At 37.7% G+C, this 56,479-nt stretch overlaps 2 protein-coding genes and 2 long non-coding RNA genes across 5 annotated transcripts; 3 read left to right on the forward strand and 1 right to left on the reverse strand.

Moving 5' to 3' along the window:
• The first annotated feature begins 12,087 nt into the window (after nt 1-12,087).
• Nucleotides 12,088-15,116, forward strand: LOC117637471 (protein DMR6-LIKE OXYGENASE 2-like). Its single transcript, XM_034372367.1, has 4 exons — nt 12,088-12,589; nt 12,669-12,904; nt 13,735-14,062; nt 14,569-15,116. Exons 1-4 carry the CDS (start codon nt 12,296-12,298, stop codon nt 14,824-14,826), a joined length of 1,116 nt encoding a protein of 371 aa, XP_034228258.1. The 5' UTR covers nt 12,088-12,295; the 3' UTR covers nt 14,827-15,116.
• An 18,387-nt stretch (nt 15,117-33,503) lies between these two features.
• Nucleotides 33,504-34,550, forward strand: LOC117638376 (zinc finger MYM-type protein 1-like). The gene has a single exon (XM_034373507.1). It carries the CDS (start codon nt 33,504-33,506, stop codon nt 34,548-34,550), a length of 1,047 nt encoding a protein of 348 aa, XP_034229398.1.
• Nucleotides 34,551-38,987: 4,437 nt separating this feature from the next.
• LOC117638749 lies at nt 38,988-41,208 on the forward strand. 2 transcript variants are annotated; one of them, XR_004587300.1, is made up of 7 exons: nt 38,988-39,297; nt 39,744-39,802; nt 39,910-39,974; nt 40,070-40,132; nt 40,225-40,419; nt 40,561-40,598; nt 40,688-41,208. It is a non-coding gene; the product is annotated as an uncharacterized LOC117638749 (long non-coding RNA). The 2 variants fall into 2 exon arrangements; XR_004587299.1 differs by having other exon boundaries at nt 38,989-39,297; nt 39,898-39,974.
• A 1,076-nt stretch (nt 41,209-42,284) lies between these two features.
• On the reverse strand, nt 42,285-44,418 carry LOC117638750. Its single transcript, XR_004587301.1, has 4 exons — nt 44,208-44,418; nt 42,706-43,882; nt 42,500-42,557; nt 42,285-42,387 (listed from the first exon to the last, which is right to left on the reverse strand). It is a non-coding gene; the product is annotated as an uncharacterized LOC117638750 (long non-coding RNA).
• Between the last annotated feature and the right edge of the window lie 12,061 nt (nt 44,419-56,479).

The following is a 56,479-nucleotide window of genomic DNA, read 5'->3' on the forward strand; positions in this document are numbered from 1 at the left end:
TTATGTTCGACCTGGGAATGAATTGGCCGAGTCCCTTCATGTAAGTATTATTTAATTTTAATTCTTATGTTACGCATTCAACTTTAAAGGTTATTATATGAATGTTTGAATTTATATTTTATGTTATGCTAAACAGATGACGATGGTGGAGAGGAGCCAGTTGGTTCTTCAGGAGTCCGCCTCCCAACTTCCTCCCGATACTCCAATCGAGTCTGTGGATCCTCCACAGGATGCTGGGTTTCAGATCTTGACGGAGACATTGGATCAGACTCTAGGGAGGAGACCGTTGACATATTGTCGAGGGATGGGGAATGCCAGGTGGAGGGAACCCAGACCCCGTTCATCAGCGTAGTCAAACAGTCAGGTCACTACTTTGATAGCATAGGTGGCCACTCTTCAGAGCCAGATGTCGGTCATTCTGCAGTCCCTCGCACAGTCCGGCATTCCAGTCCCTCATTTTGATGCGCCGACCTCCGATCTCGTCCATCCCGAGCATCCACACCAGATGCCGGCCCGTGTAGACCCCCAGACCTCTGAACCGCATGTGCCAGACGATAATGTAGATTTTGGAACATTATTCGATTAGTTTTTTTATTTTCATAATTCTTTTTTAAATCTTTCTCTTGTAGCATACATTTATTTTATATAATAAATTTGTTATTTACATAAATTTTTTATTATTAAAATTTCATTTTATTACCCAAAAAAAAAAACCAAATTTATTTTTTATAAAATAAAACAAAAGTAATATTATAATTATATATTAATTATATATATGAAGTTTGCGCGACGAACTCTTTGTCGTCGCTCAAATTTATATATTCCGAAAAAATAATGTTTCATTTTTTTAAATAAATATAATTATTTTTGCGCGACGAAAGATTTCGTCGCTAAAATGGATTTCCGCGACAACAGAGTTGCGTCGCGCAAAATTTGTGGGCACGTACTGCGCGACGCAATATACCGTCGCGCAAAATGTTACGCGCCAACTTCTTTTCGTCGCGCAATATGTGTACGAATTGCGCGACGATGAACCCTTGGTGCCGCAAATGTCTACGAGACGTCTTGCGCGACGAAAACTATTCGCCGTGCATTGTTGTGGCGACGAACTACGTTTCGTCGCGCGTAACTTTGTGCGACGAACAGTTTTGTCGTCTCTGAACCATTTGTGTAACGAAGGATAAGTGTCGCACAAAATTGCGCGACGAGTGATAAAATCTGTCGCGCAAAGTCTTTCTTCACGACCTTTGCGCGACAGATTGCGCGCGACGATTTTTCTGTCGAGCTTGTATTTGTGCGACTTCAATGTATTTTGCGCGACGAAATTGTGTTCGTTGCGCAAAGTGTAAAATGTAGTAGTGGAAGAAGCTGAACTGGAAATCTGTTTTTTGTTTTAAAGAAGCTGGCCAAAACGACGCCTGCTAATTTTTTTTAAAAAACTCACTGGCCAAAACGCTGTCGTTTTGGACCAGCAGTAACGAATTTTTTTTAAAAAATACCTGGCCAAAACGACGTCATTTTGGTCCAGGTCTTTTTTTTTAAAAAATAGAACAGATTGTATATCTGCTGCACAGACCTTCCTCCCGAGTTTTCATCTCCAAAACACCTATTTTCTAAACCCTCAAACCTAAATCCCAAATATCCACCCCCCACAAACCTTTAACCCTCTTCCCCACCAAGCCTTTAAGCCTCAAATCCTCCATTGTACACTATGACCCTATGAACCTAAAATTCCTAGATCCGTCCCTAGCCCTGGCTTAGTACATACTATATTGTGTACACATGGACATCGGTTTTGTTAAAGGCGAAGGAATAACTGAAAGTACTTAAGAAGCGCTTACGTAATGCTTTGCTTTTAATATTTTCAGCTTTAGACGTGATAAACATGGCAGAAATTAATGAGTGATGAGTTACTATTACATTTAGTACGTGTGATCAATCAATTTTTATTATGTTTCTCTCCCTTCATACTCATGGAAATTGTATAAATAGGAACACAACATCCAATCCATACAACAAATTCACAAACAGATAAACAAAAAAAGAATGAAAGCAAAGTAATTAGACATAAATGGATGCAAGGCTATTTGGCTTCATGTTCTTGTCCCTGCTCTTGCTTTTCTCAAGTTTGCGTAAGTCTCTCTCTTTCACGACAAAGTAATTTAGGTTTTTTTATATATAATTTTTCTTGAGTTTTGGTTGATGAAGGAATAGGGGATAGATTATTTTCTCAATAAAAGTTGTGGCGCAATATTGAACGTTAGATCTTATTAATGATTAAGAATCAAGATTGAAGGCATATAGTAATGGTAATTTTGTTTCCAACAAAAAAAGAAAGAAAGTTAAAACTACATTGGTTTTAAGGAGTAACTCGTCCTCAATCTTAAGGAGCCAAGTTTTTCCCTCTCTTTTATTTGTTCGTTAGTTACTGGCTAGCCCCTCGGCGAGTGTGGCAATTTAATTTTTTTTGTTCTTATTTCTTATTTTTAAATTTTTTAAAAAACTAAGATTTATAATATATTTTTTAATGTTTCGGAGTTGAGTGGAGAGTCTCCTAGGGCAACTACCGAATTTTTTTTTTCTTTTTTCTTTTTAAATTTACTTTAAACAAACTGTGAATGTTCTAATTTATCCTGATTTAATGAAGTGTCTTCTCTTTCAACATATTCATTAACTAAGGGCAGTTTGGGGGATTTTGAATTTTTTTTATGCGAGGGAATTTTGAATATATATATATAGATATATATAGATAGATTATCATTTGCGAGGCAACACACGTAATTATTATTTTTAATATATGTATTAAGGTTTCTTTTTTGATAATGCAGACGACACAACAACGGTCAATGCAGAAAATACAAGTACGATTATAGTAGAAGATACAGCAACAAGACCTGTGGTTGAGCAAAAACTATGTGAGACGTCAGTCCACTGGGCAAAACCACTTTGCAGAAGTGAGGGGATTTGTTTTGATGATTGCAAAAATTGGGGTTGGGAAGGTGGCAAGTGCAACTGGTTTGTTGTCTTGTATTGTGAGTGCAATAAGCAATGTTAATTCATGGGAAAACAGAAAAATATGTGTGATGTAGCAGTGCCTACCATCTTGTCTATGGTATTGAAGTATTTTAATTAATAAATATACATGAATAAACTCATTATCTACTATATGGAAGGTTATTGTCCACACACATGTTTTCCAATCCTTTTTTCATCTAACAAAGCTGTTGCCCAACATTCAAAACAAGCCTTTTATGTTAACGAGGTTGTTTGTGTAAATAATCTCATGGGAGAATATTCGCGAGAGATTCTTTCACCTTTTGAATTTCCTTTTTCATCTTCTTTCTCGCTCTCTATAAAATAGATTGGAGTCAACAGACTACACCCCAAAGACCATTCGATGCCTAAATAAGTTAGATGATGTTTAGAAACATACGAAAATAACGGGAAGGTTGGAGTTTTCTCTCACTGGGAGAGTTGGGTGGCCGGAGCCATGAGGGAGAGAGGAGAGAGAGAGTGGTGAGAGAGAGAGAGAGAGAGAGAGAGGGATTTTTTCAGGGTTTCAGAATTACCTCAAGTGTGGTGAGATGCCATCTATTTATAGCCTCTTTGCTTGGCTAGGGTTTGAAGAATAATCCCTATTTAATTAGGATTATTCTTGCCCAAAAATAGGTGAATCAAAGCGATTTGTTGGAAATTGGATCCTTGATTTAGGGAGATATTCCGATCTTAAATCATAGATAATTCCCTAATTAAATAGGATGTAATTAGGGTAATTATATAGTTGACCTAAGGAATATTCCTTTTTCCACGTGTCACCCTCTTATTGATTATCGAAAATATGTGTTTCCACAAATATTTTGCTCCCTAGCTTCTGCATGGTGTGTGTGTGGCATGAAGGAGATATGACATACTTATCGGCTTTCCTATTGCGTTTGGACTTCTTTTGAAGGTTGGGCTCCTTTTGTGAGCTGGGCTCATAACTGGATGAGGCTTTTGATTACTTCTTGGAGTTGGGCTCCTAATTGGAGTAAGTTTTTTATTCCTTCTTGACCAAGGATGACCAACCCTTATAAATACAAGGCCTCCTCTTCATTACTCTTCATCTTTCAAACTTATATTCCTCTACTTCCTAACTTGTGAGAAAGATCTAGGAGAGAATTGCTTGTTGAGGAGAGAAGTTGCCGTGCACAACAAGGTAAGTTGAAAAAATATTTTTTTGTCTTTATTTTTCTGGGCTTCTCGGCCAGGACCAGACGGCTGGTTGTCACTGGGACGGTTGGCAACGGCTAGTGCAACCGGTGGCAATTGTGGCGGCTGCTGGAGGCATCGAATGCTGTTGTTTCTAATTTTTTTTTTTTTTTTTTCGTGTTGTGTTGAAGCTGAGACCATGAGGCAGAGCCAAAGGAAGCGTTGCAGCTTGACATGAGCTGAGCCGAGTTGTGAACTGTATGTGCTGCACTTGCAGCCTAGGCAGTGCTAGCGAGGAGGTTCTGACGGCATGGGCCCGTGCTTGCTGTTTGGGCCGTGTGTTTCTCCTTCCCTTTTTTGTTCAATCGTAAATTAGGGTTTTTGACTTGTTAATTTCTTCTTTTCTGCAACTATTCAACCATCATGTGATCTAACGACGGAAGCTAAGTGTCTGGTTCGCAAGTGCCTTTGTACCTGTGGCGTGATTCTCAGGTTCATAACATGAAGTTAATGGAAAACTTGCATCGCATCACGACTGAGGCTCAATTTCAGAAGTGGCGTACTAGTTTTGCTTATGTCATACCGAATAATGTGCATGTCAGGTTGGCGGAACCTTCGACCGATGATGTGGTTCGCGTGGACCTGAATGATCTGGACGTGAGGATTATCACATTTCGCCATTTTTACTTATCCTTGGGTTTCAAGTTTCCCATGTAAAAGTTTTTCAGGAAGGTGTTTCATGCCATAGAGTGTGCTCCAAGTCAGTATACTTTGAACGTCTATCGGGCGGTCATCTGCTTTGACAACCTGAATTGCTTTTTCAAGTTAGGCTTGACCTTGCAGGAGTTTTTCTATTTCTTCGAGGTGAGACGTTGAGAGAAGTATGCCTAACTTCGTGCGCGCAAGGAGAAGCTTAAAACCTATGATATACCCTGCAAAGATGCCTGCCTTAGACCTGGTTCGTCTATTGAGAAATATAGGGCTGCTGACTTTCTTCATAGGAGTTCAAGTCGTTTGTATCAGTCAAAGGATGAGGATCGAACTGAGAAGGCTGCTCTTTTGTCTGGAAAGTGTGCGCCATCTGCCAAATTATGAGAGGTCAAGCATGGAGCTGATCCAACATCGTATACTCCCTTCGAGGCAAGAATGGTTGTGGCTAAGAAGGCCAGGGAGTCATCTGCTCAGGTAAAAGGTTCAACAAGTGCACAAACTGATGGCCTAAAGGTTGACAAGCTTAGGTCTGCTGGGGATGTGAGCGTGTCTAATCTGCTCAAGACGAACTTCCTGTCAAGCTTGTTTGCTTGCCCCAAATTGGTTGATCATCTACGTCAAGCTAGAAATCTTGGCACATTTTCGAGCCTTTCTCTAGAGAAGCAGAATGATGCAGTTACCGATTTGCTTCAAAAAGGGGTGAGTTCTGCTGCTGAAGCTATTCGGAGTTCGTCTCATGTTGCCCCCTCTATTGCCTAGCTCGAGCAGTTGGAGAAGAAGAATGCTGATTTGACCGGCATGCTCTCGGCTGAGCAGACACGCCATAAGACGGAGATGTCTGTCTTGAATAAGGATATGTCCCTGCTGAAGAGTTCACTTGGTTTGAAAGATAGTCAACTTGACTCTTCTACTACCGCCCTCCATGAGCGAGAGGAGGCCTACCCCCGTCTCAAGTATGAATTTGCTAACATGACCCACAGTTATGACAAGTTGATAGCCAAGTGCAACGCTTACCGAGAAGCTGCCAAGGGATCGAAGTTTGAAGCTGTTGTTGGCACTTACAAGCTGGGTTATCTGGATTGCAAGAGTGGAGTCGCTCCTTGTCATTCTATTGAAGATGAAGATGTCGAGCTATTTTGCCCGGAGATGCCCCGTGCTCAAGATGAATTGATTAATACTGTGGATATGGAGGCAATGGAAGAGCAAGTAGTTGAGGAGAATGAAGCCAAAGAGGGCGCAATTGATGAGGTAGAGGCTAATGCTATAGAGCAGGTGGCTGCAGCTAGTTAATAGAAGACTGTAACTAATGAGTGGTGACCGCAGCAGATGAGTAGGTGACCGAGTCGAATGGGACCATCAAGGACATAGCTGATCAGGTGGGAGCTGAGGAGGTTGCTGGCCAAGGGGCATCTGCTGGAGTCTCGCAGTAGATGAAGACTGTTTATATTTTTCTTTCTTTGTTGCTTTATTTTTCTTTAAGTATTAGTCTTTGTTGACCATCCTTTTGTTGTTGAACTCGGGCCGGTTGGCTGCTTTGCTATGAAAATTTCAATTTACTTTATAACTAAAATTTGTGTTAAGTCTGTAGACTGCTTGAGTGGATAATTGTGCAAGTTGTATCTTGGACAGACCAGTTGGCTGCTTAGTTGGGCAACTACAGCAGTCGCGTCTTGGGTGGACCTTTTGGCCGCTTGGTTGGACGACTGCTTAAGTCGCCTCTTGTTAAATGAATATTCAAGGTCTTAGAACTGCCGACGCTTAAGTTAGTGTATGGTCTCAGGGAGATGCAGATTACACTGAAAATGTGGAGCTTCCCATGCCTTAGTCGGCGGATAGTCTCAAGAATATTCAGATCATGTGGAAAGGATGGGGGGTTCTGTTAAGGTACTGAAGAACCTCTCAAATTCATTGTCTTTTTGGCTAGGTTAACTAGTTAACCAATTGCCAAGTTAGTTATCATGTGCTCAGGGGTTGAACATCTCCTAGAGGATGCTAAGATGTTTACGCACCCTTACGAAAAGAGTGCCTTCCTCTAGCAAATGTGAAATGTTTACCCATCCTTACAGAAAATGTGTATTCCTTTGGTGAGGGTGATTATTTCTCGAACACTACAACTCGAAAAATATCAAAAGTAGCTTTTTCTTTAACTGAAGTGGAAAGGGCTCAATCGTCTATTTGTAACCAAGCTGGTAAGCGGAAGTTTCATGCATAGTACCTTAAGAAGTGATAGGCATTCCATTGTCTCATAACTTCTTTCCTTTCCAATGTATTAAGTGCATAGCTTTCTCTGCCCCCAAGTCGACTGACTACGTAAAGGCCTTCCCAACTAGGCTTCATTTTTTTCGATACTTGCCTTTGCGCTATTATAAAGGATTTTCTGAGCACAAGGTCCCCAGGTTGGAATTGTTTAATCTTGGCTCACTTGTTGTAGTAAGACATCAAGTGCTGCTAATAATTTGCAACTCGAACAATGGCTTTTTCTCGTTCCCCCTCGATCAGGGTCGAGGTTGAGCTTCATCTGCTCGCAGTTTTGATCTATGATGCCCACCTCGACGCTCATAAATAGAACGGTGATATGAGGAGGAATGATTGCTTCAATTTCATAGGCCAAGGAAAATGGGGTTTCGCCAGTAGATCTCCTTTTGGTAGTGCGATAACCGCATAGGACTCCGAGCAACTCATTGACCCACTTTCCCTAAGGGCCTTCCAATCTTTTCTTTAGGCATTCCAACATGATCTTGTTGGATGTTTCTGCCTAGCCATTGCCTTGCGCGTATCTCAGAGTTGATAAGGGTTGTTTGATGCCATACTTTGCAAAGAATGCGGTGATCTGCTACCCGATGAATTGTGATACGTTGTGAGTGACCAGTGACTATAGGCAGCCGAACGGGCATATGATGTTTCTCTAAATGAATTGTTCCACGTCAGCTTCTTTAGCAGAGGATAGAGCTTCTACCTCAATCCATTTTGTAAAATAGTCTGTGGCCATGATCATCATCTCCTTCTTGGCATGAGCCAATGGCCCATTGCATGAATAGTCATGGGTTGTTCTGTGGATAGTACACTTCAGCAGATAGACTTGGGACTGTCTTGTAGCATTGGCATCGATCACATCTTTTGACATACTCCGTAGAGTCACGACATATGGCTGGATTGTCTTGACGAGAGGTTACAGCCTTAGTTTGGGTTTGAAGCACAATCCCGGCTATGAAGATGTAAGGGTGTTCCATGGCTCCATCCTTAAGGTCGTCTAGTGGAATTGATGTTTCGGCGGGCGTGAGGTAGGTGGGTGCTCCCAACTGTGGGGCCGTGAGACAAAGATGAGGTCTTGGTCATGGGGCCGTGAGGGAAGGATAGGTGCTCATAGCAAGGGGGCCGTGAGGTGGAGCCGTAGTCTTAACCATGGGGTTGTGAGACGTATAGATTGAGTCATTGCGAATACCGTGCTTCTCGTACATATGCTTCCGGTCATGGTTGCTCAGAAGGCCTTGAATGAAAAGTGGATGGCAGGAATCAGATTTCTTAGATTTGAGAGCAACGTGTTGAATATAACTCGATACTCTTAATGAAAGCACCAATTTGTTTGTGCAAATAATCTCACGGGAGAATATTCGCTAGAGAATCCTCCACCTTTTGAGCTTCCTTCTCATTCTTCTTCTTCCTCGCTCCCTGTAAAATAGATTAGAGTCAATAGACCACTCCCGGGATGTGTTAGCGAAAGGCCCTCCGATGCCTAAGTCAGTTCGATGATCTTTGGGAAGATATGAAAATAACGGAAAGGTAGGAGTTTTCTCTCACGGAGAGAGCCAGGTGGTCGGAACCTTGGGGTATAGAGGAGAGAGAGAGAGAGTAGCGTGAGTGAGAGAGAGAGAGAGAGAAAAAGAAGGGTTTTTTTCTAGCAAAAATAGGTGATAGGATAAATAAAAGAGATTTATTGGGAATCGGACCCTTGATTTAAGTAGATATTCCTATCTTAAATCAAAGATAATTCCCTAATTGAATATGATTTAATTAGGGTAATTAGTTGACTTAAGTAATATTCTTTTTTCCACGTGTCACCCTCTTATTGGTTGCCAAAAATATGTGTTCCCACTGAGGTCTAGCCTAGTGAAAAATAGTATTGACTTGTAGATCAGTGATTCTAGGTTCGAACTCCTATAACACTTTGGTAGTGTGCGAAAAACCCCCCTTTCCCATTTATTGTTTAAATTATTGCTTGTATTCAATTACCATCGTTTTCGCAACTTTTTCAAAATGGACATCAAAATGACTATTTTGGATCATCTTGTCAAAAAAGGCACCAAAATGCCCAAATTTTGGATCATTTTGTCAAAACAAGCACCAAATCGCTTCCTAAACTATAGCCTATTTTTGGGCAATAGGTATAATTGTTGCCAAAATAGTGGTATTTTTTTAATACAAATGATAGTCTAAACTACAAAGGGGAGGAGGGCTTTTCTTAGACACACACACCATGAGGGTTCAAATTCGAGACTATTTATATGCAAGTCAATGCCATTTTCCTGTAAGCAAGACCTTGTTGACAGATCAATAATATTATAACTACATAAGATGTTCAACCAAAACAATTATACTATTTCAAATTTAAAAAAAGAATTCAAAATTTAAAACAAAGGTTATCTAAAAACTAGTATGCTCAACAAAAGCTCAAGAGCAGCATGGATCAAGTCAAAGATCTAAAGTCATGTCCACAAGCCCAATCCATTTTATATTATACAATTATAAAACTATCAATGTGAGACTAGTTTTGTATTTGTTTACCCCAAATCTCGTACATCAAAGGTAGGTCAGAGATTGTGTTATTTTAAAAGCGTGTCACAATTAGCAGCGCAAACCCTAATAGACTTGAATAAAACTGATTAACTTATGTGCTAAGAAACCTAACTTCTAATTAAACAATTTCGCATTGAATAGGGAATGGATTCAATATGAATTCTTTTCTATGCCTCAAGATGAATAAGAACTTTATTATTTCTTTATTATAAAGCTAGGAATATGAAATAATTTATGGAATTTCCAAGCTGTTGATAACGGGTTTTGGGGCCTCAGGCCCAAAGACATAGTCGATCAACATGAGTCGTTCTATAAGAGCAAGTCCACCGCATGTGAATTACTTGGGCATGAGGGAGCACAATGACCAAATTGCAGCTCCAGTGCGCCAAGTCTAGTCCGGGCAAGGGTTGGGTCCCACGAGCCCAGGCAAGCCCACGGGTAAATTCTGCCTGAGCTGCTGCCTGGACAAGATGACATAATGCTGATGTCATAATAACGTCAGCAACCAAAAAAATTTGAAAAAAAAAAACCAAAAATTCCAATTTTTATTTTATTTTATAAACACCTAGCCATATTCTTTACTTCCCAAACCAAAAACTCTATACAAATTCATCTCCTCATATCTCATTTGAATAGTAATTGCCTTTACCCTTGCCTTTTGGGGTGGAAACAAAAAAGGTAAGGGCTGCCACTATTCATGTGGATAGTGACAAACCTTGCCTTGCTTTTGCCTTGCCCTTACCCTTTGGTGTGGAGGTGCTCTATCTAAGGCCCCTCACTACAGAATTCTAACGGTCGACAGAGTCTGTAAAATAGGGTACCCGCTTTCTCACGTTCTCTACATGTACCCCAAAAAAAAAAAAAAAAAAGAATTTTTCTATTTAAACCTCGCACTTCTTTTTGTTCACCTCATCTTCTCAGTTCACTCTAACTTCTAATTCAAATTTTCACAATTTTTAAGAAAACCTCACTATCTTCCCAAACTACCCTTAAAGACACACTAAACAGGAAAGAAAAACAAAAAACAAAAAACTCATCAACCTCACACCTAGGGGTGGGCACTCAAACCGGCAAACCGAAAATCCGAGCCGAACCACACCGAACCAAACCGGAAAAAAACCGAGTTGACCAAAAAGTCAAAAACCGGTCAAAAACCGAACCGGACCGGTTTGGACCGGATTCGGATCAGGTTCCATGTCTTCAAAAACCGAACCGGGCCGAACCGAACCGGTGAAACTAAAAAAATATATAATTTCAATATATATTTATATTTAATGCTATATTTTTAATTTCACTAAAAAAAACTTAATATTTATCCAAGTTCAATGTCAAAATATCTCTCTTTTCTCACTTTAATATTTATTTTTTTATATGAAATTGAATAATTTGTTAATTTTCAAGTAAAAAAATAATATTTCAGTTGAGAATTGTATTACAAAACAATTTTAAAAAATAATTTTTATAATCCGGTTCAAAACCGAACCGGAACCGAAACCGGACCGAAATCGGTTCAAACCGAACCGGACAGTTTTTGAATTTTTTTAATTAAAACCGAACCGAACCAAACCGCATGAATAGTACCGGATCGGTTCTAATTTGAGGCAAAAACCGGTCCAAACCGAACTGTGCCCACCCCTACTCACACCCCACACCCCACACTTCGCTATCTTGCCTCTTACCAGTCTAAATTCACCTCAACCTTACATTACTTAAAGAGATAAAACATTCCAATAGAAGGCTAAACCCAAATATTCTAATGGAAATTTTATTTAACATAGCACGCTTCTCTCCTAAGCATAACATCATGTCCTTAATATTTTATTGTAAAAAAGGATTTTATCAATGACATTGGGAAACATTGTAACATTAGATTCAGCAAATTGTTTTGATAGGAAACATTAGATCTGAATCATGATTCCAAAATCATCAAATTCTACACTTTCAAGATAAAACCCTACTCAAGTATCTCAAATTCCAAAACCAAAAACTGCATGTATCCTCTGGAAAATAAGATCCTGCCATCCTCTCTCCGTATTCTCCGCCGCAGTCGCATTCCCATATCTGCATTACCAAAGTCTCCAAAACAAACCAATCAACTTTGCATAGAAGAAAACAATAAAACTCACATACTCCCAATCAATCAAACTAAAACTGAAAAGAACCCATTAATTAAAAGTTCAAATCAAAACCAACATGTCTTTCTCATGAATATGAAGAGTTCTGGGGTGTATAAATGTATTAGGGTTAAGTATTAAGTTAGATGACATTTTTTGTTTTTTACACAATAATAAAACTTAAGAATTTAATTATTTAAGTATTGGGTATAAAAAAAATGTGTGAGGTTTAAATAGAAAAATTAAAAAAAAAGATTATAATAAAATACATATTAAAAGACTATGAGTAGATCTCTCGAAGACTCTATATTTTTTTATTTCTTTTATGTGAGTGAACCGCTCAAAAACTGTCCTAAAGTGTTGATCCAAAAAGGGGCATTACGACAATTATCTATTATCTGCATTATTGGACTCTCACCTCACCTCCATCCCAAATTGCCGATATCATCTCTCTCTCTCTCTCTCTCTCTCTCTCTCTAGCTATCTCCATGGCTGCAACAGGTCCAACGTTCAATATCCACTACTCTTCACAAGTTCCCCATGATCAGCCAGCCAAACTGATGACCAGCATCAAAAAGCTTGCAGAATCACCAGGCATCACCTTCATCCCTCCCACTTATACCTGCACAAACAATCCCCATGATGACCTGGCAGCTTTGATAGATACAGAGTCAACGATCCCCACCGTTGACTTTTCTCTCCTCACATCTGGCACTCCCCAACAGCGCTCCCAAGCCATCCATGACCTTGGCAAAGCCTGCCAGGACTGGGGCTTCTTCTTGGTACTATTTTAATTACAGATGGGAATTAAATTGTTGAATTAAATTTTAATTTCTTTTTTTCCATATGTCAATGACATAGGTGATCAATCATGGTGTGCCAGAGAGTCTGATGAAGGCGATCTTGGAAGGGGTACAAGGGTTTTTTGATCTGACGGAGGAGGAGAAGCACGAGTTTGAGGGGAAGCATGTACTGGATCCAATCAGGTGTGGGACCAGCTTCAATGCCTCGGTGGACAAGGTGATGTTTTGGAGGGATTTTCTCAAGGTTTTTGTATATCCTGAGTTCCACTTCCCCACTAAACCTGCTGGCTTCAGGTACAATGTTTTGTTTTTTTTTTTCATACAAGTAATATTTAAAGAGAGGAGAATCGAATCTAGAATATTGGAATTTATTTTTATGAGTTAAATCAGGGGCAAAAATTACTTGCTTTACCTTATAATTAAAGGGGATATTTTTGTTCACCACTTTAACTCAAGGTGTATATTTATCATTCTTCTCAATACTTAATACGAGTCTATAAGCATAACCATGATTACATAAATCAGAGTAAAAAGTTAATTATAGTTAGAGCTATAAACACGTGTCAAATATCAAGAAGGGTGGTAAGCATACATCTTGAATTAAAATGGTGAACAAAAATATATCGATCCTATAATTGAATGGATTCTAAACCCTTGAAAAATCATAAATTTGTTAGGACAAGTTTCGTAACATGTTTTCGTTTTTATTTTATTTTAATTTTTAATTAAAGACAGAGAAGATATAGGAAAGATACTGCATGCTAGGCTGAACACATGATGTGTGAGAAGCAATAATCCAAAACAAAGTCGAAAAACCACTTCCAAAACCTCTGAAGGAGTGCGATTAAGTACCACCATTTAAAACAAAAATTCTAGCAGCCATCCTCGTAGGCAAATAAGCTTGAATTATCCCCGGTCGATGTACTACGAACATAATTATACACTTCTGATATGTTTACTTACCTAAAATAGATATGAGAAGAAATATTATGATTCATGACTTCCCCTACATATACGAACATATATAAAACCAAAAAAGTATGTTAACTTCACATTAAATATTTAAAAGAAAGTACCTGTGATGATGAATTTAGTGAAACGGGTTTACCTTTTGTTTGCTTTAGTGAGCTTGCATTAGAGTACTGCAAAAGAACGCGACAAGTGACAAGAGAACTCCTGAAAGGAATATCAGAGAGCTTGGGATTGGAAGCCAGCGACTTAGAGAAGTTCTTGAATGTTGAGTCAGGCTTGCAGATCTTCATTGCAAACCTTTATCCTCCATGTCCACAGCCAGAGCTTGCCTTGGGAATGCCACCTCATTCTGATCATGGCCTCTTGACCCTCCTTATACAAAATGGCATTAATGGCCTTCAAGTGCAACACAAGGGTAAATGGGTCAATGTCAATGCCATGCCCAACTCCTTTCTTGTTAACACTGGTGATCACCTGGAGGTAAAGTTTCTCTCACAAATTCTTCATTTCTTTGACTAAACATTTGTTGCATTTGTTGTTCCAAATTTAGGGACTTAGATGACAATATAAGGTTAAACGGGGTTTGGGACAATCACAATTTGCATATGGCGAGATTTGAATGAAAAAAAGGAAATGAATGAGTCGTAATTGTTTCAAATGTACTGGATCTAGTTACTTCAAATACATTCAATCTAATGTAACTAGTTTTTGTAGAAAATTAAGAAAAACACAACATAATTATATTTCAAATTTTTTAAATGTGGGTAAATAGCACTCCGATAATCTCCACGTGCACTCCAAATTGAAAATGTTAGAATTTTTATGGTACTAACAAGTCATTTTGGTCATTTTAGTAAGTAAAATGGTACTAGCAAGTCGTTTGAGAACACTTCACAATGTCATCTCATGATCTAAATTGTTTCGTTTTTTAAGTAACCTAATTAACCTCCACAATTACAGCTCACTCTTTTTCCTACATATTTTAGATTTTTAGCAATGGGAAGTACAGGAGCAATATTCATCGAGCAGTGCTGACCAACAAAGCTACAAGAATATCCCTTGCCACTCCAACTGGTCCATCTCTTGAAACAGTAGCTACGCCTGCACCCGAGCTCATAAACAATGAAAACCGAAAGCCAGCATATATTGGGATGAAGTATAAAGATTACTTGGAGCTTCAACAAAGCAGCATGCTTGATGGCAAATCCATCTTGGATCGTGTACGGGTTTCAAACTCTGAATAAATCGGTGGCTGCTCTGTCTGGTGCTTCTACAATTATTGTGCTTAATTAATTAGTACAATGCTCTAATAAACCAAAGTTGTAATATCACCAGAACAAGTTTGTCAAATGTAAGCAATATCCAAACTTGTATGATTATAAACATTTTAGAAAATGCTCCTTATCCCTCAAGTTTGTATAATGGGGTATAATGGTAACTAGATCGACATTAATTGCTGTAGGAGTGGAGCTCATAAGGTGAAATGCAAGAATTGATGGAAACAACTTAATGAATAGTGTGGTTGGGACTTTCATTACTGTGGACTACATGTGTCGATATGTTCGCTTATAAGAGCATCCACAGTTAAGAAGTGTATTATCAGAAGTGTAAAGTAATTTTTACATTTCTTTTACATCTCTGGGGATGTAAATAATTTTTTTATTTATGTTAATTTTTTTGTGTGTTTTTTTTAATGTATTAACATTTTTCAATTAAATATATGTGTATTAGGTATATTTTATTTTTTTCAAATAAATGGACCTAAAAAAATTTAAAGGGTGATTTTATTTTAACCCCGTAATTTGCTCTTTTGACCCCGTACTAATTTTAAACATAAATAACATATTTTACCCTTGTATGTAATTACCGTTAAGGGCAAAAAATATTTAAAATAAAAATTAAATTTGCTCATTACACTCCACATACGTTCCTGCAACCCTAGTCATACTTTTTTCTCAAATCATCATGTTCTTAGAACCCTAACAAGGTTTATACGCTTATATTGGTGAAAACATACCTAATATTTATTCACGAAGGGTGAGATTGAAGTTAGTGAGGCTTCGAATGAGGTATGAGTTTATTTTTTGGCGTTTTTCAAGTTTAGGGTTGCATGGTGGTAGCTGGTACGTGCAACACACTAGTACTGAACGTAATAGGAAAATTCGGTGGCATGCCACTGAAACATTGAACTTATTTCGGTTGTGTTTGACCAGCCGTTAACTTAAGATGTAGTGGAGGTCCACCATAATGTGGAAAGGGGTTCAATGTCGTATGACCGAATTTTACCTATTATTCAGTGGCGAGAACCGAAATATATTTGTTTTTTCAGTAATTTGTTGTCGACCACAAATTTAATGCGAACTATTTTGACTGAAGGAACAAAACCAAGGTGACGCCGCTATTGAAGACAACAATGTTGGAATAGAATGTATGATGGACTATAGTGATCAATTCACAACTTACGAGGTACTCATTTTGAGTATCTTTTTTTTTTTTTTTTTTTTGGGTTTGAAATCCTTTTTTGTTTTTTTAAAATGGCATTAAAGTTTCAAATTTGAACTTAATAACATGAGTTTAATGTGTATATATTCAAAGGTAGAGATGCATTAATTAGATGAGCTCGTGTACAAGGAAAGATGAATAATATCGTAATTGTAATTAGAAGGTCTGATTCTGGAGGGGAAGGCAAGAGGAGATCTCGAGTAATACCTTTGTGAGGAAGGAACGTAAATATGAGCTTACAAGATCTAGTGAGACAAATGGTGTAAGAACAGATGCAAATGGTGATAGAAAAAGTGTTGAAGGTTACTTGTACTAAAAAGAAATGGGGATGCCCATTCTTGTTAAAATATGTCAATATTGATGATATGGATGATTGGAAGTTGGAGGTTGTTGTGTCGGATACAGTACATTTTGCTCATAGCTGATTTTATAACAATCTTAAGGCTCGTTTGGTCTATATTAGACTACTGGATAGGAGTAAATAATTTAATTTTGACTGTTTTGGGCTTTAATGACTTCGATTAACTTGTATTTTTAACGATTTAATTTAATACATTAACTATTTAAAAAAGGTTTTGCTTGGAATATTTTTCATCTTCTTATAAGCTCTCTTTTCCAACTTCTTCTCAAACACACCTCTCTCTCTCTCTCTCTTAATTATCTTGGAAAAAAAAAAAAAGAACTCTCTCTCTCTCTCTCTTTGCTCTCTCTCTCTCTCTCTCTCTCTCTCTCTCTCTCTCTCTCTCTCTCTCTCTCTCTCTCTCTCTCTCTCTCTCTCTAGAAGCTATTTGGTGACTGTTTGTGGAAAACACAAATTAATAATTTGTGTGTGGTGGTTTTTTTGTTTGAATTTCGGATACCCAAGTTTGCAGCTTTGCTTAGTGTTGAAATTTGTTCTTGCCCATTTATGTTGTTTCGATTCAAAGCTCAGCCATACAAGTTTGGTTCTCAATCCTATTTTAATTTTTTAATTGGTGGGTCAATATAATTGGCTCTCGATTCAAAGCTCAGTCAGATTCCAAATTTTTTTATATATTAATTTTTTGGTCAAAATCTCATATTCTAAATTTTGACTTGGGGGGTTTTGCATCAATGATGTGGTGGCCCAGTGAGGAAGACAATGAAGGAAGCAGATATAGGGAAGAGAGAATTGGGAAAGAGGTTTCTTGTTTTAGTATTAGGCAGCCGTTAGATTTCTGTCGGATCTCTCCGTTAATTGCATACGTGGCATTCTGGGTTCCACATTATTTAGTTTTTTAAATTTAAATTGATTAAAATATGAATAAAATAATTTTTTTAAAAGTTAAAAAGAGAAAGAAAAAAAAAGATTGGGACCCACCGACTCAAAACCAGCACTCCCTTCCTCTCCCCCACCCCAGGTTTCTTTCTCCCCCATTACCACCACCTGCACCACCTCTCCCTCACAGCCTACACCGTCCACCCTCCCCACAGCCCCGACTTCCACCAAGCCACCTCTCCCATCACCGCAGCTCCCTCGCATCCCCCACCCTCCCCATAGCAAGCCACCCCTCCCATCACCACAACTCTCTCCCTCTCTCTCACAATTTCGAGCCCACCATTATTACCTCACCCAAAAAACCAGAAAAACAAAGGCACACTTTGAATTCCAATTCCAATCCGACCAAACCCCAAAACCTACACACACAAAAAATTGTATTTTCAGGTTCTGAGACTTTAGAAAAAATGTCGGAGATGGCAAACAATTTCAGGTAAACAAAATTAACTCTTACCTCCTCTGTTATGATCCCAGTAGGAGCCAACTACCCACCATTCCATTCCAGTACAAAAATAAGAAGAACAAATCAAAGCATTAATTACTGTTCTTAGCCGTTCTCCCTCTCTCTGTTTCTTTGTTGCCTCCACCATCCAAAGTTGCCTTCCCAGGACAGATTCCAGCGACTGCCATCTGCATCCACATGGATCTGCAGCCACACCCAACCCACCGAATCCACATTTCAAATTGACAACTACGAGAGATCGTGAGTGCAAGGTTCAAATTTGAAGTGGGTTTAGAGGTTATAATCTGAAGATTGGTGATGGGTGTGTAGAGAAGATTTGAAGGGAGAAGGAGGGAGAGAAGGCACTGGGCGGAGATTGATGTGGTAAGGCTTGAATCTGGAGCAGGTTTTGAGGCTGCGATCTAAAAACACAGATCGGGAGGAGAAAGAGAGAGAGAGGAGGTGGAGATGGGTAGAGAGAGAAAGGAAGTGGATGATGGAGGGATATGAGGTGGAGGTGGAGAAAGAGAAAGAGGAACTGGGCTGATTTAGATGGTGGAGGGGTATAGGAAGTGGTGGTGATGGTTGAGAAACAGTGAGGGAGAAAATAGGTGGCTGTGGTGATGTCAGAGAGAGAGAGAGAGAGAGATTTATTTATTTTATGGTTTTTAATATTTTATTTATATTTTAATTAATTTAAAATTAATAAATATTGAAAAATGTGGGACCCACAGTGCCACGTAGGCAACTAACGGAGAGATCTAACAGAAACCCTAACGGAGGAACCACATTGTAACAAATTTAAAAGACTGAGGTATGTGATTGTTAAAATTGAAAAGATATGGACTAACATGCATTAAGGATGTAACTACAGGGTACTAAATTGTAAGTAACCCTTTTTTTCTCCCTTTTTTTCTCATAGTTTATATAGCTGGTTGAACTCCAAAACATTGAGCTATAATAATAATACCACGTAAATTAGTTTGAAGGTTTTTTTTTCAAACCCTAGCAGTAATTGCCCAAATATTATAGATATTACGTTGCAAAAACGGGTAGAAAGGTTTATGAGATTTTATTGCTATTCTAATGTTTTAAATTTAATTTTGAAGTAGCCAATAGTAATAAAATCCTTAGCTAGTTGGCTCATAGATACAATAGGGGAGCATTTTTTCTTACTACCTTAACCTAATGTGTACCCTCACCACCCATCTTAACAATTGACACCTCTCCTTGAAACTAACTATAGTTAACACTTTATTTTTAAGGGATCTTCACTAATATACCCAAAATAGGAGCTGAAATTATAAAAAAAAACCCCACATAGAAAACACTTCATAAACACACCCAAAATCCATTTATTAAATAACAAATTAGTGTTGAAGTTCCAATAAATTACAGCACTGCCACTATCAAGCCCAACAGAAAAAAAACTCAAAAAACACCCAAAACAAACCCAGCCCAAATTTATAAACAAGCCCAAACATTGTACCATCTCGTATTCCATAACTTTCGGCCCAAAAAAACATTATAGAATTACACTGTTAATACTATGCCGTAGAACTGTCATAGAATTACACTGTTAATACTATGCCGTAGAACTGTCTTGCTATTAAACTGTTATGACATTATTATTTGCTGAATTATTATTTGCTGAATTATTATTTAAACAACATTATTGTTCAGGGGCGCTTTTTACCTACACAATAGGACAGTATTGTACAAACATAACATTAAAAAAAAATAAAAAATAACGAAAACCAAGGGTCTGTCCCCACAACCCTTCATTCTCCATCAAACCTCCGCAAATCATATCATAAAAGTACATTGTTAATACCATGTCATGAAAGTACATTGTTAATATCATGTCATAAAAGTGCATTGTTAATACCATGCTATATTGTTAATACAATTTCATAGAAAAACATTCTTAATACAATTTCATAGAAAAACATTGTAAATACTATTTCATACAAAAAATCCAAAAAACCCTAACAAGAGATTCGATATCCTTTGCTGCCACCTCCAATTGTCCATAGTTTCACCAGATACAATTGCAAAGGCACAAGGAAATACCTTTATAAGAAGAAAAAAAAAGTACACTGTTAATACTATGTCACAGAAGTACATTGTTAATACTATGTCATAGAACTATTTTCCTAGGAAAAATCACATTTTTGCATATCATAAAATCACATTGTCCATAGTTTTACCAGAAGCAATCGCAAAGGCCCTCTACAAGAAGAAAAAAAAAAGTACACTGTTAATACTGTGTCATAGAACTACCTTCCTAGTGAAAATCACATTATGCATATCATAAACTTTAAGTGCACAACTATATGAGCAAAAAATAGCGCATGCTTTGTTACTGAAAAATCTGTTAATACTATGTCATGGAAGTACACTGTTAATACTATGTCATAGAAATCAACTCAATTGCAGGGTATGAACAGTTTAACAACTATTCATACCACTTACTGGAAGCTAACAACTATATTTCATTTGCATAATAGTTACGATAAAAATGTACAACTACAAAAACCCCATGTTCATAAACCAACAACCTTGAAAAACATAACGGAAAACACAACCTTTTGAACAAACCTAGGAACCCAGAGCAAAAACCCCATGTTCGTAAAGTAGCAACCTTGAAATACAACTGAAATTGAAAGAACAAGTGATGTAGGTGAACTGGTTTGGCAACAAGTTGCTGCCAAAATTGCCATGACAGAAACAAACAGTATGAGTTGCAGCAGCCAATGCCTTGATTTTCTTTTCATTTTTTGCCACTGGTAAAAAATATTAAATGTCTTCTTCCTTGCTAACTAATGGCAACAAACTTTATACTGACCAAACCCCTTTGCAGTTTCCATGGATATGGTTACTAATTAAGATTAGTAAATTTGATGTGACACAAAAGCAAATGGATATTGCTGGCTAGAAAACCGAGCACAGTGAGAGACAAACAAAATTTGAAAAGAGAATTTTGCATTCCATTATCAGAACAGAAACCATTCAATCAATACTCCAATTTTGCATTCCATTATTTGAAGAAAAAAAAAGGAAAAAAAAGAAGAAGATTGGAGACTGAGAAAGAGAAAACAATTGTTATCAACTGCAAAGAATCTTGAGCATAAAATAAAAATGCTCAGAAAGTGGTCCAATTTTCTGTACAAGCTATCGCTTTCTCTGTCTCCCTATGATATTCTTAAGCCTAAAAGAATTTAAGAAAAAAGTTTACTTTGCACCTCAATTGCACAAGCCAACAGCTACTGTTAAATTTGCTTCCTCTCATATTGTCTCGCTTGAAGTTCTCATATTAACATTATTTCAAAAAACAGATGCTACTAGCATTCCAACAACCCCGAATACCAAGCATACCGTCAAAGTCAAATGATAACTTATCTCTAAAAATTCCCAAAAGTCCCTACAATACCTATACCAACATATTCATACTAACAAGGGGAGTAAATTTTGGTCTTGGACCTCGGCCAAAAAGTAGCCGGAGCAATTCGGAACACTGCCAAAGCCGTCGGTCAAACTAGGGTGTATTGATTAATTTCCAAAACTCCAAAATCTATCCTAACCACATACATAAACAGCTAGAGTACGAAAAGTAGATGAAGTTTCATACCTCGATCGACGGAAACAACAGCCGGAGTCGCCGAAAACGACGTCGGAAAACTCGAAATCCACAGACCTTTCTGAGCTTTTAGCGGCGTCGTGAGCGGCTGATGTGGCTGGGCTTTAGCCCAGACTTGATCGTCGGCCCTAGCCGATCCTTTTCCGACCGCTCTCACTGCTGGCCGTGGCCGGAGCACCAAGATCGCTGGCCTGGTTTCCGCCAATTGAGAGAGACGAGAGAGAGAGCGTCCAAAATTTTTCAAAAAAACTAATTTAATACTGAATGGGTAATAAAGGTATTTCATTTAAGTAATTAAACTAAAAAATGTAACAGCTGTCATTTTTGGGTATTTTTTGGGTGTGTTTATATACATTGAATAGTATAGGGTATATTTATAGTTTCATATCTAGGAATGGGTATTTAACTAATTTTGTATATTTTTAATTCTTTTAAATTATTTCAAATCAAAAAATAAAGTAATAATTATAATAAAATAACATTTAAAACAAAAAAAACAAAAACCCTCTCTCTCTCTCTCTCTCCCCTTTCCTGACCAGCCCACCTTAAGCCTTATTCTCTATCACTACAGCTCACCCCTCAGCAACCCTAGCCACCATGCCCCTCTAGCAACCCCTCCCCCACCTCGTTCCCCCTCTCCACCATTGCTTAGAGATCCACAAGAGGCTTCATCCTCCAATCCGTCATCAAAGCCTGGTCCGTACTTAACAAACCCAACCCTCTCTGCGAGTTGCGAAAATACATGTTGTCAAATTTGGCCGGGCTCATGATGTCGTTGAAGGTCGGCACTGCGCAGAGCTTCTTCGACCACTGCGAGAAATTGGGATTGGCTGGGTCAATGTCGGAGGACTTGCTGAAATTGAAGATATGGTTGCTGAACTCCATAAATTGTTGTTTCCCTCTTTTCGGCCGAGACAACTGACAGAATGAACTTTTGATCCTTCTTCTTTTGAGTGCAGGGCGTGCCACCACCAAGCCCCGAATTTGGGTTTGAATGGAATGTGAGTAGATGGATATGTTGCGTCCGAGATCTAACTTTAATCAAACGATTGTTCGGCCGAGCAAGGAACCTCATCACGGCCTAGGTTCTTTCACTACCTCAGGGTCAAGGCTTTATGTGAGCGACCAAATGATGTGGAGTGGGTGGAGATGAAGATTAAAGGTGAAACGTAATGAAACGAAGAACAAGTGCATAAATTAAAGGTGCTTAAACTTAAATATAATTTAAAGACAAATGTGTAAAGTAAAATGCGAAAAATAAATAACGTAAAGACGAGAATTAAAGTGCGACAAAATAAATAAAAGCGATAAGTAAAGCAAGAACGAAATGAAAGCGATAAGAAAGATAAAGTAAAATGAACTTGAAATTAAACTTAATTGAAGTGCGATAACAATGAAGAGTAAAGCAATTGAAATAAACTTGAATTTAAATGACAAGAAAATATAAATTGAATGAAAATTTAAACTTATACTAAGAAAAGGAAGAACTCGCTACACTAAGTACATGAAAAGTAAAATCGTAAGTCTAGTAAAAGAAAAATGCGAGACGAAAAATAGGTTTGTTTGTCTGATGTTGTGTCTGATGTCTTCATCGAGATTCATCCATTCCAAGCCCGGCCGTAATTTTCCAGATATGTCCAGCCGCACCATCACTCAACACGCCCAGCCGAGATCTCCAACACCCCAGCCCGCGAACTTCTCCAATCCTGGCTGATATTTCCTGCTCCATTCAAACTGCCAGGCCGCACCTTGTATGGCCCAGCTTTTTCCGGCTATGCCCAGCCATTTTGTAAGCTCAGCTCTGCTAACGAACCCTGGCCGCTATATCTGCCATTGAGAAGCCCAGCCGACTCTTTTAGCCACGCCCCGCCGAATCTTCAACTCCAACCTAGCCGTGCCCTTTCAATTCCTAGCTCGGCCACTATTCTTCTCGTGCCTAGTCAATTCTCGTGCACGGGTGGATTTTGACCACCCCCTAACAGTTGTTATCAAAATACAAATTGTCTACAACCATTTTGAAGATTCAACAAATAAATTACAAACATAAAAGAAATTGACATTTTGAAGATTCAGCATTTCGTGGTAGAGCAGATGTTCCAAATTGACAGCGGAATTCCTCTTCTTTATATTGGCAACAACTTGAAGCCTATCGCCCCCAAAATAAAACATTAATTTAAAAAAACAAACGATCTATTCGAAATACAACTAAGTTGTGAAATGAGAGAACCCCTTTTCAACTGGGCCTGTTGTTTTTGGTGTTACGGTGGCAGTGGCAGTGGCTATGACCGTCGACGAGGTGGTAGAGCTGGTAGGGAAGGGGAAGAGAGAAGGGCAAAGAGTTTGTGTTTTTGTTTTTTAATGTTATTTTACTTTATTTTTTTAATTTGAAATACTTTAAAAGAATTAAAAACAAAGAGTTAACTATAGTTATTTTCAAGGGCAGGTGTCAAGTGTTAAGATAGATGGTGAGGGTACACATTGAGTTAAGGTGGTGAGCAAAAATACTCCCGATACAATAGTTTTGGAACCAACCTCAATTTATTGAGAATTAGAAAAAAATAAATTTCATTACTTATTATTATTTTTAAATGAATTTTCTAGATTTAACCCAAGGGTCACACTTGTTTCTAATTGCCATATTTATTTTTCCAATAAAGTTGTTAATAGTTGCCGTTAACATGAAAACCTTAATTTATAAAATTTGTAACACCTGTCCCAACTAATTATTTTATTTTGCGAAGTTACATTTTTGCCCTTAAAGTAAGGTATTTTTGGTCAATTTTTGTTCAGAATTAGTTTTGGGAGTTAAAGTTAGACTATTGCGTAGAGCTCGCTCTCACAAGTTCATAGACACGTAGTGGGCTCAAATCGGAGTTTTAACGAGAAAGTTGTGATTTACGGAAGTGCAGTGAGACAATCGTAATTTTGGAGAAGTCAAAATTTAAAAACACAAGATCAGACCATCCCACGCCTACCTCTTTTAGTTCCCAAGTTTTGTCAGTTTTATAATTCCCACAGATGAAAGTCTTGACCAGCTCATGTTCTCTCCATTCCCTAAAGTCTTATCTCCTAAACTCATCATAGCTTCCAAACCCGTCAGTTCTGTTGCACGCTTCAAAGCCCCTCTCTCCTAAACTCAAAATGAAATATCTTCTTTTTCAAACTTGTTCATCTGTTTGTCTGATAGACCATATCAAAAATTGAGCCCAATCGAAGCGGTGTAGCTACCTCAAATGCAATTTGAGTGCAAGTTCATCACAGCCTGGTACTCTGTGTAAGGCTCGGGTTTGGCCTTGCATGTCTATTTTTCACTGCTCTTTTGGTGAAGTAGTCTTCATCACATTTGTTCCTTCGTTTGAGTGCTATAACATAACCAAAATGGAAGGCAATTGGAGATGTCTATCTACCAGAAAGCCTGTTCAAGGTGAGACTAGTCTTCTCTTACTTCTTGTCTGCTGGTTCCACGTGTCTAAGTGTCACCTTTTCATCCTTGTCTTATCGGTTGATGTAGGCTCGAATTCTACCTTGCATATTGATTTTTCTTACTCAGATGAGAAAGGTTCCTTGAAGAAAGTTGTTGAGCATTCTGTAGTCTACCAGATATCCAAAATTAATAGTCATCCAGCAAGTTTAGCCTTGTGGGAAGTGGTACAAACTGAAATAAGCTTCTTTGTTTCCAAGTGCTGTTTTTGTGGTTCTTCTCCTTGGAAGGTGAATTGAGGATTTTAGACCAATTCAGAAGAGTGAGGTAAATATTTAAGATGTTTGATTTATGGGAATCTATTTTAGAGGTTAAATTCTTGAGGTTTTGTGGATTGTTGAATTGTTCCAAAGTTAAGTAAAATTATGAACCTATAGGAATGTATGGATCAAACCCGTGGTCCGCTTTGTGGTGGCCCGATGAGTTCTAAAATACTCCGCACGTCTTCTCGAGCACGATGGTATGCTCGAATTAGCTTTTGGTTACTGTTTGACTATCGAACGGATATTGTGCTTATTATGCAATATCCAGGTTTGATAGGTTCAGATCGTTCGATTGGTTCCATTTCAATTACATTATTCCATGTACCTCTAAGATCATGTAGGAACTTGTTGATTGAAAATCGGAGTCCTAGATACTCAGAATTAATGACCTTAGGGTTAGGCAAACCGATCGCCGTCTGAACGTGCGATTGACTTAGATCCGACCGCTCGATCAAGACCAAATCATTGGGACATGTTAGACCTTGTCGGACCCTTAGGAACTTATTTAAAAGTCATGCATACACATTGAGTCTTAGGAATTAGGATTTTGAGTTAAAGTTCGTGGTTGGGTACTTTTATTGATTAAGTCCTCGTGTTCTTTCAAATAGGTACTCAGGCTCCACGTACTCCACAACAGGGACCCTCTCATGGTCGGATAGCTCTGGACTTGCTGTGAGTGGACATTGTTTTAAATGAGCATTATTTTTCAACTATGGAATTTCATGAATAAATGTGATATGGGATTTCTAGGGATTATTATTATTATTATTATTATTATTATTATTATTATTTTAAAGTATATGGATTTGGGTTTCGGATTGTGGTAATTTTGGATTTCGTGACTTTAGAATATATTATGGATTTTGGTTTTTGGGGTATTTGTTCATGTGGTTTTTTGATTATCAATACCTTTGAGATTTTCGGAATTGGTATATATATTGATGGGCTATGGTTTTGGAATTTTAATATGGTGTATTGGGTTTTATTATCTTTGTCTTATGGGATTTTCGAAGGTTGTAAACTTAATCTTTAGTTGCTATACTTACTCGTTTTGAGTTTGGGTAGAAGTCGTGAAGCCCATGTAAACATTCTTAACTATTATGCATGTTGGAAGTTGGGTGTGTTATAGTGCTTGTTTGCAGGTACTGTATATTAGGAATTGTTTCAATTACATGGGAGATTCTGTCAAAATTTCGGCAAAAGTCAAAGTCTTTATCAGTTTACATTAGGGCTAAAGAATGTTTTAGGAAAGTGGGTCCGTCATCAATTAGATGCTGGACAAGAAGCAGGGTTCATCACGGAATCCGAGGAAGGAGTATTACATTTGTGTGTGTGTTAATATTGTTAAGTTTGGCAAGAGTATTTTTTGAACTTGCAAATAAGAAATGTTATGATTTGATTATATTGTCTTATTGCAATTTTGAAATCAAGAGCTTTGTGTTAGTTTTGTTTTATTAATTGGAAAAAAACTGTAGATTAATTTAAATTCCTTCGATATGATTTAATCTTCAATTTGTATTCATATTTGCCATTAAATCATGTTGTTAACGATTCTATGCTGGAATGATTAGGAAAATCAATAATTCTCTTACCCACTTCCACTAAGTTTTACAATCTATCTATTCTTGAATCTACCTTAACCTTTTTCTCTCCCCTGTGAGAGCCTCTGCTCTCTTCCATGAGAGATCTCTACCCCCCAGGGTGGTTTGTTTCCACCCCATTGAATGCTTATAAATCCCAAATCTTATGAGTAAACTGTAAGGATTTTGTTTCAACATAGCATTAACTCTTAATCAAGACTGGTGTGATTTTGATTCTGCAAGATTGACTTGTCTATGTCTGGGAGACATGCCATGACAAAGGGAGCTAAATCCCTTAGGTCTGTACTCTAATGGTGTAATCTATATTGTTATCTTTATGATTAATTAAGTTGCTCCTATTTGAATCTCTGCATTCATTTATGCCCCCGCCCCCGGCCACAACAAAATTTATTGCCATCCATTAATAAAACCTTCACCAACCAAAGGATGAGCTTGTATGAATGGACCCCAGCGAATGACCACCTTTCTCGTACCCTCAAAAATCTAGAACTCTCTGCTCTGATTATCCTCCTAGTTTTTCTACTGACCCTGGGTTGCAGCCAAGTTTTCAAAACCTTTATGCATCTGAAAAATTTTCAGTATTACACTTTCAGAAAGTTTGAAACCTTATCAGACCCATATCAAGAACCATTCCCAGTAAACAGCCCTTCTCCAAAAATTTCCTTCACAACCCTAACTCAAAAGGATTTGTACTTGATGGCTAAGCCAAACCATGAAGATCTGGTCCTACGTTTGAGGAGGCACTGGGGATAGACAACTTGGAAGATGGGCAACTCGTCGGTGTACTTATGGCGGACAAACTGCGCAACAAAGGGGCTATCAAAAGCATTCTCACCAGAGCATGGCGTGAGTATGGTGAAGCAAAAATTTGCTGGGTGCAAGACAACATTTTTTCCATTATTGTTAAGGATGAACTGATGGCAGACAAGCTAGTGAACAACGGGCCCTGGCAAGTTATGAAAAAATGTTTCTCGATGAGAAGGTGGCCTTCGACACTTGCTATAAAAGAGATCCAGGTGAAACATGTAGCTTTCTAGGTTCAAGTTCGTGGCATCCTGCAAAATCTGTGTCACCAAGAAAACATGGTAATGACTGGCGACAGAATTGGAGAGATCATTAAGTATAAGAATCCAAACCAAACTCGAGGTTTCTTTCGATTTCGGGTCTGGATCGACACAACTAACACTCTCCCGACAAGATTCTGGCTTCGGCTGGCAAATGGGTCGGAAACCTGGGTAGAATTTTAGTTTGAATGCCTAGGAGATTTCTATTATAAATGCGGAAGGATCGGCCATTGTATGAAAGAATGTTCTTATGAGGCACCGGTGGAGAGTAGTGCAAAGTATGGAGACTGGACCTAGGCAATTATCATAAAAGAGATCACGAATGAAAACCAAAGAATATAATCACAGGGGAGCGATGAAGGGCGACGATGGTTAGAACAATCATACAAAGGAGATGAGAGGAGGCGCGTGAGGGAGAAAGTAAGGCCTAGGATTGAGCAAATCAAATCTGTCAAGATGGCAGTAGAAAGTTTGGAGAACAACATATGGTGTGGAGTGTTCAACATTCTCTAAACCTGACATTTCCATCCTTGAGCCAACTGCTGCTGATGGGGACATATCAAAACGTTTCAGAATCCATGTCGGTCTATGGTGAGAAGGAAGATTTGGACCACGAGCTAGCATTTGCAGTTATGAGACCAGCAAATAGAGCTGGCCTACTCCTTTTGAAAAAATAATTGAGCTTGCTATGGCCTAAATGACGTTTGGAAATGCTATCATAACCAATTGGACCAGGCATAGACCTAGCTCAAGGGGTGAAATGATGGATCTTGGTCCATATGGGTAGCCCTTTCAGGGTGAGCCAATATTTTGCAATTCGTTTAGTTTTCCTCCAAATCAACATGTTGGCCAGTCCTCTTCTGCACTTAGTCATTCTGCTGGTAGGTCAGGTCAGGTCAGAAGCGCGAAGCCCAATAACTAAAATCAAGGAGTATCAATCCCATAGAAAGAAGTTTTGTAGCCTCACATTGGAAAACTCATTTTGTACTAAAATAAAGGGAACCGAAGATGGGAAGTGGTAGCCAAGGGCAGTAAGAAAAAGAGCTAACATAAGAGGAAGAGAAGGACATCAACGTGGAATCTCTGTAGGAAGTCACGATTCAACAAACTTCTGACTGTAGACATCTGGAGAATGGTCTCAACGGTGGAAGGGAGGACTCCTCCCAATGTGGTAACGGCTGGCCTAAAATAGCTGCACGGTCAACATGAGTCATATCCTTTGGAACTGTCAGGGTCTTAGGTCAGACATGACAGTTCGGGTCCTTAGGGGACTTATCAAGAAACACAAACCCTCTATCATTTTCCTCATTGAGACAAAGATGAGAGATGAATGAATAAATAGTGTAAGAAGGAGGATGAAACTTACGAATAGCTTCAGTGTTTTACTTGAAGGCAGCATGAGGTATGAGCTTATGGTGGGATGACAGTGTTACGGTAACTGTTTTGAGAGCATGTCCAAATGTAATTGATACTATGATTGTTGCGAGCCATTTGAATCAATCTTACAGCGCTACTTGGGTCTATGATACCCCTATGAGAAGATAAGGCAGATTTCTGGCGTTGGCTTGAGGACACTTTGCAGTCTTATACTGTTCCTTGGTTTTGCAGCTGTGATTGGAATGAAATTCTACGGAACCATGAAAAGAAAGGAGGATTGGCGTTGTCTCCGTCGAGACCTAGATATCTACACGACTTCATGAACAAAGCAAATTTGATGGATTTAGGTTTTTGCAGCCCAAGATTTACATGGGATGCAGTACAGAGAAACAATGAGGTTATCCAGGATAGGCTAGATCTTGGATTAGTAAATGATGTGTGGAATGCCCAATGGCCTAATTCAAGCATCCTTCATGGCACCATCATTGTGTTTGACCATTGCCCTTTAATTTTGGATCAATCACCTTGCATCTCAAAACGTATGAGGCTTTTTAAATTTGAGGCTGCTTAGGTAAGAGACCAAAATTTCCGGTTGATTGTGGAGAGATGCTGGAATGAAGAGGCTGTAAGAAGTAACCTACACAAATAGGCCACCAAAATCAGGAGGTGTAAGACTAAACTTAGAGAATGGAGCTGTTTAAGCCAACGAAATAGCAAAGAGCAACTTGAGTCTTTGAATAATGAGCTGAGTACACTCAGGAGGAGTGGAATGAGAATAGGGAAAAGGCAAGCCAAGTGAAAAAAATAGATAAATAAGTTGAGTATGACGGAAGAACAATATTGGCAGCAGAGGTCCAGGTTAAAGTGGCTAGTGGCAGGTGATGCTACAGCTATTTCTTCCACCAAACCATAATCCAGAGGAGAAGGCAAAATAAGATTACCATAAGATTACCATAATCCAAGATTGTCATGAACATTGGGTCAACGATAGTGCGAAGAACGATTGAAGCTTATTTTAAAACTATTTTCTCCTCAAATGTCTCTCATGATTAGGGTAATGCTCGTGTGGAAGGTGTGGTAACTCCCCAAATGAATGATGATCTCCTTCAGCCAATTACCCTAGATGATGCAAAGGCTGCAGCTTTCAAATTGGGGTCTTTGAAGGCACCTGGTCCAGATGGATTCTAAGGAACTTTCTACCAAAACTACTGGAGCATAATACATGAGGAGATAGTGGGAACGGCAGAGAATTTTCTTGCTGGCATTGTTTCTCCTTCTAGCATAAATGACAAATATTGTTCTTATTTCTAAAGTCTATGATCCTGAAAGTGTTTCACAATTCTGGCAAATTAGTTTGTGAAACTTTTCCTACAAAATTTTGTCCAAAATTTTGGCAAATCGACTCAACCCAGTTCTCCCTTGTATCATCACCCAAACCAAAATGCTTTTGTTTTGGATAGACAAATCCAAGATAACATTCTTGTGGTGCATGAGGTATTTCACTACCTTAAACTTCAAAAATCTACAAAAAATTTTGAGATGGCTATGAAGTTAGATATGAATAAAGCCTATGACATAGTAGAATGGGATTTCTTGGAGGCTGTCATGCAAAAGATGGGTTTCGATGATCATTGGGTAAACCTAGTGATGGGGTGTGTTAAATTTTTTGACTTTGGGAGTTATGATTAACGGCAAGCCAGGAAGACGTTTTTATCCATCCAGAGGAATCCACCAAGGAGATCAGATATCTCCGTACCTCTTTCTGTTTGTTAGCGAGGTGCTATCACTTATGATTTCAAAAGCAATTAATTCTAATGTCTTGCAGGGCATAAAGCTTGGCTCGGGTGGACCTATTGTCTCGCATCTTCTATTTGGGGATGACACACTTGTTTTCCTGAAAGCAACAAAACCAAACTGTGATCAATTGGTCCAACTTCTCAACGTATTTTGTGAAGCTTTTGCATAGCAGATAAATTACTCCAAGTCTTGTCTTTTCTTTACTCCAAATACCGCAAATTGCATGAGAATGGAAATTGAGGATACTTTGAATATTAGGGGGATTGATGATCCTCGGAAGTATCTTGGGCTCCCTACACTTTGGGGCAGGGCCAAGAAGGATTCTTTGGCCTATATTAAAGACATAATCAATAAAAAGGTGCAAAACTGGAAGCAAGTGTTACTCTCTTAGGCCGGAAAAGAAATTCTTTTGAAAGCTGTGGCCCAAGCCATCCCCGCCTATCCTATGAATATATTTTGGTTTCCTAACTCCTTGTGTAATGAGCTCAATTATATTATGGCAAATTTCTAGTGGGGTCAGGCTGGGAATCAAAGGAAAACACATTGGATCAATTGGGAAAGCATGTGTCAGCCTAAGCTTGATGAAGGGCTTGGCTTTTGAAATTTCCAGGACTTTAACCTGGCTCTCCTTGGAACCGAATGCGTTGTGGGCAAAAGTCATTAAGGGTAGGTACTTTCTTGATTCAAATTTTTTTGAGGCTCGGAGAGGTTGTAACGCCTCTTGGGCCTGGTCAAGTCTTCTTGAGGCTCGAGATATAATTATTACTGGAACTCATTGGAAAATTAACAATGGAGCAAGGGCGAGAATTTGGATTGATCGATGGGTCCCATCTCTGCCCAACCTACACCCACACTTTGTTCCATCATCAAATGAGGTTTGGAATATGATAGTAGATGAGGTAATTGACCATGATACTAGGGCTTGAAATTTTGAGTCCATCGAGGGTTTGCTTAGTGATTCGAAGAAGCAATCTATCAGGTTAGTTCCTGTTGGGTCAAGATTTGCAGGGGATAGACTAATTTTGCCTTTGGAGAAGTCTGGGATGTACTCTGTCAAGTATAGATATCACTAGATCCACCATTTGGCTGCCCCGAGGACAATCAACCTGGCTTCTACCTTGTCTCAAGTACCTCTTGAAATATGGAGTCTCATATGGGGAATAAAATGCCCCCCAAAAATTGAAAATTTTCTGTGGCGTGCTCTAAGAAGGGGTTTGGCTACAAATGAGAATCTTTATAGAAGAAGGGTGAGATCTTCGCCCTTATGTGCTTAACACCATCAATCTGAGGAATCTGTCAAGCATATTCTTCTCCTTTGTCCATAGGTTAGTCCTGTCTGGTTTGGAGGTGTTTTGAGTATGAGAATTTGCAAAAGTGAAATCACTACGATGTGCGAGTGGCTTCTTAATGTGGTGATCCATGCAAGCCTTAATAAAATTGATGTGGCCCGTGTGGCTACGTCTATTGCTTTTACTTGTTGGATTATTTGGAAATTTCGTTGTAAAGCAATCATTGAAGGAAGACCTCATCACCAGTGGGGACGCACGTTGGGACAAGAGTGTCAGACGACCCCTTGGAAGGCTGGAAAGTTGGCAAGGGACTCTATGAAAGCCCCATTGGACAGCTACTGGAAGCCCCCTTATATGCACACCAAGTGCTCGACGAAAGTCCCAGGTCATTGGTGAGCTCTGCTGCACTGCGCATCCTTTTTTTTTTATAAAAAAAATGAGCCTTGCCAAACGACGTCGTTTGGTCCAAGGCTTAGTCAAAAATTTTTTAAATTGACCTAGCCTCAAAACAACGTTGTTTTGGGCCAGGCTTTTTTATAAAATAAAAAACAAAACACAGCATCACTTCGACTCTGCCTCCGAACCCTTCATTCCCAATTTCACAGCTCATCTTCCCACCCTCTCAAACCCTAACCTCTCCCAACCTCCTAACCTTTGACGACATCCATCAACTCTTTGCCTGTGGCCCAGTGCCGATCACCACCATCTTCTGCCGCCGTCCGCTGCCCTTTTTTCAACTACAACTAAGCATGGAAAAATTTATATTAATAATTATAGTGATAATATATATATTGTTGATATTGATATTTTTGTTATGTAATGAAATTTATGGATATGAATCATATTGATTGATTGGTTTATGCTTGAAATTTATGGATATGAATCATATTGATATTTTTTTTAATGCAATTAAATTTATGGATATGAATTATAGTGATAATCATATTTATGTAGATTGATTGAGTTTATGCTTGATTGATAATATGAATTGATTGAGTATATTGAATATTGATTGCTATTTGATATGATAATTTGGTATATTGAATATTGATTGATATGGGTTTAGGGAGTATATTGAATATTGAGAGTGGGTTATTGAAATTTTCATATTCATATGATAATTTGGATAAAAATTAATGATTGATTGAATTAATTGATTTGTAGATTTATGGAACGATTCTTTAAAAGAAAATTATCTACGGATAGTTCTTCTCTGTCTAATCCGGGTAGTTCAAATGCAAGACCAATTGAAGTAGATGAGATCTTAGCTAATCTTCAAGCAGACCCTGGACTAAGAACTCGAATGGCGGATTATAGTCCTAATATTCGGGATGAGATCCGAAGAGCATATCTACAAAAGGGACCTTGTCAACCTAGAAGTTATAAATTCCCACAAACTAATCAATCAGGAATTAATAGACGCTTCATTGCTCATTGGTTTGATGATCATGATTGGTTGGAATATAGTATTGCTAAAGATGCTGCGTTTTGTCTTCATTGTTATCTCTTCAAATCTAATTTTGATCAAGTGGGTGGTGATGCATTCACTGGGGTAGGCTTCAATAATTGGAAGAAGGCGAAAGAAAGATTTAACCTTCATGTTGGACCGGTTGGTAGTGTTCACAACCAAGCTAGAGAAGTTGCTTACAATTTGATGCATCAAACTACACACATTGAAACAATTGTGATCAAGCAAACAAGCCAAGCTCGCACGGCTTATCGCACTTGCTTGAATGCATCACTTAAGTGCACTAGGTATTTGTTGCGGCAAGGGCTTTCTTTTCGTGGTCATGATGAAAGTGCACAATCAAGTAATAAAGGGAATTATTTAGAGCTCTTGCAATTTCTTGCGGATCATGATGAAAAAGTTAAGGCCGTTGTGTTGGAAAATGCTCCGGAAAATTTAAAGTTAATAGCTCCTTCAATTCAAAAAGATCTTGTCAATTCTTGTGCTAAAGAAACCATTGATCTTATCTTGAGTGATGTAAAAGATAGATATTTTTCAATAATGGTGGATGAAGCACGTGATGTTTCAATAAAGGAGCAAATGGCGATGGTGTTGCGTTATGTGAATGACAAAGGACAAATAATTGAAAGGTTTGTGGGGGTTCAACATGTAACCGACACTACTTCAAGTGCACTAAAGGAAGCAATTGATGAATTCTTTTCTTCCGTCGAATTTGAGCTTTTCCAAGCTACGAGGACAAGGTTATGATGGAGCTAGCAATATGAGAGGTGAGTTCAATGGCCTTAAGACAAAGATTTTGAGAGAACAACCTTGTGCATTTTATGTTCATTGCTTTGCTCATCAACTTCAACTAGCTCTTGTTGCGGTAGCAAAGAAAAACATTGATGTCAACTCTTTTTTCACAACGGCTAATAGTTTGGTTAATGTTGTTGGAGCATCTTGTAAGCGTCGCGATGCACTTAGAGCACAATACCAAGAAGAGCTTGTGAGAGCTTTTGAAGATGATTGTCTTATAACGGGGCGGGGCTTAAATCAAGAAACTACTCTCAAACGTGCCGGCGATACACGATGGAACTCACATTATGGTACGTTGATTAGTATCATTTCTATGTTCCCATCTGTGGTGAATGTGCTTCAAATGATTGTTGATGATAATCCTAATGATAGTTCGGGTGAAGCCTATAAGTTATGGAGAGAAATACAATCTTTTGAGTTTGTGTTTCACTTATTTGTAATGAAAGCTATATTGGGAATAACAAACACTTTGTCTCTAGCATTGCAAAAGAAAGATCAAGACATTGTGAGTGCAATGAATTTAGTGAAAACATGCAAGGAAAACTTGCAGTTGATGAGGGATAATGAGTTTGAAGAATTGGTTGAGCAAGCATCCTCGTTTTGTTACAAACATGATATTATAGTTCCTACCATGGATGAGGAATATGTAATTCCAGGGAGATCACGGCGTAATGCTCAAATGAAGACAAATTATCATCGTTATCGTGTGGAGATCTTTATTCATGTAATTGATGGGCAACTTGCGGAATTAAATGATCGCTTCAACGAGGTAAGTACTGAGTTACTTACTTGTTTGGCATGCTTGAGTCCAAAAAATAACTTTGTGGCTTTTGACAAATGAAAGCTAGTTCGTCTTGCTCAATTTTATCCTTATGATTTTTCGGATAGAGACTTATTGATGCTTGAAGATCAACTTGGTGTTTATGTTCATCATATGCGTTTGAGTAGTGATTTTTCTCAATTGGAAGGGATTAGTAGTCTTGCGGAAAAAATGGTGGAGAAAGGAATGCATGAAATATTTCCTTTTGTGTATTTGCTTCTTACATTGGCTTTGGTTTTACCGGTTGCAACTGCATCAGTGGAGAGGGCATTTTCCGCCATGAATATTATTAAAAATCCACTTCGCAACAGAATGGGAGATCAATGGTTGAATGATAGCTTGATTGTTTACATTGAGAGAGATGTTTTCTTGTATTGATAACTACAACGTTTTCATATGAAAACTCGTCGTGGACGGGGAATTGGAGTTTATTGACCCTGTAACCGCTGCCCGCTTGGACTGTCCCTCCCCCACACCTGTAGAAAATGCTTCTTATGCATGGATTCCTCCGGTCCTTCCTAGAGTTAAAATCAACTTGGATGCTGCTTGGTCTCCCACATCCAATTAGGGTGGCATTGGTCTGGTTCTTCATGACTATATGGGAACCTTTATTCTGGCAATGGGTATTCCCTATATGGCAAACTCTACGCAGGAGGCTGAGGCTTTTGCAGCTGTTGAAGCCTGTTCTTTAGCTATTGAACACGGGTATAGATATGTCCAGTTTGAGTCGGACTGCTTGGAGGTGGTGCGTGGGATCAGTAGCAACATTAGTCGTGGTAGGTGGGAGTTGTACCCCCTCTTATGTAGGATTCGGGATCAACTTGGGCATCCAACCTTTGAGTTTTTCTAGCTGGACTTGGTGTCCAAGATCAGCAAATGTGGTAGCATATCATATTGCGAATTTGACTCGTGTGAAGATGAACAAGGAAACTTGGGTCAGGCGACCCCCATCTTCACTAGTGCACATTCTGAATGAGCTCAATTCTATTATGGAAAATTTCTAGTGGGGTCAGGCTAGGAATGAGAGGAAATTACATTGGATCAATTGGGAAAGCATGTGTCGGCCTAAGCTTGATGGAGGGCTTGGCTTTAGAAATTTCCAGGACTTTAACCTGGCTCTCCTTGCAAAGCAGGTATGAGGTTTAATCTTGGAATCGAATGTGTGGTGGGTAAAAGTCATTAAGGGTCGCTCCTTTCCTGATTCAAATTTTTTGGAGGCTCGAAGAGGTTGTCGCGCCTCTTGGGCTTGGTTGAGTCTTCTTAAGGCTCGAGATGTAATTATTACTGGAGCTCATTGGCAAATTAGAAATGGAGCCAGGGTGAGATTTTGGATTGATCGATGGGTCCCATCTCTGCCCGACCTATACCCACACTGTGTTCCATCATCAAATGAGGTTTGGAATATGACAGTATTTGAGGTAATTGACCATGATATTGGGGCTTGGAATTTTGATTCCATCGAGGGTTTGATTAGTGATTCGGAGAAGCAAGCTATCAGGTTAGTTCCCATTGGGTGAAGATTTGCATGGGATAGACTAATTTGGCCCGTTGGAGAAGTCTAGGATTTACTCCATTAAGTATGGATATCACTGGATCCACCGTTTGGCTGCCCCGAGGACAATCAACTAGGCTTCTACCTCATCTCAAGTACCTCTTGAAATATGGAGCCTCATATGAGGAATAAAATGCCCCCCAAAAATTGGAAATTTTCTGTGCCATGCTCTAAGAAGGGGTTTGGCTACAAATGAGAATCTTTATAGGAGAAGGGTAAGATCTTCGCCCTTATGTGCTTTATGCCATCAATCTGAGGAATATGTTGAGCATATTCTTCTCCTTTGTCCATGGGTTAGTCCTGTCTGGTTTTGAGGTGTTTTGAGTATGAGAATTTGCAAAAGTGAAATCACTACAATGAGCAAGTGGCTCCTTAAGGTGGTGATCCGGGCAAACCTTAATAAAGCTGATTTGGCCCATATGGCTATGTCTCTTGCTTTTACTTACCGGATTATTTGAAAATTTTGTTGTAAGGCAGTCATTGAAGGAAGACCCCCGTCACCATTAGCAGCCATCTCTGCTATCTCTACAGCGGAATTGGAGTTTGTTGACGCTGTAACAGCTACTCGCCTGGACTGTCCCTCCCCCACGCTTGTGGAAACTGCTTCTTCTGCTTGGATTCCTCTGGTGCTTCCTAGAGTTAAAATCAACTTGGATGTTGCATGGTCTCCCACCTCGAATCAGGGTGGCATTGGTCTGGTTGTTTGTGACTATATGGGAACCTTTATTCTGGCAATGTCTATTCCCTGTATGGCAAACTTTGCGCAGGAGGCTGAGGCTTTGGCAGCTGTTGAAGCATGTTCTTTAACTATTGAACACGAGTTCAGACATGTCCAGTTTGAGTCAGACTACCTGGAGGTGGTGGTGGGATCAGTGACAACATTAGTCATGGTAGGTAAGAGTTGTACCCGCTCTTATGTAGGATTCAGGATCAACTTGGCCAACCAAACTTTAAGTTTTCTAGCTGAACTTGGTGTCCAAGATCAACAAATGTGGTAGCATATCATATTGTGAATTTGGCTCGTGTGAAGATGAACAAGGAAACTTGGGTCAGGCGACCCCCATCTTCATTGGTGCACATTCTGAATAAGGATGATTTACCCAGCCCTCACCCTTAGTTTGCATGAAGGCATTTTGTAGATGGCGACGTTTAGAGCAGCTCTACGACATCGGTGTTATGGCCACTTGCAGCTTGCATTTAGTTTAGTTTTTTTGCTCGTCCTATCTATCTCGGACATTTTTCCTTGTTTGGTTTCGTTTTGGTTGTTGCGTTTTGGCCTGTTAATGAATTCCTCCTTTTTGACCCCCAAAAAAAAAAAAAAATCATGTTGTTAACGTTGTTATTTTATTAAAATAACTTTCAACGTTGGTTCTTTTGCACTATCTTTATGTGATTTAATTGATTTGGTCTAATGCTTTATTCCGATTGACAACTAATATATGTTGTGCATTTTTTTTTCTAAAGAGTTTTACATGCGTATATTTGCTTTAAAATTTTAAATTTAAAGGGAAAAATTACTGCTACTTGGTTACACTTTATAATGTTATTATCACTCGAACCATAATGACCAATTAAATTTTAAATAATACATTATTTCGTTTGCCTTGAATTATGCAATTTTAAGCTCACTAATTTGTTACATTGGAAATTTGGAACAAAATGAAAGCCTTTGAGATAACAACAAAATGAAAGCTTTCTTTAATGCTGGCTTCTGAATGTCTTAGGCATTAAGTTATGGAGAAGTTATGTTTATTTTAGTTTTAAAGCTTATTAACAATTATTTTATATCATATATGCAAAATCCTATTATTTTATATCATATATGCAAAATCCTATTATTTACTTGAGTTAATCTTGATTCAAATATATTTGGGTTCTTCTTTATTTATATTTGGGCCGTTGGACTTCTGGCTACCCATTTGGGTCCGCGGTCTGCGGGCCAAATGATGACCCCCTAAACTCTAAACAAGTGACCTGAATTTGAATTTCACAGTTTCTAGGGCAGCTGCTGCACCTGCCTATAAATTTGGGATTTACATCTCTTAACAATCAATGTCGAGCCATCTCTAAGGATACGGGGCCGCACAATCAGCTGCTGCTGATGCCGCCGCCACAGCCGGCCTCTCCAGCGTCTACACCTCATGTGCCCTAAACGACTCCTACCTATCCGACCTGACCCTACGGTACCTTTCCTGGTCGGACCCTTCCGCCTCCGCCACCGACCACCATAGCCGAAGTAGCTCTATGTATCTGGCGACGTCGCATTTGATGTCCCACCGTTCCCGATGTCGAGCCCGGCGTTCTTGGCGTCAAACGCCCCTCTGAAGGTTCTGGGCTGCAATATTTTTCACATTTTATCTCGAATTTTTGTTGTGATGTAATTGTTTATTGTTTGTTTGATAAGAAAGTGAGAATGTTGAATATGGTTATGATTAAAGTTTACTGGAAGTTCATAATCGTAGTTGCTGCTTTGATGCAGGCATACAATGCTAATTTAAGTTAAATCTTGTATGCAATTGTATTTCTGATTCTATGTGTGCTTTTTAATTTGCTTATCAGCAAGTATGAATATGTTTTGTTGGTTGACTTACTTTCATAAAGTCAGTTCACCCCAGATTTCACCTTAGATCAGGAATCTATTGATTTTAGAAATTGAATTTGTTTATCACAGATTGCAGCTGTTTGTGTCCTGTTGTCTATTTGCTTATTAATTGATATAGATACAAAAGTTATATTGCTATAACATAACCGAAGTTTATTATTTGTTCATTAGGTTCACTTGTCGCTCCAAGTGCATTCCTTTCTGAGAGACCTGGAGAGCCAGATTGTCCAGTAAGTAGCAATTCAATTTTTTTTTCTTTTGGCAGAAATGATACTTTTAAACAATTTAACTGGACATGGATTCTTTTCCCTTTTTTACGTTGCAGTACTTTATAAAGACTCAAAATGCAAATTTGGTATGAGGTGCAAGTTCAATCATCCGAAGGACAAACTAGCTGCTGCTGTAAGTGCAAATGATATGTGGATTTTCCAAGAGTTAACTGTCATCTGGACCTATTCCCTATTTTATTAAGATATGATGCTTTACTCTGGTTTCAGGTTGCTTCAGAAAATTCTAATGTCTTTGCCTTACCTGAGAGGCCTTCTGAACTCCCATGTGCAGTAAGATATATTTCCATTTCTTTTTTGACATGCATTATCTATTTATCTATGATGTAGATTTGCTTATATTCCATTTCGTAATTTTTAAACAGTTCTACTTGAAAATGGGGCAATGTAAGTTTGGTCCAACCTGAAAATTTAATCATCCGAAAGATATCCAGATACCATCAGCCAAGCAAGAGAATAAAATTGGAGAAATTGGGACAACTATTCATCTAGAGGGAACTGGATTTGCTGTGAAGCCTCCTGCACTATCATTTAACTCCAAGGGTCTTCCTGTAAGTCCGGTAAGGATGAAGCAACGCATGAGCCTTTTATTGTTCTATTTGCATTACGTCCAGAATTTTAGTTACCTCTTTCTTCTTTTGATTTAACAGCTTTTTGATGTTGTAAATTTATGTTGATCGTATATCTTTTGCTTCTAACAGGGTGAACCCGATTGTCCATTCTACCTGAAAACTGGAAGGTCAGCATATGTATAGTTTTGTTGATTTATACTGTGATAAAAGTAAAAGATGATTGAGAATTCTTAATGGCTTTTATTTTCTAAATCAGTTGCAAGTATGGAGCCACTTGGGCACGACTAAAGAGAATAGAAAAGGCACTATGAGACGATCTTGTTGCTGCCTCCACCACGCACTGTTGGCAATACCTTCTTTGGTGAGAAGAAGGCCACGCAGCTTACGACACTAGTTCTCCAATTCTCGTTGCCTAAGGCCTAGAGCATCAATTGCAACTTTTACTTCATCAAAGCGGGATGATATCTTTATGCTATGGATGATCCCTGCCCCAAAAACGGCACACCAAATTCCTCAACAAGTTAAGTAGGAAGTTTGTAATTAGTAATCTTACGGCATGAATTCTTTATAAAGGACTGCAACGTAAAAAAAGCCCTTCATGTGATCCACGAAGACCTGATAATCAACTTGACTTGAATTTTATTGAGAAAATTCTCAGTGCAGTCAGGACCCCAAATCAGATCAATACCTCTCCTTATATTTAAAGAAAGACCCGGAGTCATTGAAGGATCCGACCACATCACATCGCCAGGAATCAAGTTGGTACCTTCTCATGGAACTCTTGTCATTGAAGGATCCGACCACATCACATCGCCAGGAATCAAGTTGGTACCTTCTCATGGAACTCTTCTTTCTCTTTAATGATGCTCCATGGGAAGGCCCCGACTTGATTTCTAGTGATGTGGTGTGGTCGAATTCCTCAATTACTCTTGATCTTTCTTTAAATATAGAGAAAGGCATTGGTCGGATTTGGTGTCCTGACTGCACTGAGAAATTTCTCAATAAATTTCAACTCAAGTTGATTATTAGATCGCATGAAGGCTCTGATGCAAGGGAAAATAGGACATTACTGATTACAAACTTCTTTGTTGGTGGGATGAGATTTGCGAGGCCATACCCTAGGTTCATCATTTCCTCCTCAGAGTGATGGAATCACTTGGGCAGCAAATCACGCACCGATTCTTCTGTTGTGCTCATACATGGCATTGGGTTGTTTCTTTTGTTATTTTGAGTAATCTGCCACTCGTGTAAGTGTTCTTTCCTTTAACTTGTCATGGATTTGTGAGGAAAATAATATACTTTAAACAAATTCTTGACTTTCAGCAAAAGAATAGCCCCCATCTTGCTAGTAATTTGACAGATTTAACGATAGTTTAAGACTAAAATTAGTTTCATGAGACAAGATAAGTCAAAGTAAAACTTTTTAAGGCAACTTAAGACAAACTATTGAATTGAAAATAAGAATCCCTCTGAAGTCTTAACAGATTATTGCACAAACTATACTCAGATCATATAAGCTTACGGTATGTGTCCGTAGAAAAAGTTCATACAAAATTTACAGAAGCCTGGCAAGGATGGGAAGAGCACAAGCCCCTACTTGAGAGAATTAAAGAAGCTGACTCTCTCATGGAGGGCCTGGATAAAGTCATCAATATCCTCAACAGTATTGTACCAGTGAAGACTTGCTCGTGCACTTGCAGGCACTCCTAAATGCCGATGAAGGGGTTGCGCACAATGGTGACCTGATTGGATAGCCACTTCATGCTGGGATCACATGACTCAGTATAAGCTATTTTATTAAATCTCATTTCTATTTCCTTCCACACCTGTTGGTCAAGAAAAGTTGCCAGATATGTAGGGTGTATATTTTCGACGTTGAAAGAACACAGAGCAGCGGAGAAGACGTGTTCCGAGGGGGCTGGACCATAAATGCGAATATCAAGGACGAAATGAAGTCTGTATACAAAGGAAAATAAAATTGCAAACAAGTTAAGGACTACATAAACATGTGATCTTGGCTTAAAAGAGAAACGCACAATCTTGGCATAGATTTCGCTAGATAAAGTACTTGGAATGGAATATGCGATTCGCCTTTCTGCCCTTCGGAGTCTTAAATGTTACTAGCCCTGTCAATGCAATACGATTATCTTTTCAACTACAATAGTTTCTCTTTCAATTACTACAATTAATAACCAAAAGAAAAGCCCTGCAACAAAACTGTATAAACCAGATATATAGAACAAGAAATTCAGAAGGCAGAAGAATTCAACTTACCTCATAATCATGTATTTTTTACATACCAAATCCTGATAGATAATCAGTAGCTGCTCCTAATCCAATTGCTGGTGTTCCAGCGCCTCAAATCTAGCTTAGACAATGAGGGACAATTACAAAAGGACATATCAGAAGGTGGCACAAATCAGTGTATATTTAATGTAGATAAAGGAATCAAGCTTGACAAGATAAGAGCACGAATAAAATGTGCCTATGAGCAACCATGCTCATAAAGAGTGATCTGCTTCAAGAAAAAGCTAAAAATTTCATCGGATAAGGAAAAAACTGACATTCCATTAAGGTAATGGGAAACGAGATCAGAACATATGATTTATCAAAAAAACAAGGCCAAATGCAGAGCGCAGCAAGAATATTTGTGTGCACTTGCATATAACCTACTTTACTACTTCATTTCTACTTCCATAAGCATCTTCTAGTCTTGATTTTCTTGAGAGCAGGACTTCTTGTATTCAAATTCATCTATCAAGGTGACAATTAAACACAGAGATAATTCGGACAATAACTTCAAGCTGCTGTTATCATTGCATTTAATTTAAACATAAAGTTTTCGAGGTAGGCGAATTCACCAACCTAGAAAGAGAGGTGAAACATTACAGTCAACTTCAAATTACTCAGAAGCCATTGCTGTCTTAGATAGAGATATAAAAAAGCAAATGAACTTTCAAAAGACAACTTTTAAATAAGAAGCTTACCTAAAAATGGAGGCATGGCGGACAAGAGATCACTCTCTCTTTCCACATAAGAATCCGACGCCTGTAGGCTGTAGGCCCACACATCTGAGGCATGTTTATTATTTGCTTCATATACTTGCCTTGCCCATAAGGCTAGGTTACAGTACATAAGGCAGTATCCTAACCTTGTGAGAAGAAGCAACAAGAAAGTCAGCGTTCATTAGTTTCTTCGTCGTGAATCGGTTATTTAGGGAGGCATGTTTATCAATCATGGAAGAATTTTGAGTCCTGTGGTGCTCTGCTTAGTGAAAGATTGAAGTTTTTCGGTGGGAATAGAAGTTTTCTCTTTTAAAAAATTTAAAAAAATTAAAAAAATTCTGCACATCAACCACCATATGTGGAACACTCTTGACATGCATCTACAAAGACTTTTGCACCAACATCATGAGCACAAAGAACAATATCTTTGATAGGAAGAACAGCACCTACATGAAAAAGATTATAAGTGCATCAATATGGGCATGTTATTTATTCCTTTGAGGCAAAATCCTATGATATATTCAATCAATCTATACCACTATAAAAGAATTTACTCAAATAACAGTTTGATGCATTCATAAGCATTATTCAGAAAGAAGAACAATTTGATTGGACCTATGGAACTTGTTAGTCTCCACCAGGTGAGATAAGAATAAACAACAGTGACTTGAGTAAAGTTGATACAATCAAAGCAGCACAGAGGCGAATTACAGACACTCACAAACAAATTTGAAGATGAAAATTATACTCTACAGTCGGCAAATAATGAACCTGGTGGAGCATGGGGAAACCGAGCAAAATATGGCTTCGTATGATTATGGCCACTCCTTCCAATGACATCATTTATTTGAATTTTGATTCAGTCTTCTTCACCCTCTGCCACTCCTTAATTCCACCAAAATCTTGCCAATTCCAATTCTACTCAAAAATGTAATTTTCAGCTAAGAAAATAATATGCTTGGAAAAACCAAAAACTGAAGAAAATAAGCAGGGTTAGGCATTTAGAATAGGGGGTGGGTGAATCAGAGAACAGCGCCGAAATTTTAAAATTTAAAAAAAAAAAAAAATTGTATTGGCTAAAACAGTCAACCTTTGGTCAAAAATCAAATTGGACCAATTTCGGTTCCAGTTTTACTAATGCAATCGAATATGATATTGAAAAGAGAATTTGAACCGGTCGAATTATCGATTTCCAAATTAAACTGGTTTACTCAATTTTCTTATTTATTGTAAATTCTTACCTTCTCCCATACTATACACCTCTCCCTGTCATATCAAACCTTATGGAAAATCCTAACCTCTCTTGGTAAGTTTGGAAGAGGAAATTTAAATATACTAAAGAATCATAAATGATGGTATTTAAAATTATAGAAATTAATGTTTCAGAATTTATAAAATTTCTCGTTTGGGTAATCTAAAAGTATAATGAATTAAACACGAAATTTAACATTTATTTAATAGTGGTGGTGTCATCATGTGTGATATTGGTGGTGCGGTTGCTAGTGATAAGATGGTGGTGAGGTGGGAGTGGTAGCAATAATTGAGGTGGGTGGTAGCAGAAATGGTGGTTGGGTTATGGTGACAGTGATGATGGTGAGGGTGTTTGTGGTGATGATGATGGTGGTGGTAGCATTGGCCATGAATTGAATAATTTAAGAGCCAAGCTAAATTTGAGGACCATTTCTAGAGAGACTGCTGCTCCTTTACTCTAATTTACCTATTTTTCTATGGAAAGAAAGCAGTCTCTTTGTTCTTAAATAGTGAAAAATGACATATTCCCTTTTTTCCTTCAGAAAAATGAAAGGAGGTGGAAGGGAGGTAACTTGTCTTCCTAATATTATTCTATTTAATTAGTTAAACATAATCTTTCTTTCATAGTGTAGTTTGATATAAGATTAAGCTTTAGAGCATCAATCCACAGCTAGAGAAGATCCTATTCTTAGTATGCAATACTTAAAGAGCATCTCCAAGAGTATAGGAAAAAGAGTAAGTAAATGATGTTTGATGTGCCACATCAGCGTTTTCTTCCTTCATGGAGAAATTATAGAAGGAAAAAGTGTGGCTCCTTAAAATTGAGGAGGAACTCCTCCTCATAACAAATAAGATTTTGACACTTGTCAATTTCATTTAACTTTTTCTTTTTCTGAAATTTTTTTAACTTTCTTTGTTTTGAAATTTGACAAGTGTCAAAATTCCATTTGCTTTGAGGAGGAGTTACTCCTTAATTTTAAGGAGCCAAAAGTATGACCATGTGGTACATCTTGTACACGTGTTATAATATAAGTGGATATTCATTGATGTTATTCGCTAAAAGGGGAGAAAATAAACTATGGCGTCCACACATATTATAACATGTGTACAAAATGTACCACGTGACCATACTTCCATAGTATTATAAAATTTCTCTCATTCATTAGAGTATGCGAAGGAGTAGGCAAAGGATACCTACTCTCCCCAATAAGGCATTGTTGCCTACTTTGAATGAAAGAGGTATATTAGGCCCCATATAATATTTTTTATTATAAACTGCTTACTTTTTTTTTTTGTTTTTTTTTGTGTTAGTCATTTCTTTATGCCAATTATTTTAATAGGCTCCACATAATATAATATTGATGGTACAATTGCATTGCCTAATCTGTTAAAGTGAACATTTATTTTCAAGAGGCAAGTGAATAGACAAATATGCCACATCAATTTGTATAGTTTTGTTTTGCCTACTTCGTTTGCCTATACCTTTGGAGATAATGTCTTGTTTTTCTTGTTCCAAAAATCTTATTTCTGCTATTAAGAAGAAAGTTCTAGATTTTTTTTTTTCTTCTGGGGAACTAATATTAAAATTCCTCTAGCCTCTTGGAGAACACTTCGTAAACCTAAACAACTGGGAGGGTTAGGACTAAGGAAGTTTTCTAATATTAATGAGCATTTTTGTTCACCACATTAACCAAAGGTGTATGCTCACAACAACCATTTTTACCCTTAAAAGGTGACACATGTCCCATTACTAACCTTAGTTAACTTTTATGTGAGAATTAAAAAAATTAAAAATTAAAAAATGGCCCACAGCCTTCTCTCCCTCTCTTTCATTCTTTCCCCCCCTTCCATTTCTTTCTTTCCTCCCCCTTCCTTGACACTTCTCTCTCTTCTCTATATTAATATTTTATTCTACTTGAGCAAAAAAAAAAGTGGGCCTTGCACATGACACATCATCACTTGTGGTAAAAAGATTACAATAATTTTGTCACGTCATCAAACTAACAGAGTTAAGTAAGGAGATGACGGTAGGGGGGAAGTGATTCACCAAACCTTGGTCAAGGGGGCAAGGTGGGCTACTTCGACTTCCGGGGGAAATGTATAATTTGACCATACTTTTGGGGGGCCCAACAGTAAATAAGCCTTCTTTTCTAAGATACAACCTATACCAATTGATTATCTCATCTGGCGTAGTATACTTAAAATTCGAAATATGTTAGTGCATGGTTTATGTTGGATTGTCGGAATCATTTTAACATCAAATTTGGACTTTTAATTGGGGTTTTCCTTTCTATTAACCAAGGGCCCATTTGATAACCATTTCAATTTTAGTTTTTAGTTTTCATTTTTTGTGCTAGAGTATAGGGGAAAAAGAGGGAGAATAGAAGTGAGAATGAGGGTGAAGATGGGATTGAGAGGGAAGATGAGAGGAGAGGACGGGAGGGAGGACTAACAAAAGTGAAAACAAAAACTAAAAACTAAAATGTATTTGAAATTGTTTTCACTTTTGTTACTACTCCCTCCTATTCTCCCCTCTCATCCTCTCTCTCAATCTCTTACTCACTCTCATTCTCACTCTTATTTTCCTCTATACTCTAGCACAAAAAATAAAAACTAAAAACTAAAATTGAAATGATTATCAAACAAGCCCTAAAATTATTGATCTTTCAATATCTCAAATTTAGATGAATTTCTTTCTGATGTTATTATTGCAAGACATTGGAATAAAGAGGATCAATTTGTTTGGAGTCCTACCTCATCTGGCAATTTTCAACTCGTTTGATATTTTTTTTAGCTAAAATTTGGAATTTAAAATTACCTAAGTTTACTTGACTTAAAAAAAAAAAAAAATTCAATTGGCGGCAACAACGTAATAATTTGGTTTTTCAAAATAAACGACATGATCTTAATCTTGCTATCTCTCATATCAAATAATTTCTTGATTTTTTTTTTTTGGGCCACAGTTAGGAAGGTGGAGTGGTATTCTCGCGCACACATACGTGCCATGGGAGACATCGAACCACACACTACTAGCCTACATGCCAACAACTCTACAAATAAGTTAAGACCCCATTGACATTTTCTTGTTTTTTTTAATTGGCAAACTAATAAAATATCTTTTTTTAAAAAGAAAATATGTGCAGAAAAACTTCAAACTCTAGCCCCGAAGAGAGAGAGAGAGAGAGAGAAAAAAAGAGATAAAGCTTTAGATCCGGGGGGTATTCCCCCTAGACCATGTCAAATCTTCAGTGTTCTTCGGCTTTTGGTGGACTTATGTCGATCTACTCTTCTTATGACATATCTATTGTCTCATATACGGGCTGGCTTTGGTCGTGTCTCATCTTGCGAGGTTGTTCTTTGAAGTGTTGCAACTTGGTCATGGTACCATGACCAATTGCTTATTGGTGCGTTGAGGCCTTGAAGTAACTAGGTGACGCTCTCTATGTCATGTCCAAAGGAAGATTATAGGAAGATGACATCACTAAAGTTGGTGGGGTGTGATGTCACCATGTTTTGTTTGCATGTGAAATATTTTGGTGGGATGGGGACAATGTCACATGGTTGGTGGAATCTTTCAAAAAAAATGTCACCATTTTTTTATTTGACTAACACAAATCCACATATACATTCCTAGTATCATTATTTTATAATGCTCTTCATTGTTCATAACAAAGACCAATATGTCATTAACAAAAATTACATTTTTATACATGAAAATTCATGGGTTTTTCATGGAATCAACTAAAACAACTATGGCAAATAACATACTTTCATGGGAAGATGAAACACAACACAAAAACCCAAAATCCCCTCATATGCCGTGAGCTCCTATGTGGTGCTCTAACTTTGCGTTTTTCATTTTATGCCTCTACCATCCTTATAACTCTTACAACATATGGTTAAAAAAGATTCAAGTAATCATAGGCATCAAATCAGCACATAAAGTAAAACATTTTCAAAATCAAACCCATATTCTTTTCCAAAAGTCATAAGGCACATAAACCTTTGAACCTTTGGCTCTTGATACCACTTGAAGGATATATTGTGTTTTTTTTCTTCTCAAAAGCAAGGTTCAGTTACACATCTAGATTATAAAAAATTCATTTGATAGGCAACGGAAGAATTTTAACCAAATCATGGAGCTTAAAAACAAAACCTTTCGAAGGATCTTAAGGTTCAAAGAGTTTATGTGCATTGCAAACTATCATACTTGAAATTAAAGAGAGGAAGGTAGATAGAAACTCATCCTTGGAGCGCAACTTGAGTCCAACCCAAGTACTCCACCAAGTGGTGGTGGTAGGATCCACTTTTCACTTCTCCTCCAGGTCACAAAGTAGGGACCTCCAAAGTCTCCACACCAAGCCTTCTCTTTGAAATGAAGATGATACACAAAAGAAGTATATGGTGCTAGCAATACTTCTCTTGGGAACATTTTAGTTTGCCTTAGAAAGAGAGATTTGATGCTTTCTCTAACTTCATCCTCACCTTTGTAAGACTTAAATCCCTAGAGAGAAAAATGAGCTCAGTGGTGAATATATATAACATATGGGAGAACCCTAAGGTTCTCCTTCTCTCTCCATTTGGACGACAGAAGAGGGGTGTGCCTTCTCTTGGGTCTCTTGGTCCAATTTGTCCCACTTGACTCTTCTTAAGACCCCTTTGCTAAAATCCCATAGGCCTTTAGTTTCTCAAACTATTCTTAGGACCATTGTATTTCAACCTAATTAATTAATTTTTCTCTTAATTAATTTAATTAATTAATTAATTGATTTAACCGTTGATCTTGTCATCTTCCATTATTATCCAAATTGTAAGCTTATGGGTGTGCGATTCATTGGATTCTAATTAGCGAGGCCGTGGGTGACAAGAACGCTTTCTTTCATCGATTGTGAATCAAAAACTCCTCTTTTTAATTCTCTCTCTGTGAGGACCCAATTACGGAATATGCTCAGGGCTTTCACAAACTGTGAGTGACATCTAGCAACATATCACAATTACCCTAGCTAATATATAATATATTAGGAGAACCCATTTAGTTGAAATTACAACGCAATTCGATCATTCTCTATTTCACAATCTTCTTGATCTCGTTAAAATGATACAAAATTCATGTCAAATCCTTAACGTGATCTCTATTGGCTATATGATTCAATATGAGCTCAATTGGAATACTTTTTCTCAGTTGCGCTTCAACTACGACCGATGATTCCTAACCGATGATTCTTGAATCATATCTTAGAACATTCTCTTCCTCTTACTGGAAGTTGAGATCCCTTGGCATACATTCACTTGCCCTCTATGGACTTGTTGACGATCCCGAAATTACCTTGAATCTAGCCTAAGGATGAGCTCAACATTATGATACAATTGAAGACCGACTATTCATCCATAAGGCAACCATGGTGCCTCATGTCTAAGGATTAACCTTGCATTATTGCAACCGAAGAAATCTTGTTTGAGATGTAAGTAGAACTTCAATACAAGATTGCTTAGTTTGATCGCATTCTACGAACTCACTCCCTAGCAAGCACCTAAGCACTTGTCTCAGTGTCCACACACAAATAAATCGAGACTAGTCACCCTTCTCGTTGAACAGATAGAGTGCATACTGGTTTTTGCGGTTCGTCAATGCCCAGTTGAACGATCCTACGACCGCGAACATTTTTGTGTTAAGTTACAGGGAAAGGTCCCTTTGCATCTAACCTCTTTAGATCACTTTCCTTATCTCATAAATCCATATAATTTTCAAATAGGTCAATGGTCCTGCCTGAACCATTACCTGTGTTGACATATTTGCCCCTTTGTGTTAACCTAAATAATTGGTTTAAACGAAGTTTCCATGAAAAATTTCATCTAATAATTGGCTTTCAAAGCATACTTCTAACAATTTTGACTTTTTTGGTGAAGTTGTGCCCTCAGTATTCTTTCCTACATTGATGAGATCTAATTTCCTCCAATGTGAGTGCATGGCATCAAGTGTGATCGGTACAACACGATCTCCATACTCTACAATTTCATGTGCACACGGTAATTGGTGGGTTTAATGAATAGCACAATCACATGATAAAGCATCCACCTCATTTGTCTCTAACCTATTTTAAAATAAATTGCAATGTTAAATATGTAGGCCATGTATGTACATGTAATAAGTAAACTGAATTTTCCTTTTTGACTCACACAGAATTACACTCAAAGCCTTTATGGAAACAAAACGTACTAACTTTCTCAACTCCGGATGCCTATGTTGAATAAAACATCGACTCTTTTCAAAAGATGCCTTAATCTCTTTGTGCTCTAGCTCTAACAAGAAGTGAATAGTTACCCACGATCTCTCAAAGCTAAGTTGACTCAAGCGAAGTTTTCGCTTCAACTTTGCATGTGCACTTCCCGCTCCATTGATAACAATAATATAGTCTCTCGAAGCAAAATAAATTATAAAATTAACAATAAAAAATGGACTAAAATTTGAGGTCGTCAATCCAAGATGCATACAAGTGTCTATCTATCCTACCACAAACCTATCCTTAAATAGATTTAACCAATTGTCATGTATGCATTCGAGACACTTTTAAAATTCACTAAACTTAGACTCAATCTGTCGCAAACAATACCAATATTCCTCCTCCATTTATGAGCCAACCAAAGTATTCAAATCCTCATTAAATTGCTTCCACTGTTTGAGGGTCCCAAATAACTTCTTGTAGTTTGCCAACACTCCTTTGTTTATATGCTTATACATAATAAATGTCGCGAACTCGGAAATATTGACATAATAGAATTCATGAGTGATAACTCTCGATCGGTGACAGTAACACTATGAAGACAATTATCATCCAACAACAACCTCAATCTAATCAAAGCCCATGTGTAATTATCTCTTCTCGACATTCATATCCACATAGGCAACAGAGAATGTCATATTAGTAGATGTCACCCCAACAATTTGCAATAGTGGGAAAATATACCTATTAGTCTTATAGGTGCAATCTATGATAAGTACATGTAGAAATGGTGGCAAAAGCTCAAAATTAACAGGGTGTGTCCAAAACAAGCCAGTTACAGTATCACAAGATGTCCTATGCCACTCAATATAATTGTGATTGGACAATTTAGCAAGCAACTGTTGTATATGTGTTCAACTAGCAAATTCTTTGGTTATATTTCGGATCCTAGCATTGTAAATTGTCTTCATAGTTGAAACATTCATTGCATCTCCATACTTTAGGGAGACCAAAATATCTCTGGGTTTTACTAAACTCTTAGACATGTTCACCAACAAGGCATTCTCCTCTTCAGAAAGTCACCCAACAAAAGAATGACCATGAAGATACTTTGAAACAACATGGTTATGTACTCTGCAAATCACCTCCAACTTCCAATCATCCCCATCACTAATATTAACACCCCTTAACAAAAATGGGCATCCACATTTCTTCGTACCAGTGTCCCTCGAACACTTTTCGTATCACCATTTGCATCTGACCTTACACCATTTGTCTCACTAGACTTGAAAGGCTCATATTTACCATTCCTCTTATAAGAAAGTATTACTCGAGGTCTTCTCTTGCCTTGATCTCAAGAATTAGACCTTCTAATAACAATTACGATATTAGTCATTTTTTTTTTGTCCTTAACAGTAATTATGTAGAAGGGTAAAATAGGTTATTCATGTTTAAAATTAGTGTGAGGTCAAAAGAGAAAATTTTTGGGTTTAAATAACATCACCCAAGTTTAAATTTGGAGAATATATAAATTCATCCAATAATATAGCTATTTTACAAACAACATTGAAGAAACTCATAATTGTTTTTTATGGCCGTTGATTTTGAAACAAAATCCACAGCAGCTAATTTGCTTGGAGACGTTGGGAAGATAGAAGTTAAAAGCAGGCACGGATCTACATAGTGAGTTGTCTGGGCTATAGCCCATACTAATATTTTTTTATATATGTAATACCATGTAGTATTCTTAAGAGGAAAAAAAAAAACTAAATGGAGATAGCCCATCCCAGAGTTGAAAGCAAAGCCCACGCATCAAGCCTTAGTCAAACTTTGTGATAGAGAGAAACAGATAGACAGAGCAAAGCTTCCTTCCCCGAGAAAAACAAATTGACGGGTGCGACTGTGCGAGTGAGTTGCAGCAAGAGACCGCGTCACAGTAAGTTATGAAGCCAAAACCTTCTCTTTTTTGTTTGTTGAGGTAATTGTTTTAACCCATAACTAGAGATTTTGTTAACATTTTGGATATTTTTTCTTGAAATTAGGAGTAAGAACGATTTTAAATTTTGGGATTTTTAACCTCATATTGTATGTGTTTGGGATTTTATTCCATTTTTGGCATTTAATAAATTGGAACTTTATTTGTTTTAGCTTAATAATACTAGATATTGATTTTTGATAAGATTACATGTATCTATACATTATTCATAGGTTATACTATATAATGTCATATCATCATCGAAATCCTAAGAGAACAAAAAATATTTTGCATTTTTTTACCAAAAAGAATGATGGATCATCATCAAGTAGCAATCCCTCGTCATCTCCTCCAACTTTTGGGGAGCAATCTCCTTCTAAGCCTCAAATTGTAAGAGTTGAGTTTGAAAGAGTCCATTGTGATCAAGAAGTTGATACTAATTCTCTTGAACGTGATCCAGGATTACGTCGCCAAATATGCACATATCCAACTAATGAACGTGATAATGTTCGAAGATCATATATTTTCTTGGGACCATGTCAACCTACATTAGGAAAATATCCATGCCACTTAGATGGGAATCAAAATCGTCGATATCAGCAATTTTGGTTCAAATAATTCCCTTGGCTTGAGTATTATGTTAATGAAGATAAATGGTTTTGTTTTTCATGCTTTCTTTTTTATATTGATCACTCACACAAGGCATTCACGGTAGATGGGTTTACTAATTGGAAGCGAATTGGTGGGAAAAAATGTGATTTCCTCACATCATATGGCTATGCAAAAGTAGATGGATATAAGGAACCCTGCTCAACATATTGACAAAGTGGTGCAATCACCACAAGATGTGAGACAAAATCAGTTGAGACTTATAACCACAATAGAGGCTATTAGGTATCTAGTAAATCAAGGGATGACTTTTATAAGTAATGATTAATCTTATGACTCGTCAAATCGTAGTAATTTCATTGAGTTGATAAAAGTTTTTTCAAGAATGAATGTAGATATAGAAAAAGTCATCTTAGAGAATGCTTCTAGAAATGCTATGTACATTGCACCAATGATACAAAAGGAGATCCTAAATATTTTTGCTAACAAAGTGAGGAAGAAGATTCGTGAAGAAGTTGGGGAGGATGGAAAATTTTGTATTCTCATTGATGAAGCACTTGATAAATCTAAAAAGGAACAAATGGCTATTATTCTAAGATTTATTGGTCATGATGGATTTATTCGAGAAAGATTTTTTGATATTGTAAGTGTTTTGACACTAATTCATCAACTCTTAAAACCGAGATTTGTAAAGTGTTTGGTAAACACACTCTTTTTGTTAAAAATATGCATTGGCAAGGATATGATGGGGCTAGCAATATGCGTAGTCAATGGAGTGACTTACAAGCATTGTTTCTTAATCATTGTCCATATGCATATTATAAACATTATTTTGCTCCCTCCAACTAGCTTTAAATGCTGCTGCTAAAGATTTGGGAGTCATTTGGAGATTCTTTTCAATGTTGAATAAGATTGTGAATTTTGTTAGTGCTTCCACCAAGCGTCATTCTAAGTTGAAATTTACTAGAAAAGTTGAAATTCAAGAGTTGTTAGATGCCGGAAAACTTGAAACAGGTAGAGGGGTTAATCAAATTCGTTGTTTGCAACGACCTGGAACTACTCATTAGGGCTCTCATTTTAGTTCTATTAGGAGTTCGGTTGATTTATTTGGTGCAACCATGACACTTCTTGACGAAATAGGTCATAATAGACCTACCTCACAATTTCGTGGGGAAACTGAGAGTATTTATATTTCTGTGACCCTCCGTTTGGATGAGGGAAAATAACTCAGAATTTAGCTAAAAGTCGGGAATTTAAGAGGAGAAATTGACAATTCCCTTATTTGGCAACTTAAGTGCAGAATTTATTAAATGACACGCGGAAAAAATCATGAAAATTGAGGCATCAAATTCCTGAGTTTAATTTCCACCAAAATAGGTGTCATTTCATAATTTCCATAGTGCGGGAATTCATATTTTCCAATGTGCCAAAACTTACAACAACAAAAATAAAAATAAAAAGCCAATACAAGCTCTTTATATCTAATTTGCTTTTTAAAATTTCTTATTATAGATAAGTACTATCTTGTGGATGCGGGTTATACTAATGGACTTGGGTTTTTAGCACCATATAGAGGAACTAGATATCACTTGAGTGAATGGAGTGGGAACAATCGACCTGAAAATTACAAAGAGTTATTTAATATACGTCATTCAATTGCAAAGAATGTAGTTGAAAGAGGATTAGGGCTATTGAAGAAACGATGGAGCATATTATATACACCTTCATTTTTCAACATCAAAACGCAAGTTAGAATCATAAATGCATGCTTTGTATTGCATAACTTCATTCGAACTGAGCAAGCTAATGATCCTGTTTTAGAAGTTCAAGATTTGGAATTTTTAGCTTCTGTGGATCATGACATATCAAATCATTCGACATTGGAGGGAAATAATGCTCATGATAGGATTGCAAGTGTTCAAGTTAATGATCAATGGACAAACTTTCAAGCCACATTGGCAATAGAGATGTTCCATAATTATCAAGTATAACGAGGCATCATTAATTCTTGATTTATTGTTCACGCTTGGACCTTTGCTTCTCTTGTTTCGTATATTTCATGGTTTTTTTTTTTTTTTTGGTGGTAGAAGAAGTTAATCAGAATGATCATTACTTCTTAAGTTATTTGTTTCTATGAGTACTTGACTATTCTATTACATGTTGTCATGCTTACTGATGTCCAAAGTTGGGATCCTCCCCTAATTTCCTTTCTAATTGTATTTTAAATGTGCAAAAGTGAACAAGCAGGGGCTAAAGTCATGAATGGATTTGGAGGAAAAGAGGCTTGCAAAGGAAAGTCAAGGAAAAGGAAAGATAAAAAAGGAGTTTAACCTGAAGGAGAAGACAAAAACTATTTTCGGTGGAATATAGCTATGGAACGTGAATTAGCTGTTATACTTTGCGAGGATTGCAACTTAGGTTACAAATGAGATGGTGGATGGAAGGCAGTTGCTTACAATACTGCTGCAAATATATTAGATGCACAATTTAATCTCCAAATAAGTGCTGATAATATTAGAAATTGTGTTAAGTCATGGAAAAAGTTCTATGGAGTAGTGAGTGATATATCAAGTCAAAGTTGATTTAGTTGGGATTCAACAAAAAAGATGATAAGTGTACATGAAGATCATGTTTGGGAAGAATATGTGAAGGTAAATATATTAAAAGTTTTTTTTTTTTTAAATCATGTGTTTTTTTTTTCTTCTTTATGTTGTTAAAGAGTACCTATAAGATTATTATTTGACTTTGATTATTTGTTTGGTAGTCTCATGACGATGCTAGGGGTTTTCGATTTAAAGTTATAGAAAATTGGGATGATATAGTAGATTTGTGTGGCAAAGATAGAGCCACTGGAGGGGGCGCTGAAATAGGCGCATATGCAACTGAGGTTATGACTCCTACTAATGAAGTTGATCATGTTGATTTGGATGGTGATACACAAGATTTAGAAGATATTCATGTTATTGATGATATTTCACCAACCTCAA

This window comes from Prunus dulcis, chromosome 8 (genome assembly GCF_902201215.1).
Source record: "Prunus dulcis chromosome 8, ALMONDv2, whole genome shotgun sequence".
Lineage (NCBI taxonomy): Eukaryota > Viridiplantae > Streptophyta > Magnoliopsida > Rosales > Rosaceae > Prunus > Prunus dulcis.

Excerpts from the sequence above, each read along its gene's own strand:
- LOC117637471 (XM_034372367.1), top strand. The coding sequence starts at position 12,296 with ATGGCTGCAACAGGTCCAACGTTCAATATCCACTACTCTTCACAAGTT. Across the intron at positions 12,905-13,734 it reads ACTAAACCTGCTGGCTTCAG|TGAGCTTGCATTAGAGTACT; the intron begins GTACAATGTTTT and ends TGTTTGCTTTAG. Across the intron at positions 14,063-14,568 it reads ACACTGGTGATCACCTGGAG|ATTTTTAGCAATGGGAAGTA; the intron begins GTAAAGTTTCTC and ends TACATATTTTAG.
- LOC117638376 (XM_034373507.1), top strand. The coding sequence starts at position 33,504 with ATGGAACGATTCTTTAAAAGAAAATTATCTACGGATAGTTCTTCTCTG.